The following is a 72,089-nucleotide window of genomic DNA, read 5'->3' as shown; positions in this document are numbered from 1 at the left end:
CGCATTCCCCTTTTCCTGATCTAAGGTAATTTGATGAGACAATTTTATGGCATGATGGTTTCGTTTGTCCTATTTAACATAACATACACACAAGATGACTACATTAAAAAAGCCATGATTTTATTCCTGACTTACGTTGTTGTGCAAAATCAACAACCTAATAAAAATACGTTAGCCGACACTTTCGCCGAAAGAGATTGCAATGACTGCATTGATGTTAAAAGTTTCATATATATTTTATGTCGTCTCAGTTGTATTTTTTCTAGCAGTGTGAATAGTTTCGATCACACTCGATCGTCTTCAAATCTATGTACGATGGCATGATGAAAAGTAATGCCGCCGAGTCGTTTATGTAAAAACTCTTAAAAGTTTTAAGTAAAACAAATGTTATTAACATTCTATATCTTATTCTTCGTGTCTACATATTTGCAGCCCTTTGCCGCTAGAGGGCTCCGGATTGTAGCGTCTAACTTGGCGGTGCGTAACGTAACTATGCCAATGCGTGAGAAACAGGGCGCTGTAATCTAATTTCGAAGTCGATGATTTTGCCCACACACGTAGCAGTCCATCCTTCAGCATGACAGTCTCAAATGTTTCAATGTGTGTGTGGATTGCTAAGGAGCCAAACTGCTGAGATCATCGGTCCCTAGGCTTACACACTACTTAAACTAACTAATGCTAAGAAGAACATACGCACCTATGCCCGAGGGAGGACTCGAACCTCCAGCGTGAGGGGCCACTCAGTCCGTGACGTAGCGCCTCAAACCGCGCGGCCAATATGCGCGGCCCTAAATCACGAACGATTCACGAGCACTGCGACGCCTGCAATAATCTGACGTCTTAGGTTCACTGTCATCGCTCGTCCTCCGTATAGCCCCGAGTTGGTCCCATACGATTTTCATCTGCTTTCAAACCTTACAGAACTTCTTAGAGGATTTAAACTGTACAGTGAAGAGCGGTGTAATCAGAGGTGAGGTAGTGGTTGCCGGCCGGTGTGGCCGGGCGGTTCTAGGCGCTTCAGGCTGGAACCGCGACACCGCTACGTTCACAGGTTTGAATCCTGCCTCAGGCATGGATGTGTGTGATGTCCTTAGGTTAGTTAGGTTTAAGTAGTTCTAAGTTCTAGGGGACTGATGACCTCAGATGTTAAGTCCCACAGTGCTCAGAGCCATTTGAACCATTTTTGACGTTGCGGTCTCTGTCAACAAACAGATCTCTCGTTGCGAGAAATGTTTTCGTCGCCAGGGTGATTATGTTAAGAAATATGTAGACGTGAAGACTAAAGATGTAAACTATTAATAACGTTTATTTCAATTAAAGAGCAATAAGAATATTTACATAAAAAATTCGGAGGCATTACTTCCCAGCAAGCCGTCGTATATGCGTAAGCAAACCGTTGCATATGTATCGGAAAAAAAATTGCTCTGAGCGCTATGGGACTTAAAATCTGAGGTCATCAGTCCCCTAGAACGTAGAACTACTTAAACCTAACTAACCTAGGGACATCACACACATCCATGCCCGAGGAAGGATTCGAACCTGCGACCGTAGCGGTCGCGCGGTTCCAGACTGAAGTGCCTAGAACTACTCGGCCACAACGGCCGCCTGTGTATCGGAATACTGTCATAGTATTCTGGTGTGCAGTTCTGATACAGACACGACGGGTTATTTACACAATTAGGAGGGTTGTAAGTAATAGTGTCAACTATTTATTTTCAGCTCGTACAAAATAGATACGTGTTTCAAAGTCTTACTGATCTTGAAAGTAGTCACTAGCATTGTGAATAACCCGTTGCCAGCGATGTGGAAGTCGTAGGATCTTAGCAGTGCCAGTTGTGTTGACAGTTCGAGCTGCGCGGCCTATTGCCCTACGAATTTGTAGCAGTTCTGAGTCGAATGCCGTGAAGTGTTTCATTCAGTTTAGAAATCGAGTGAGACTCACGAGGGCTTGAGTCAGGGAAGTCCAGTAGGTGGTATAGCACTTGTCAGCCCCATCAGCCGAACAAATCAGTATCAGCTTGCACTGTATGTGCTTGAGCATTGTCCTGCAAAATGATGGTCAGATCCTTCACAAAGTGTTACAACTTCTGTCTCTGTGTTTCTGTAACACAACCTACGACCAACTGACTCAGGAGCCTAGCACACACGTCCCTGACACACGCAGACGCATTTAGAATCTGCAGCTTTAAGTGACGGACATGCAAAAAATGTTAATTAAATGAAGCCACTGTTCCCAAACAACCTAGTGGTGGAACGGACATGCTGGAATATAAAATATAGAGACTTTCAGGTGACAGTAAATAGTCATATTGAGCTAATATATTATAAGAGTGTATGTACAGAAACAGCAGTTCAAGGAGTCGCACTGCATACGTCCTGTCTGTAGTCCAGTGACGAATTTTTCTCTAACCCGTTCAACCCGTACCTCAGATGTTGGTGGTCACCCAATTAAAAAAAAAAAAAAATGGTTCAAATGGCTCTGAGCACTATGGGACTTAACATCTATGGTCATCAGTCCCCTAGAACTACTTAAACCTAACTAACCTAAGGACATCACACAACACCCAGCCATCACGAGGCAGAGAAAATCCCTGACCCCGCCGGGAATCGAACCCGGGAACCCGGGCGTGGGAAGCGAGAACGCTACCGCACGACCACGAGATGCGGGCTCACCCAATTCTTTTGCGTTTACAAAGATATCCCGTTTCCTTAAACTTCTGTGCCCACTCGTAAATGGACAATCTGTGTTAAATGTTGTCCTCAGTTTCCGACGACCTGCAGTTGCGGAATCGCTCTTGAAGAACTCCATCACACAAAATGCCTTCTCCGTTGATTTTGCAGCCCTGTTACTGGAGATCACTGTGAAGAAAACCTTATCGAGTTGCTTTATCCACACCTATAATCATATAATACTTACCACAATAGAGACATTTTTTTTAAAAATCGCGTGACAGTTTCTACATCATTTTGTAAAACTCTGTATTTACACCGCTAACATGTTGTATGTAGAGCATATTGGCGAACACTGTAGTAAATACTACATCAACACAGAAAATCGTGCGAGTGTGCATAGGAGACAGTTAAAAATAGAATTCTGAATGCTACCGCTCGCTTTCTAAGTACGCGGGCATGATTTATTCGGTAGCAAAACGTGTGACTGGAAATCAGTTTATTCTGTACCAGTAATTAACCGCACTTTGTCCTACCAGCCAATTTATGCAGCAATGATTGAACGCACTGCTGAAATTCGCCGTCCCAATTTATTTGCTAATAAAATACACGGATGGCTGTTGCAGTGTACATTGTTCCAGTAATTAAAACGCGGGGCTTTGCCGCCGGGTGTTGCGCAGTAGAGCGGCTAGACGGCGCTGGGTAGCAGCGCAAAGCAAAGCGCGCCTGTCCGTGCGCTCGATTATATAAAGAAAAAAAACCTTACCGCAAATCCGGTAACCAGCAAGGAAAATATGTGCTGGGCGTGTGGTTTCCCAAACGGACAATAACTCCTGCACGCCACTCCAACGCCGGAATGAGATCTATTACTTTTTTACTGAATGTGATATTAGTTTCTCTGCTGACACAAGGCGTTGTTTAATATTCCTATTAAAAATTTCGGAAACCAGTTGAGCAATTTACTTCGAATTTTCACACGATACTCTCTTAAACTAGGCAACATTATTTGCAAAAATGTCGATGAGTTCTTGACCTATTTAGGGGTAACTTCAAATTTTTTACACGATGCTCTTATAAACGAGGACACACATGGCCCACATATTTTTCAATATATATGGTATATCACTACACACTGAATACCTATACCACTATATAAAGACAAGACAAATCTTTAACGTTGTTCTAGATCGATTTACTTCTAATTTTTACACGAGAGTGTGATAAACGTTCGAATGGACGTAAACGATTCTCTAATAAACATTCGGGCGGACGTGGGCTACATTAAAAAAAAAAAAAAAATAAAGGCTCAAGTTATTAGCAAAAATATTCCGTATACAGTACATTGGTTCTCTGTATTTAGCAGACAACCAGTATATTAGGAAATGTGAAGTTATGGCTTGTAAGTAGAATACTTCTACGCAATCTGAATCGTCACAAAATTTACCAGGCCAAATGATGTTACCGAAGCTACGGTACTCAGAGATTCAGCATGTGGCGAGGTCTCCCTCATAGTCCGTATACCAATGATCCCAACTGATTTACCTATTCATTTTAAGCGAATCAAGGTTTCATTTGCAGTAACAATAAACGAGGGTCGAGGTCGGACAATAAAATATGCTGGAATTCATATACGATGAGTGTGTAGCTATAATTGTCATTAACTCTTACCAAAGGATAAGGATAACTTGTCTAATTGTTTAAATACCCTGCTATCGTAGTAGAGTTGTGTATACAATTCTTATATATATATATATATATATATATATATATATATATATATATATATATATATATATATTACTACGATAGCAGGGTATTTAAACAATTAGACAAGTTTTTAACGTGGACAGAAGTATGTTGCCCTTCCACGAACTGATGGTTCAAAAACCTATTCATACTCTTAGACCACAGTATCCAAAATACGAAAAATATTGTATAAACCGAAGTTTTGTTTTTGTATTGTGTACAAAAAGTTTAAGAAGTTCCCCACATCAATAAAACTGAAAACGAAAATAAAGGAGTGCTTTTCACTCATACTGAACATTATTTACGATAATTTCAAGCTTTGTACTTTCAAACAGGGGAAAATCGCAACGAGGAGTCGATGTTTCAGTCCCGAAACCAATCCCAGGTATACCCCAGATAAAGACGTATGCAAAATTCCTATACATTTTACGCTGCGAAGGCATTGTTGAGTTCCGAAGTTCTAACATACTACGTTCACTGGGGATGCCTAAGTTAATCCTGTCAGTTGCTGCAAGTCTATGATACGTGACACTTTTGTAATGTTTCTGGTTTCACTTTTATTTAGTGTAAGGCAAGTGAATACAATAATGTGAAGAATTGTAGCTGCAGAGACAGGGAGGCGAGCGTAACCTGAATCGATTCCCTACAACTTCTTAGGAACCATTAGTTGACACATTGTCTACACTGGCTCTGATTTATGGGCATTATGTCACATCCTCCTCATTGAATTCTGGGCTGGTATCTCACCTTCTTCTGAAACACCACACAGAAGTAGTGAAGAAACACAAGCTCACACGCGGTTTTCAGACTCGTTGCCTTGATTTTGTTCTCTCGGGAAGAACATCTAGTCACACAAACCAGACACAGGCCCAATATGATCTCAGAGCATGACACCCAGTGTGTATCGTGAATGTAGCACAAATACCGGGGAAAAAGCTTGGTTTTCTGTAATACGATACACTTAACTCTTTTCCAATACCAAGCCAAATGTTATCTTACTGTCGACTGCGGTATCATTAGAAATGGAACAGAGGCCCGGATGGCAGAAGGATGGGGAACGAAATCGGCCACGTCCTTTTGAAAGGAACCGTCCCTGTGTATAGTATTATTGATTTATGAAACCAAAGAAACCGTAACTCTGGATGACGATCAGCTTTGACCTCAAACCGCCTCTGGGTCAGTCACATATTGATAAGATTTCAAAATGCTGCGGAGACTGGCAACTTATTGTATATGTCCAGGAACGTAAAACACTGCGTTTCACAAAAAGATGAAACGTGACTACAACAGCAGTGAGTTGCAACTTAACCCAGTCTACATTCAAATACCTGCGCGTAAGTTAATTACGAATATGAAATGGAATGATCATGTATTCTCAGTCACAGGGAAAGCAGGCGATAGACCTCGTCTAATTGATAGAAGAGAAACTGTCTGATGATTTGAAGTTTTTCGTCAGAAACATCTTCCTTGCAGGTGATACGATCGTAATTTTTCTCTGTGTCTATGTATACGACTTTTTTAATAGACATTGAAACGTCCCCTTTGAACAATTTTACACGAGACTGTCCTTAAACTGACACACAATATTTGCTAGCGCAACGCAATCTGACTTTCAGAATTCCCTACAAAAGAATGGCCCTGACTAACATTAAACTATACCTTTCACAAATCACTAAATCACTTACCTCACAAAAATCTTCGTTACTCCCACTACTGCAATACAGCAAGCGCCACTACTGCCAGCTAAATAAAAGATTCAAACTATGGAAGGCACTAACTACTGATAGGGATAGTTAGCAAATGAAAGATATTAATAGAGAACAAACAATGTATTTACCTTGATATCATCATATATAAATATAGCAGTTCATGACAAATTTCAAAACTCCGCCATCTCTCTCCCCACATCCACCACTGCTGGCGGCTCACCTCCAACTGCGCAACGCTACGCGCTGTTCACAGCCAGCTGCCTAACACTACAGTGGCGAGTATTACAACAATGCAAAGCAGCCACAGACTGCACACAGCACAGCCAGTGATTTTCATACAGAGGTGGCGTTACCAATAAAAAAACCTAAACAGCCTACTTACAACATCACATAGGAAGACCAGAGGCATGTAAAATCCACAAAGGAAGCGATGCGGTCCGTAAACGTGCCGTCATCGTGCAGCACAGTTTCCGTATGAATACAGGCAGGAGACTTACCTGTAAAGGACTCTGTGACGTTGCCAGAAGCCACACATCTCGAAAAAAGAAGGCCTATTCAGGTTCTACGTGATATGTAGCTCTTTGAAAGAAAACACAAGTTTATAAAGATGCACTGCCAAAGACTATTGCCAAAGAATGTGAGAGGATTTAAGTGAAGTATTGAAGCTAGAGGCAGAATAAGTGAGAGTGGTGATGACGCTGATGGTGATAGCGAAGCAAGAAGAAGAGAAAGGAAGAAACTCCACAAAGAATTTTTTTATCCATCGTAATGGTGGTAGAGTTTGGCGTCTTAGATCGAATTTCTTGAAGACAGACAGCAACGCGCAACTTTCTGTGTAGGTTTATGCACTATCTGATCAAAAGTAACCGGATACCTCTATGTAAATTGGAATCCACCACTAAATCTCACGAAAGGCGGATGTATCATTATTGAAAGAAGGCAGGGAATACTATGTTGTCAGTATAGAAGTGGTAACAGCAGAATGGGTCGTCGAGGAGAGCTCTGTGGCATTGAACGTACACTAGTTACTGAAAGAAGGAAGGAAGATTAGAGTTTAATGTCCCATCGACGTAGAGGTCATTAGAGATGTTCGGTTTGTTTGAAGGATGTGTAAGAAAATGGGCCGTACCCTTTCAAAGGAACCTCCCTGGCATACGCCTAGAGCGATTTAGTGAAATCACCGTCGTTCTCTCGACGTGAGCTGTTGGTAATCTGGCTATGAAGTGGAAACGCGAAGGGAAAAACAGGCAGACTTGATGTAATGACGAGGACCGTCGAGATTTTCGAAGGGTGTATTGTGTATTGTATACTAAACCAGGGACCTAGAACGATGGAGAGGCTTCGTGCCGCTGTAGCCCTCAATGGTTGACAACCCCACAACCACAGCAGTCCACCCACCTCACCGTCGCCCCGTGCCGAACCCAGCGTTATTGTGCGGTTCGGCCCCCAGTGGACACCCTATCCCGGGAACGTCTCATACCAGACGAGTGTAGCCCCAAATGTTTGCATGGTAGAGTAATTATGGTGTACGCATACGTGAAGACAGTGTCTGCGAAGCAATCGCCGGTATAATTTAACTGAGGCGGAATAAGAGGAACCAGCCCGCATTCGCCGAGGTAGATGGAAAGCCGCCTTAAGAACCATCCACAGGCTGGCCGGGCGGATTCGTGCTGGGGATCGGCACGCCTTCCCGCTCGGGAAGCAGCGCGTCAGACCGCGCGGCTAGCCGGGCGGGTTTGCGGAGGGTACTTGAAAAAAAAAATGCCTGAATTCAACGGAAGGGAGTTCCAAAGTACTACAAGCAGTCCGGCTAGCTCGCCTAGCACAATGACTGTGCCTTAGGAGTTAAAAGGAATAGGGAAGAGTGATCGAGCAGCCCCTCATAAGCCACACATACTATGGGCCGCTTGACTGTAATGGCGGAAAACAAGTGATTTGAAGCGATGAACTGCGCCATTCCCTTCGGCAATCCGATGGAAGCGTTTGAGTTGCCGATTGCCTGGAGGACGTTACTTACCATCATGTGGAGTGCCAGCAGAAAAGTACAGAGCGGTTAGTGTTATTTCTTTTACGTATTTTTCGTATCTGAGGGGTGTTTCCCTTACTGCGCTGAAGAACACGCTAAATGCGGTATGAGATGAACACATTTTAACAGAACTGTGTACTGCGTGCGGCAGACGAACAGCTCGGAGACTGTGATTGTATCAGCACGAAAATGCACCCGGCCATAAAGCAGCATTTGTGAAATAATGGTTTGCGGACAATTACAATCCTGGAATGGACTGACCTGACCACAGTCCCACCTTGAACCAAGTAGAACACTTTTGGGATGAGTTTGAACGTCGACAACGCTGCAGACCCCTGCGTACCATATCACTACCTTTTGTGGTGTCTGCTCTTGAAGAAAAATGGGCTGCCATTCCTTCACAGACACTTACACACCTCACTGAAAGCTGACCGGCGTTTTTCCTGTTTAGAGGTAACTACGTGATGGTTAGCCACAGGCAAAGTTGTCTTTTCCTTCGTGGTAGTGTCGAACATTCATTAACTTCTATGGGACTGATGACCTCAGATGTTAATTCCCACAGTGCTCATAGCCATTTGAATCATTTTTTCGAACATACACTGCGATGAAGCGAGGTTGCCACAAAAGTGCTACTGGGTGACCACGTGTACGTTATTAACATCACACAATGAGTTAATTGTGAGCTGCTGTCAGCTGTATTATATAACTAATGACCTGTGACAAAGGCAAGATTGATGCCCTCGCGATGAGTGCCTGTGAGCTCCTTCATGACTGATAACACGGAACAACAAGTAATCCTATGTAAAAATCAAGTTCTAGTTTGTAACAAATATTTCCCACAACTGAAGAAAGTCATTTGTGCACCAGACATGGCTGACTATGTTTTAGTAATTGAAACATTTCATCATGATTTGTCAAACAAATTCAGAACTTCAGACATTGCACAACTGAAGACAGATATCGATTTATTTGTCAAATCGTTCTTGTTTTCTGGCTGCTGATATATCTCATTACTTCTAACTGTGGTTCATACGTGTGCAGCATACCACCCATGTCAATGATCTGTTTGTCCACTCCAAGTATTTACAAGACTTTTATAAAATGTCACCCCAAGAGCAATATCCTCGACTGAACAAACAATCCACTAAAGTTATTTCAATGTTTGGTTCAAATATGGGCGCGAACCTTTTTTCTGTTATGAAATTCACCATGTCCCACCAACGTTCAGATTTAACAGGTTTCAATCTGCGTAAGTCCATCTGTTACTGATACATTATGTTTATGTATCATAAAATTGAAATGTGTATTAATTTACAAACATCACAAGTCAATGTTAAACGCCTTTTGTAGTTCTGCTCTCCATATTAGCACAATCTAATGTAGTCCTTTAATCAAGTAATGAAAGTATTGCTTTGCAGAAAAATAAAAAGTGGAAAACAAACATGCATGTAAAAATCCTGTTTATAAAAGTTGTAGCAATTGTTGTTCATAGTGTAAGATTGCAAGAACTATGCCCCTTACATGAAGTCATTAAAGATCACCTCACTCACGTTGAGCGAACAGTAGAGCTGAACAAAAATGACTGATAAGGCACAATGCATCTTGTAGAGGGTATAGTATGGGTGTATTGGAATAATTAATGTCAGGTGATGGTTTTAAAGTAATTCACATGACATGAAAACTTTGTGGAAACGCGTCGATTTACTGGAGGCTAGTTTACCCCAGGGAAGTACTCAGAATTGACTGTGGCCGCCGGGGGAGCGGCTAAGGAAAGCGACAATAGGCAGCTTAGGGTGGCTCAAGCTCTGAGAAAGCGGTAACGGGGCGTGGCCTCCAGCCGCCTTAAGATGAGTGACAGTGAGTGGGTGGTTGACCCCGACTCCATGCTGGTGTACCGGGAAACAGATGGAGAACTTGTACGTCTGTTGATAAATGTCCGTCGTCCCATTTTCTGTGAAACATGCGAGAAAGCTGCGCAAAGCTACGGTGGAGCGGTCAACAGAGGTCAAAATATGCGTGTTCTTGACTATAGCAACTTCACGCTGAATTCACGGCCCGCAGAGTCTGAAGCAAATCAGATGAAGAGCGACAGAATGAAATAAGCTGGCCTCCGATGGGAATGTAGGACCAAAGAATTTGAAGTACTCTCCTGGGAGTCAGAATGCCGGAAAACATGGTGTTGTGCAGATGCTAACCTTGATGCGTGGCCTGGGAGGAGCTAAATAACAGAAGTTGAGAGGAAGGGAAATTTTGTGGGAATTTGTACACTTCCCAGAGCAGGCATTGCTCGGTGCTGGGAAGCGACACATAATTAATGCGACTTGCACTGCAATTGGCGTAAGTGATTTTGCTGGAGGGGAAACCAAGGTGAAGAGCGGACTGTGAGAAGTCTCCATAGAGGTCTTCCGTTCCCAGCTTGCCTATAGTGCGGACGTGGCATTCTTTACTCAGCTTGCCTGGGAAAGAGTGAGCATCTCTGCAGTTTAGGACCTAGCAAATGGAACCATTGAGCTTGGAGATAGAAAGTTTTGGTTCAGCTATATACTGAGCAAGATAGCTAGGAGTGAATAAACGAGCACAGCCTTGCAGCACCATGAGGTCGGCCGACGTCTGCACAACGACGCCGCTCCACCAGGCTGTATTCGGTGATATTGCGCCCTCTCTGACCACTGATTAATTTGTTGGATCACGTCGGCAAAGTTTCCACGAGGGTTTAATGGGGCGTGTATTGTAGAATTCTTCTCACACTTCGCATTACGCCTGGGTCAGTCGATAGGAATTACTTTTGAGTTATCACACTTGACTCCAGGCAAACGCAATTTATTACCACTGCCTGATAGGAGAGTCCTGTAATGTGATGATTGAAGGTCGGGAGTTAAAATAAATTTGTGTTAATCGACTGCATCTGTTTTCAATCAAGTAGTTGAAATCCCAAGTCACTTTCTTAATTAATTTTATGTTCAACATTTGCATCTGGTGTTCAATAGCTGAATATAACATCAATGTGCACCCCTTTTTAATTAAAAGTGATCAATTCTGAATAAATTAATGTCAAAACTGCCACCGCAGTTCAATCAGGAATCACAGGGCCATATTACTTTTTTGCGTTATCCGATATTGCGGCAGTTTTGCACTCTCTGTTGATCTGTTTGTAAATTAGTTGGGGTGAACACACGCCAAAACCAGCTAAGTGACGGGTGGGGTGTTACAGTAGAAGCAGCTGTACTGTGTTGCAATACGTTTTCCTAAGTACAGCCTTCAACATATAGCTGCCTCGCTGTGGAATAGTGCAGTGGTGGGGGGGAGCCATAGCGCTGACCAGACCCAGCTTCACTAATGGTGCGCAGTACCATAATAGGACGTGTTAACATAGCAAGCAATGAGTTTCATTCTAGTAGAGGCAGCAGTAGAGGGCAAGAGTAAAAGGGACGATGAGACTGGGGTATGCAGGGTAGACCTGTATCCAACAACTAAATTTTGGAGGTTGTTCACGAATACTTTCCGAATATTGTGGTATAAGGGACCTATAATCTCTGGTAGCTCCTTATAGAATATTCCATTCATTTGATTTTCAGCTCTTTTTACCTCTCCGTCTGGATTGCATTGAAAATACCTCTATCACAATGCAAATATCGAAGGCATTCATAAGCAAACTTGTCCGATTCACTCACTGTGCCTCTCGTTGGAAATACGAATGGTAACTTTATTCTTCACTCTTAAGTTTGCATTTAGCGCTGCTCAGTTACGGCCGGCCGCTGTGGCCGAGCGGTTATAGGCGCTTTAGACTGGAACCGAGCGACCGCTACGGTCGCAGGTTCGAATCCTGCCTCGGGCATGGATGTGTGTGATGTCCTTAGGTTACTAAGGTTTAAACAGTTCTAAATTCTAGGGGACTGATGACCTCAGATGTTAAGTCCCATAGCGCTCAGAGCCATTTGAACCATTTGCTCAGTTACGTTTCGGCGTTGTTTACCCATCAATGTTAGCTGTACATTAACAATCATACAGAACGGTATGAGCAGGTTTATTGATGAACTGTTGGCAAATACACAGTTGTTATATGCATTCACTGAAAGCATTGGGTTCTGGCGCTGCAGTCCGGAACCGCGGGACTGCTACGGTCGCAGGTTCGAATCCTGCCTCGGGCATGGGTGTGTGTGATGTCCTTAGGTTAGTTAGGTTTAAGTAGTTCTAAGTTCTAGGGGACTTATGACCTAAGATGTTGAGTCCCATAGTGCTCAGAGCCATTTTTTTGAAAGCATTGGAAGAGTGGCACAACTACACTACACTGAGCTATTCCCACAGCGACGTCACTGTAATTTTGATTGCATGTTACAGCGCCTCCCACTGCTGTCAAGGTATTGTCACAGAAAAAAGGTAGTTTCAGTGTAACGTTCCTTAAAAATATTTTGAAAAACTAATTATCGTGTTGCGTGTTGTACCTGCAAGTGGTGTGCTTACTCTGTGTTACTGTTAGCAAAACTTTACACGAATCGATTGGGCAATGCAACTCTCAATACCAATAACGAAATACAGTCTCTGCAAAATACATTCAGCCCCTTAGGCACTGAATCTTCTGCCCCTGTTCAAAATTGATAACTTTGGTCTCTCTGCACATTGCAAATAAATTAAATTGTCTTACCTCTAAAGCAGCAACGGAGTAACGCGATGTATTCTGGTCTCTCACAAAAAATATTGTGGTGTCACCGCTAGACACCACACTTGCTAGGTGGTAACTTAAATCGGCCGCGGTCCTGTAGTACATGTCGGACCCGCGTGTCGCCACTGTGTAATCGCAAACCTAGCGCCACCACATGGCAGGTCACAAGACACGGACATGACCTCGCCCCAGTTGTACGGACGACATAGCTTGCGACTAGACCTACCAAGTATTCCTCTCATTTGCCGAGAGACAGATTAAATAGCCTTCAGCTAGTCCATCGCTACTACCTAGCAAGGCGCCATGTGTATCATTGCTAATTGCTGACTACTATGCAAGAGATGTATTTCAACAAGAACAAGACTACATTAAAGTTAAGTATATTAAAATCTCTCTTCTTTTCTTTATAGTTTTTCATCCAGTCTCCTGTTTCAGAATTTACGCCCGTCTGCGTTAGTTTCGCGTGCACCTAGCCACTCATTGTGTCGAGACCTTAGGGAATCGACACAACAATATTTTGGCGACGAGGATGGGATGCCGCGCCCACGTTGCAGTCTTTGTGTTATACTTGCTCTAATTTGCTTGTGTCATGGCTTCGCCGCATTCTCCAGATGTACTGTCCGAATTTTTTCGCTTGCAGAATCAGCAGACGCAGGCGTTATTGGAAGCCCTTGGACAGCTCGTCCAGGGTCAACGTGCGCTGCAAACCGATGCGGCGGCAGCCGCTTCTTCGCTACCGCAGCCACACACCGCTGTCGCACCGCCATTTAGGCCCTTTGAGGCCCATAACGAGAGCTGGACTGAGTGGGCCGATCAGTTCAACTTCCACCTCACTGCTTATGGAATTCAAGGTAAAGAGCGGCAGCCGTTTTTGCTTTCTTGTGTCGGTGTGTCTACCTACCGGGTGATAGTGAAATTGTTTCCCCGACGCGACGTAGCAACTCTGTCCTACGAGGAAATTTTGTCGGCTTTAGATGCCTATTTCAAAGAAACAGTAAATGTAGTTGCCAAACGGTATACGTTTTTTCGTACAAAACGTACGGCCGGTCAGACTAATAGGGAGTGGGTAGCAACTTTGCAAGGCCTTACTAGAGACTGCGCGTTTGCCTGTGAATGTGGCCTCCCATATTCAGATACTATGGTGCGTGATGCAATTGCACAGAACGTTTCTGATGTTCGCATAAGGGAACAGATTTTGAAGCTAGTTAATCCCTCCCTGCAACAAGTGATAGACATATTGGACAGGCAAGACACACTTGACTTTGCTCAGGAATCATTTGAAACTTCGCCAGCAGTGTGTCACATTAATCGGCCCGCCGGGCCCGCTGCACGGGACGCTAAGCGGCCCTCGCGCCCGACTTCGCAGCGGCCGCCTCGCTTGCAACCACGTGCGCCGCGTAAGCAAGCAAATGCAGTGAAATCTTGCCCGCGGTGTGCCACTAGACATTCGCGTGAAAATTGCCCGTCACGCCAAGCTATTTGCTTTTACTGTCACAAGAAAGGACATGTACAAAGTGTTTGCCAGAAAAAGTTCAGATCAGACAATCACACAAATTCCAGGCCCTTTGCTTCGCGCCGGAATCGAACCCAGGACAATCAGGCTCGTGGACCTTCGCCCATGGACATTCATGTAGTTCATTCCCACCCGTCCAGTGACACTTTAGCTAACAGTGACTGTGTTCGTCCCACCCAAAGTGTGCGTCGACGTCGCCGGAAATCCCGTAAAGTTGCAAGTGCTTCTGGACCTGTATCAGTTCAAATTGCACGAGACAGTCGCTCTTGTCGTCAACAAGACAATAAACTTTTTGTGGACTTAGACTTTGCAGGAAAAGTGATACCATTCCAGCTCGATACCGGAGCTGCAGTTTCATTGCTCAATCATGACACGTACAAACAACTGGGCGCCCCGCCATTGCGTGCCGCAAATGTTACGTTAACTAGTTACTCAGGACAGCATATACCTGTGTTAGGACAGTGCAGCCTTATTGCAACATACAAGGGACAGACAAAACTTGTGTCATTTTATGTTCTTCGTTCCTCTAGTGCAGTGAACTTGTTTGGCTTAGATTTGTTTCAATTGTTTAATATGTCTATTGTAAATCAGGTCCTATCAGTGAATCAGACTGTGCCTTCCGCCAGTGTTTCTAGTCTTTGTGAAGAATTTGCAGACATTTTTGCTCCGGGCCTTGGTTGCGCTAAGAACTATGAAGCGCATTTGGAACTGAAAGATAACGCGCAACCAAAATTTTTCAGAGCGCGCAATGTTCCCCACGCATTGCGTGATGAGGTCGCAAGAACATTAGCCGAATTAGAATCTCAAGGTGTCATTGAACGTGTGCAGGCTTCTCTCTGGGCCTCACCCTTAGTCATTTTGCCAAAACCTTCCGGAAAATTGAGACTTTGCGTGGACTTCAAGGCCACTGTGAATCCACAACTTGTGACTGCTACTTTTCCTTTGCCCCGCCCGGAAGATCTTTTTGACAAACTGTGCCCGGGAAAATATTTTTCAAAATTGGACCTAGCAGATGCGTACTTGCAAATACCTGTGGACGAAGAATCCCAGCGCGTCTTGGTGGTAAACACGCATCTTGGCTTGTATCGCTTCAAAAGACTGCCATTCGGGTGTGCATCCGCCCCTGCTTTGTTTCAGCAATATTTACAAACTGTTTGTGCGTCGGTCCCTACTGCTGCGAACTATCTGGACGATATTGTGATCTCAGGAAAGACAGAAGCCGAACATTTGCAGAATCTCCGGACCTTATTTCAGGTCTTGCGTCAGAATGGTCTTCGCTTGAGGAGGGACAAATGTGTGTTTTTTGCTCGTGACTTACCGTACCTGGGGCATGTCATAAATGCCCAAGGAATACATCCGAGTCCAGAGCACCTTCGTGCCATTCAGGACTTGCCGTCACCGCAGAACTTAAAACAGCTAAAGAGTGTGCTGGGTAAGGTAAATTATTATCACCGGTTTGTGCGCAATGCTTCTTCTATTTCAGCTCCGCTTCATCGCTTACGCCGTAAAGGTGTTCCGTTCGTCTGGACGACGGAATGCGAACGCGCCTTTCGCCAGTTGAAATCGGCGTTACTTTCAAATACTTGCCTTACGCCATTCGATCCCCGAAAACCCCTTTTGTTGATGGTCGATGCATCGGATTTCGGGATCGGTGCTGTGCTTGCGCACAAAGATGGTTCGCATGATCGCCCTATTGCCTTTGCGTCAAAATTGCTCTCATCTGCGCAACGAAATTATTCCCAAATAGAGAAGGAAGCTTTGGCTCTTGTGTTTGGTGTAACAAAGTTTCACGATTTCTTGTATGGTCGTCACTTTACAATCATCACGGACCACAAACCTTTGACATCACTTTTTCATCCGAACAAGCCTGTACCTCCACGTACAGCGCAGAAATTCATTCGCTGGTCTCTTTTTCTCTCGCAGTACCGCTACGATATCTTGTATCGGTCCACTGCTAAGCACGGAAACGCTGATGCGTTGTCCCGTTTGCCTGTTGCTGAGGATAAAGCATTCGATTCTTCCGAACTTGCTTGCATGTTCATTGATTCGGAAGCCGATGACGTGGTCGCATCGTTTCCGATTGATTTTCGTCGTGTAGCTACAGCCACAGCTGCTGACCCTGTCCTTGCTACTGTTTTGCGTTTTGTTGCTACGCACTGGCCCTTGTCAAAGTCACGGATCGAGGATCCTTTGGTTCGCCGTTTTTTTGCTCACAAGGAGAGACTTTTTGTACGACGTGGTGTTTTGTTGTTGCGTTCCGATAATGATCAGTCTCGAGTCGTAGTCCCACGTTCGTTACAGTCCTCTGTCTTACAGCTTCTTCACCAAGGACATTGGGGTATAGTGCGAACGAAACAGCTTGCTCGTCAGCACTGTACTTGGTTCGGAATCGATGCTGCGATTGCGAATATGTGCTCCTCTTGCGTGGCGTGTGCCGAACAACAATCCGCACCGCCGCGGAAATTCTTTGCATGGCCGAAAGCCACTTCCCCTTGGCAACGCTTGCACATCGATTTTGCTGGTCCATTCTGGAATGCTCGATGGTTGGTTGTGGTCGATGCTTTCAGTAATTTTCCTTTTGTTGTCCGGATGTCTTCCACGACGTCTTCTGCCACAATCCAAGCCTTGTCTGCTATCTTTTGCATTGAAGGTCTTCCGCAGACTATTGTTTCCGACAATGGCCCACAATTCATGTCCGCAGAATTTCAGTCGTTCTGCAAGGCCAATGGTATTCAACATCTGACGTCCGCGCCGTTTTCGCCTCAGTCAAACGGTGCCGCTGAACGCTTGGTCCGGACTTTCAAGTCACAGATGTTGAAGTTGAAAGAGTCGCATTCTCGGGAGGACGCTTTGTTGCTCTTTTTGTCTTCCTATCGCTCTCAGCCCCGCGATGGTCGCTCGCCGGCTGAGTTGCTCCATGGTCGTCCTCATCGAACTCTGATGTCTTTGCTGCATCCGCCACATCAGGTTCCTGTGCAGCGGCAGTCTCCTGCTTTTGCTCCTGGCGACGTTGTCTATTATCGCAACTATCGCGGTTCACAGCGTTGGCTCGCAGGGCGCATTCTTCGCTGCCTCGGCCGCGCGATGTATTTGGTTTTGGGGGCCTCTGGTGAGGTGCGTCGGCATCTCAATCAGCTGCGCCTCTGTCGTCGCCTGGGTTCTGCCGCTCCCCGTCTGCTTTCAGCGACGGAGCCGTCAGGTCAGCGCCCTGGGGACCCATCTACTGGCTCGCCTCATCCCCAGGTGTTACCGACGATGCCTTCCATTTTGCCTCATGGCGTCGCGCCACCGCAGCCGCCGCCGGCGCCGCCCGCCGCGGACGCTTCGCTGCAACCGCATGGCGCCTCCCTGGGTCACGCGCCGCCGCTCGCTTCCCGTGACCAGCCGTCCTCCGCCATGGACTTCTTGCCCGCTCCGGACCAGATGTCGTCTTCGCCCGTCGGGTGCTCCGCCCACATGGAGGTCGACCCTTCTGTCTCATTGCGTGCGCATACACCTCATGTTGACGTGCACCCTGGACTAGGTTTGCAGGCGTTTCCTAGCTCCCCTCGGACCGAATGGCCGGGTGCGGGTGGCACAGCCTCGCCTGTTGTTAGGCTCCCCACCTCATCGCATACGTCACCATGGGGTCCTCCCCACGGCGGGCGGAAGCCTTATCTCACGACCGTTCGCCGATTTGCGGGGGAGGAATGTGGTGTCACCGCTAGACACCACACTTGCTAGGTGGTAACTTAAATCGGCCGCGGTCCTGTAGTACATGTCGGACCCGCGTGTCGCCACTGTGTAATCGCAAACCTAGCGCCACCACATGGCAGGTCACAAGACACGGACATGACCTCGCCCCAGTTGTACGGACGACATAGCTTGCGACTAGACCTACCAAGTATTCCTCTCATTTGCCGAGAGACAGATTAAATAGCCTTCAGCTAGTCCATCGCTACTACCTAGCAAGGCGCCATGTGTATCATTGCTAATTGCTGACTACTATGCAAGAGATGTATTTCAACAAGAACAAGACTACATTAAAGTTAAGTATATTAAAATCTCTCTTCTTTTCTTTATAGTTTTTCATCCAGTCTCCTGTTTCAGAATTTACGCCCGTCTGCGTTAGTTTCGCGTGCACCTAGCCACTCATTGTGTCGAGACCTTAGGGAATCGACACAACAAATATGAATGTTAGCTACAGGCTCAGTAGCATGTAACGCTGGTCATAATATTGGAAATGCACATAAAACTCTCTTGGCTGATAAACGAGAACATTTAAGAAAATTCAACTTCTTTAAAAAATATATGACCTGGACTGGGAGGCGGTACTGATTATGGTGAATTACTAACACTCACTTTTTTAGCAAAAATTATATTGCACGTTAAGTTTGGATTTTCAAAATCATCTGACAATTGGAATTACATTACTCGCAACTGATTCACAAGCAATGAGCTTTAACCAGAAAGTATTATCTAACTTCATTAATCCAACATAAATGTAAATCATCAAATTTCATGCAGCTCTGTTAACAAATCTTAAAAGCGTTACAAAAATGAAATATCTAACTAGTCTTTTTCCCAAAATAGTTTACATACATTCTGAGATTACTCAACAAATTATCAGCCAATTCATCTATGCCAACGCGCTGGTAACAACAGAAATCATAATTATTTAAATATTCACCTTGCTTACATGAAGACTTCTGCTTCCATTTCCAACAATATTGACATACCTATACTAATCTAACTCTTGGTGGCTTCACACAGCACACCACAGAAACTGCCTACTCCATCGTCTTCCCCTCACAGACAGCTACCTACATCTTTGCGCCAGCCCTCTCTTACTCCAACAAAGCAGTACAGTATCTTTGGCTCTGTGCTCGCGCGCAGTCAGCGATCCACATTATCAAGCCATCAGAGACATTCATTGTTTATGGTACACTAGTTTCATTTTAATTTATTGATATTCCTATCTTATTCTGTGGCCACATACGAGTATGCCCCAGTATACTCCTTTAAGCAGCAATAAACCGAATAAATCACAATTAAATTAGTAATTTTTGAGTATATTTGTAGTGGAGAACAGTGGTATGACTAAAAGTATTTAAAAGTGGACAAAATGGTTTAAATGGCTCTAAGCACTATGGGACTTAGTATCTTATTATCTAGTCCCCTAGACTTAGAACTACTTAAACCTAACTAAACTAAGGACATCACACACATCCATGCCCGAGGCAGGATTCGAACCTGCGACCATAGCAGCAGCGCGGTTCCGGACAGAAGCGGCTAGAACCGCTGTGTCACAACGACCGGCTAAAAATGGACACAAACAGTATCGACTGCAAAAACGTTTACTTGATGGTAACCAGTTCCGGTCAGCTTTTGACTGTCCTCAGAGCCCCACACCACAATGGAAAGCGGTGGCGGTGAATTCGGCGGGTGTTCTAACGCCATGAACGTCAGCTGCAGTTGATATTCGTGGTGTTACAACACCCGCTCCATTTACCGCCTCTGCCTGTCATCTTGATATGGGGGTCTGAAGATGGTCGAAAACTGTTCGAAACCGATTGACACTGAAATGAATGTTTTTGTGGTCAATACTGTTTGTGTCCATTAAAAAAACCACCATAATTAAATTGCTATTCTGTTGCGAGCCACCGGAGACTACTGGCCTCTGATTTCAAAATACTCTAAAAGTATCCCTTAACAACCGCCGAATGTTTCATAGAAAATTGCACATGAGTGAGAGTGACACAAACGGTCAGTGTGACAAAGTTTATGCAAAGACACTACATAACAGATACGACTAACATCAACGTGTCTAATTACCAGGCCGATAGGAGACACACTGTCATCAATGTTACTAACGATTATAAATTATTTTTGCGATCTTGAGTAATAAAAGGTTATTTATTAGAAACCGTAAGTTTTAACATTCACAGATTGTTTATCTTCACATGCCGGAAAACAACTTAAGTATTTCTGTCCTATGCTCAACAATATTTTACAGAAGGGATGAAAAGGTTTATCCCCTGTGTTCCAAACCGGATTTTAATTTTTCCGTCGTCAGTGACAGTACCGCCCCTGCATAAAGAAGTAACGCCTTTCCTCTCCCCCCTCCCCTCCCCCCATCCACCGGAACTGTGAGACAGGTGTCACGTTCCATACTACATTATTTATTCACAAATCACGGCTTCACTTAAATTATTTCAGCACCTCCTTTTCTTCTTCTCACGTCTGCTATTCTGAAGCAGACACTGAGTTTTTCATTCCCTCCTCCGTCTTAACCGGGAAATCGTTGGACCTGCTTTATAGTTTTTGGGATCCCAAACTTCATCACGAGTCCACTGGTGACTACTGTAGACCCACTGACTGATTAGTAGTGGTAGTAACATTGGGCGATGACGAAGACGAGAGAAGCACTGGAAGAGATATCAAACAGTGATGATGTGTGTCAGGAACGGTTATCTATATTTATGCTGAGAAACTAACAGATAAAGGATCAGAAAAAAGCAAAAAACATAATACGGTAATGAGAAAGCATTAAGACAATTAATTGCTCTATTTGCCGAGCTGGAAAAGTATCTGGTAACGAACACTGTACACTGCTTGGGGGTCATACATACACATGACACGTTCATACTCATATGACATCATTATTGTTTCGCATTGCTCATTAAAACAAACTGAAGATTACCGGGTCCAAAAGGGTATAAGAGGCAGTCAAATAAAACGAGACAGATGAAGAAAAGTAAGTAAACCGTTTATTATTTCGAAAGTAGTCGCCATGTATAGAGGAAATTGCAAACATAGAAGCTCGCCATCACGTTCAAACATCCAGGGCTGTTGACGGACGGCATCACCTTGTTGCAGGATAATGCCTGCCCACCAGTTGTCGAGATTGTTACGACTACGCTGCAGAAGTTTTGCTGGATGGCCCTTACACACCCTCCGTACAGACCCGATTTCTCCCCACGCGGTTTCCATATTTTTGAATCCCTGTAGAAAGACATTCGTGGCCGTTGATATGCTTCGGACGAAGAGGCGCACGCCTGTGTACAGTTGTGGTTCCGCAGACAAGCGCGATTACTTTTGAAATAATAAACAGCTTACTTAGTGTTTCGCAGCTGTCTAATTTTCATTTATTTGTGGTGAGAAGTCTAGGAAATCCTGCAGAGGACTGAAAAAGGGCCTGGGAATACTAGTTACTGCATCTCAAAGTATTTCTCCCTAAATGAAATTTGTCATAAAGATTAGAACACAGAATGAGATTTTCACTCTGCATCGGAGTGTGCGCTCATATGAAACTTCCTGGCAGATTAAAACGATGGTCACAGTTTCTATCTGCCAGGAAGTTTCATATCCGCGCACACTACGCTGCAGAGTGAATATCTCACTCTGGAAACATCCTCTAGGCTGTGGCTAAGCCATGTCTCCGCAATATCATTTCTTCCAGGAGTGCTAGGTCTGTAAGGTTCGCGGAAGAGCTTCTGTGATGTTTGGTAGGTAGGAGACGAGGTACTGGTAGAACTGAAGCTGTGCGGACGGGTCGTGAGTCGTACTTGAGTAGCTCAGATGGTCGCACACTCCGCTGCAGAGTTAAAATCTCATTATGCTGGCACGGTAGCTCAGTGTGTTCGGTCAGAGGACTGGGTGCTCTCTGTAATCTGTCTTGTGACGTCCGCCCAGACCAAACGCAACGAACTATATCGAACAGAATAAAAAAAAAGTACTGGTGGCAACAATACAAAAAAAAAAGATGGTAGAGCACTTGCCCGCGAAAGGCAAAGGTCCCGAGTTCGAGTCTCGGTCCGGCACACAGTTTTAATCTGGTAGGAAGTTTCATTAGAACTCAGTTCATAACAAGACTAATATACATATACATTTGAAGTCACTTCCTTTGATCATTAAAAATGTCCATTATTCAGGAACAAACGCTTTCAATAATCTGTCACTAGCCACATAAGGTTTAACTACTAATAATGTTCGGTTTAAGAGGACCCTAAATGAATGATTGATGGTGAACTTGGTCTACTACACAGACGAATTTCTTAGAACAGACAGTAGATGTATGTATTATTAACTAATGTTAACTAGTTTATTTATTACAATCTTCTATTAGACCATCTCCTCTTTCCCCCTCCTTGTCTGTCCATCTATTTCTGCCCTCTTCCCTCCCCACCACAGTAGGAGGCTGCTTGTTTTCCAGAGGGTAAGTAATATGTGTTCCAAAGTTGGTTGAAATCGATGCAGAGGTCCAAGAGAAGCTTTCTACCCATGGCTTTGCCTGCGTACGCACATGTCACACAAAAATGGTTCAAATGGCTGTAAGCACTATGGGACTTAACATCTGAGGTCATCAGTCCCCAAGAACTTAGAAGTACTTAAACCTAACTAACCTAAGGACATCACACACATCCATGCTCGAGGCAGGATTCGAACCTGCGACCGTAGCACCAGCGCGGTTCCGGTTTGAAGTGCCTAGAACCGCTCGGCCACAGCGGCCGGGTATGTCACATATATTTAACATATTGTACTCCTATTTGTATACATATTTCGCCTGTATCTCTTGCGAATTACTCCCTGCAGTTTCACTTTGACGCAGCACAGTATTTATGGCGTATATGTTCTGAACTATGTGCCGTACATTGATATAATGTTGCTGGCACATCCAGTGGTATATGGGGACGCTCTCTTGGAACTCCTTGCGAATAGAGTTGGTAGTAACAAAGCAATAAATTAAAACGTAATGCATGAGACGACTGTTTTTCATTGTTTATGGCGTCATATCTCCTGAACTACTCGTCACACAATGATCTATTTTTGTAAGTTTATTCAGTAACGTATGTTGATACTTTCTGTGAAATTTGTTGTGAAAAGAGGTAGTAGCAAATAAGCAATAAATTTAAACGTCATGCACGATACGGCATCTGAATATTATGAGGTCATATTTCATGAACTATAATGATATAATTTTGCTATACATTCAGAGGTGTATGTGAATACTGCCTGCAAAATGTAACGCGAATACTGTTAGCAGAATAGAAATAATAAATAAAAGTGTTGCACTTCTTTTCAACCCACTCCTCCCCCCCCCCCCCCAAAAAAAAGCTGACGGCTATCGGCTTTTTACCCTCACAGCAATTCTTTCCAAACCGTAAGTGATTTTTGTACCAAGTTTTTTCGAAATCGGTCCAGTGGTATAGGAGGAGCTGTGGAATATACATATATAAAAACATACGTGATTTTTTATAATACACACATCAAAAAAAATTTTTGCATCACCTCGGTTATAAGAGTTCCGGAAAATTGGAATATAGATCAACATAAACATCATTTCCGCCCTTGTTATTGCTCATGAAAATCACATAGTGCATGTTCTACCACCATGCAGTTAGACTTTCAGAGCTGGTGGTACCTCTAATAACCAGTAGCACGTCCTCTTGCATGGATGCATGCCTGTATTCGTCGTGGCATATTATCCACAAGTTCATCAAGGCACTGCTGGTCCAGATTGTCCCACTCCTCAATGGCGATTCGGCGTAGATTCCTCAGAGTAGTTGGTGGATCATGTCGTCCCTAAAACAGCCCTTTTGAACCCATCCCAGGCATGTTCGATAGAGTTCATGTCTGGAGAACGCGCTGGCCAATCTACTCGAGCGATATCGTTATCCTGAAGGACGTCATTCACAAGATGTCCACGATGGGGGCGCGAATTGTCGTCCGTGAAGAAGAATGCCTCGCCAATATGCTGCCGATATGGTTGCATTATCGGTAGGAGGATGGCATTCACTTACCGTACAGCCGTTACGGCGCCTTCCATGAGACCGATACGGTCGCAGGTTCGAATCCTGCCTCGGGCATGGATGTGTGTGATGTCCTTAGGTTAGTTAGGTTTAAGTAGTTCTAAGTTCTAGGGGACTGATGACCACAGCAGTTGAGTCCCATAGTGCTCAGAGCCATTTGAACCATTTGAACCAAGCCTTCCATGGTCACCAGCGGCGTACGACGACCCCGTATAATGCCACCCCAAAACAGCAGGGAACCGCCACCTTACTGCATTCGCTGTACAGTGAGTCTAAGACATTCAGCCTGACCGGGTTGCCTCCAAACACGTCTCCGACGATTTTCTGGTTGAAGCCATATGCGACACTCATCGGTGAAGAGAACGTGATGGCAACTTGCGGGGTCCATTCGGCATGTTGTTGGGCCCCAGCTGCACTGCACTGCATAGTTTCGTGGTTGCAAAGATGACCTCGCCACAGTTTGAGTCGTGACAAGACGTCCTGTGGCTAAACGAAAAGCATTATTCAACATGGTGGTGTTGCTCTCAGGATTCCTCCGAGCCATAATCCGTAGGCAGCGGTTATCCACTGCAGCTGTAGCCCTGGGGCGGCCTGAGCGAGGCATGTCATCGACAGTTCCTGTCTCTCTGTATCTCCTCCATGTCCGAACAACATCACTTTGGTTTACTCCGAGACGCCTGGACACTTCCCTTGTTGCGAGCCATTCCTGACACAAAGTAACAATGCGGACGCGATCGAACCGCGGTATTGACCGTCTCGGCATAGTTGAACTACAGACAACACGAGTCGTGTATTTGCTTTCTGGTGGAATGACTAGTACTGATCGTGTGTCGGACCCCCTTCATCTAATAGCCGCTGCTCATGCATGATTGTTTTACATCTTTTGGCTGGTTTAGTGACATCTCTTAACAGTCAAAGGGACTGTGTCTGTGATACAATATCTACAGTCAACGTCTATCTTCAGGAGTTCTGGCAACCGGGGTGTTGTAAAACTTCTTTTGATGTGTGTATTTATGGATATGTAATAATACAAATATATTAAAACATACTGACTTTGCCTGCGAAATGGTTGTTAGAGTAACATAAACATTTGAAGTAAATTGGTTACGAACTTTTCGAAATTTTTACTAATCTTGGGGAATGCCAGAAATTACTTCTGTTTTACTCGATGACTTTCCGTCAGTTAATACGAACTGTGACCTCTCTGACAGGCAACCACGAATCCAGTCACATAACTGAGACGATATTCCATGAACACGCAATTTAACTACAAGCCACTTGTGTGGTACAGTATCAAAAGCTTTCCGAAGATTCAGAAATACGGAATCAATTTGAGACCCCTTGTCAATAGCACTCAACACTTCATGCGAGTAAAGAGCTAATTACATGAACGATGTTTTCTAAATCCGTGTTGACTGTGTGTCAATAGACCGATTTCTTCGAGGTAATTCATAACGTTGTAACACAATGTATGTTCCAAAACCCTGCTGCATATCGACGTGAATAATATGGGCCTGTAATTTAGTGGCTTACTCCTACTACCTTTCTTGAATATTGGCGAGACCTGTGCAACTTTCTAGTCTTTGGGTACAATTGCTTCTTTTTCCTAATTTCTGTCTTATTCATGCACCAGCTGTTTTAAATAGAAAATGATGGAGTGCTATTGTAAATATTATAGCGTCAGGAAGGTATTTTTCAGACGTTCTATGGTCTTGAATGCATATTTGACCCAGTGATATGACGCATTTGGCCTCGTTAATGTAACTTTCTTTTTATTAAACTTTTAGAACATGCAAGAATCGAAGTATGCGATGTGAAAAGGCTGCTTTCGTAATCCAACATTTTCCTTAATACAGAATGATGAAAGTAATGTTCGATCTATGTGCTCTTCCCGAAAATGCAGAGCACATATTTTGCTGCCTTTGGTCGGTTTCCAGTCTCTCGTTCTCAGCGTTCACCCAGAGAGCTTTCCGAGTTGGACAGATACCAAATCTAAAGGCAAATTACAGAGATGAAACCACTACAGTAAAAGTAAGCAGCGCAACTGAAATTCATGAACATAAAAGAAAATATCTGTTGAACGGGTCCACTTACGAATGAAACGCGAAATACGCATGCGTCGGAGATAAAACTGTTCAAATAATTTACGGAAATGCAGCCTGGCTGCGTTACCGCAAGTTATTTGGACAATGTATATGCCGGGAGAAACACAGGTTTCACAGAGATAACACTGATGGTAACCAGAGCGTCTGCCATAGATAAAAATTCATGCTTCTAAGAGTAAAAGAAAACAAGCGCATCCACTAGGCTTACGAAATATTTGGTTGGTTGTTATGCATGGCGTATGTTGGGATGCCAGGCAATGAAGACTTAAAACGAGACGCACTGCAAAAGAACGTTGCATTGGACACCTGCGATACGCTCGCCTGCTGCAGCCCAGCAAATCTGCACCGGCTGAACATCGTATTTCCACCGGTCATTCCACGCATTACGAGAAAGTTAAGATATTGGCCACCTCATCCTCCTGTGGCTTAGTGGTCAAGGAAGTTGTGGATTATCAGGCAACCTGCTCAACTGATATATGATGGAGAAACCCTCATTTCACGTCTGCGTGCTCAATGGAAATATTGTTCTAGTTCTTCACTGCCTGGCAATCCAAAACATGACATGCATAATAATCAAACAAATATTTGGTAAGTACCGTAGAATTACGGACTCTGTGCTTGTTTGTTTTGTATTATGTACTTAAACTGAGGACCTAGAAACGACGGAGAGGATTCGTCCCGCCTTATCCCTCAGTGGTTCACAACCACACAGCAGGCCACAACAGTCCACCCACGCCACCGCCACCCCACACCGATCCTAGGGTTACTGTGCGGTTCGGACCCCAGTGGACGCCCACCGGGAACGTCTCATACCAGACGAGTGTAAACCCAAATATTAGCGTGATAGGGTAATTATGGTGTACACGTACAGTCATGGACAAAACGAGCGAGACCCCTCGCCTTTTCGTTATGCTGATCCGCACAGCTTTAAAGTCTGCTACACAGCATAACAGGCAAGGCGACGAAGTGCTACCAACATACTACGCACAGGCGTAAAATTGAAAAACTATCCGAACTTCGTCAGACTGTTTTCAATCATGTGTAAGACTGTATTAATGCTGATTAGTGTGTTAAACACAACACGTAAACATAAGATATAAATGAAAGAAGAAACGGTAATTGGTATAAACTGTACTAATAAAAATTTACTTCGCTTATCGAGATAACATAACTGTTTTAGTAAGACAAAGTACCCCACATCGTTACGAATTAGCAAAATATTATGCGCTTTCGGCCGCGAAACGATCTGTGTCAACGTTCAGACCAGTCATACTGGATTGCCGTTGCTGACTTACCATGAAAGTGTGGAAGTTTAGCAATGCGTGAAGATTCATAACGAAATTCAGCTAACAATCATTCAGTGTCACACTTAAGTCAATTCAATTATTGACTGAAGCGGAAAAAGTAGGCGGTAACAAGTATGAAATTCTACAAGAGTTTCATATTGACATCCACAGGGCGCTGGTACAGAATAAAGGTAGCAATAAAACGTATTGGAGGCGCGAGAATTTCTTAAAATTTCTTTACTGATAGTCTAGCTGCCTCCATAGAGATTAGAACCGAAAGAAACAAGACCTTTTAGAGTGTAATGATTCAATTGAAGCGGTGGCTCAGCTGCTAAAAGGTATCTACATTATAGCAACAGCGCATTGAAAACTTTGACTGTCGTTCTCTCAGAAGCGGTCGAGTGTTTGCAGATAAGCCGAGACACGTGTTCGCTTATTTTTGTCCCCTCTTTCACTGAGCAAAGCTTCAGCAACATCGGGGTATGGCACTTGGAGCGTCCCCTCGTAAGTGGCGTACTTTGCGATTCAGTAGACAGAATGCGTCCACTTTCCTCGACTACTCATTGACACGTTTGGAAACTTTCGTTCTAGTAGTGGCAGTTTGCGTTGTGAGGGCTGGTTTTCCTGATAACGATCTACTAATGGACTTTGCTCCTAATTTACATTACTGTGTAGTAGAACTACTGCAACGACTTGAACCGGAAATGCTTGTTTATTTGGATAGTCCGCTTCTTAGTTGCCATATTTCGCTATAATATTTTCCTTTGTTTCAAAACGGCAAGTTTAGATGACCACTGCAACTTATTGACATCAGCAACAATTTAATACTTTGAAACAGTTACGTGTGATGTACGAGGAGGGTACTCTGTTGAATGAGGAATACATTAAAAACAAAAGCTGCGTCCAGTAACAATAATTAACTTTCCGTTACATGACAAAACACAAGTCGAAATACTGTCTATTCACCGAGCGAGGTGGCGCAGTGGTTAGCATACTGGACTCGCATTCGGGAGGACGACGGTTCAATCCAGCTATCCTGATTTAGGTTTTCCGTGATTTCCCTAAATCGTTTCAGTCAAATGCCGGGATGGTTCCTTTGAAAGGGCACGGCCGATTTCCTTCCCCCATCCTTCCCTAACCCGAGCTTGCGCTCCGCCTCTAATGGCCTCGTTGTCGACGGGACGTTAAACAACACTGACCTAACCTAACCGTCTATTCATCTCAGTACCCAATAAAACTTAAACTGGAACGATCGCAAACTTACTTTTGTGGGGAAGGCCAACGAAAGACTGCGTTTTATTGGCCGCACGCTAAGAATACGCAACAGGTCTAGGGAAAACAGTGCCTACACTACGTTTGTCCGTCCACTGCTATAGCATTCCCGCGCGGTATGGGATCCGTGACAGACGTGATTGACGGTGGACGCCATAAACGTCCAACGAACGGTGCCACCATTTGTAATGTCACAAAATATGGGAGAGAGAGTCCCAGATTTGATAAGCGAGTTGGGGTGACATTCATAAAAACAAAAGCTTTTTTCGTTGCCGCGATATATTTGCACAAAATTTCAATCACCAACATGTGTTCTGAGTGCCAAAACATTATTTGCTCGGGAACTTACACAGGAAGAAATGACCATAGTAGTAATGTAATTCAGGGCTCGTAAGAAAAGATTTAAGTGGTCCTTTTTCCCGCACGCTGTTAAAGAGTGGGAAGGCACGTAAGTCTGGATTGCAAAGAAATCCTGTAGATGTAGTCATGTAGGTGTAACAATGAAATTATGTTGTAATATGCTACATGTGAGTTACATTTGATTTGAACATTGAAGTTTTTTTTCTCTTAATGTATTTTTTGTTCTTTATTTTCAGCCATAGACAACACCCAGATGCGTAAAATTGATACTGAAATAAAGTGTCTTGCATGGACCAATAACAATAAATTAATTACTACTTGTTGTGGTAGTGTAGTATCTGCCAGCATCTTCAGGAGTGGATATTGCATACGACGTTCCTAGGATGTTTATAAGTGGATATTGCAGACGACTTCGAACAAAATTTGAATGTAGCTTCGTAAAAGTTCCGTGATCAAACCATCTGAGTTGCTGGCGAATACAGTTTATCCTTACTAGACACTATATATTATCATAAAATACGAGGGGAAAAGGGGTTTCGCCGGGTGTGGTGGCCGTGCGATTCTAGGCGCTTCAGTCACGAACCTCGCGGCTGCTTCAGTCGCAGGTTGGAATCCTACCTCGGGCATGGATGTGTGTGATGTCCTTAGGTTAGGCAGGTTTAAGTAGTTCTAGGTCTATGGGACTGATGACCTAAGCAGTTTGGTCGCATAGTTCTTAGAGCCATTTTTTTTACCTTTCGCGTATATTTTCTTTGCATAAACGGCCGTATCGTTAAATTGCGTTGACATAGAAGCTCACTTTTTTAGACCACGAAGGGACCTGTACTCGAGGTAAACGTGTTTTAAGGGTTGGGTAGACAGATAGGCGGTCAAGAAAGTGAGACTAGTAGGGTTCCATTTATACCGATTTAGGTGACGAAATCCTAACAACGAAAAAAGCTACGACAGTTACTGAAGACGAGGGTCGCATAAATAATTCCACCTACTCTTTATTCAAATGTTCTAGTTACAATCGATACATCAGCATATTAATCGTAGCTACACTTTCGATCCAAATCACGTTTACTGGAATGCAAATAAAGTCCATTTGGCTATACACGTGGTAATTAAGATCCCAGTATTAATGCCAACGGGTTTTAGAAGTGCAATCATTCCCATTGCTAGATAGCTTAAGGAACACTTCGGCTAATGAACGTTTTCTGGCTGTGGCGAGTCTAATGGAGAATCCGAAACATTGTAGAATACGTTTGGCAGCTATGTCGCCGTTTATTTCCAGGGGTGGTGCAGAATTTCGATAAACATCCCGAATGATTGTCGCATAAGCGATGACATAAAGGTAGAAAATTAATGATTTTGAGTCCAGAAAGCTCTATGCAACAGAAACTGTTGTGTCTAGACCATACAGCCCAGACACAACGCTGTAGCCGATAGGGCACGCAAGGCTAACGCAGACGGGCGTGAAGTCTGGAACATGAGACTTATAAATGCACTAAAGAAAAATACGTAGACTTTTTAATACTTAACTTTATTCTCTTGTTGGAATACATCTCTCCTGCATACTCGTAAGCTATTGGCACTGATACAAATGGCGCCTTGCTAGGTGGTCGCCATTTAACTTAGCAGAGGGCTATTCTACTGTCTATCTCTCGGCAAATGAGAGCAAGGCTTAGCACGTCCAGTCGCTAGCTATGTTGTCCGTACAACTGGGGGCGAGGTCTCCTCAGTCTCTCGAGACCTGCCTTGTGGTGGCGCTAGGTTTGCGATCCCACAGTGGCGACACGCGGGTCCGACATGTACTACAGGACCGCGGCCGATTTAAGTTACCACCTAGCAAGTGTGGTGTCTAGCGGTGACACCACAGAAACTGCAGATCATTTTGCCATTTTCATTGCGAAATTGCTGGCTTATTCATGTTTGGTGTAATAATAGAGGGCTGTTTGCTTGGGTTGTCTGCTAGCGTAGTGAAAGATGTTTGCTACTGCAAGACAGGTCTGGTTTGTTTTCGGTTTTAATATCGATGGAGGCAGACAGACTACCGGTAACGCAATTTTAAGAAATTCTCGGGCCCACAATACTTTTTATTGTTTCCTTTATTCTGTACTGGCGCCCTGTGGATGTCAATATGAAAGAGGCACAAAAATAAGCGAACACGTCTCTCGGCTTATCTGCAAACACTCGACCGCTTCTGAGAAAACGACGGTCAAAGTTTTCAATGCGCTGTTGCTATAGTGTAGATATCTTTTAGCAGCTGAGCCACCGCTTCAATTGAATCCTTACACGCAGATCTAGTTTCTTTCGGTTCTAATCTCTATGGAGACAGCTAGACTATCAGAAAAGCAATTTTAAGAAATTCTCGCGCCTCCAATACGTTTTATTGTTTCCTTTATTCTGTACTGGCGCCCTGTGGATGTCAATATGAAAATCTTGTAGAATTTCATACTTGTTACCGCCTACTTTTTCCGCTTCAGTCAATAATTGAATTGACTTAAGTGTGACACTGAATGATTGTTAGCTGAATTTCGTTATGAATCTTCACGCATTGCTAAATTTCCACACTCATGGTACGTCAGCAACGGTAATCCAGTATGACTGGTCTGAACGTTGACACAGACCGTTTCGGGGCCTAAAGCGCAAAATATTTTGCAAATTCGTAACGATGTGGGGTACTTTGTCTTACTGAAACAGTTATGTTATGTCTTTACGACGTGTTCTACATACATAAAATCTCGTCACCATACATCTATGGCACGGCAAAGTATCTGTTTGTGGCAAAGCAGTAGCCACAGTTTTTCACTTGCAGCGAAAGCTCTAGTGAAACAATTGTCTGAAGGACGAGTGTCGATGCCAGAGGTCACCGCCCTCGCCAGCGAGGGTATTCTACGCGCATCGCGGAGTAGTCCTGGCGCCGGGATTAGGGCACAGATTAAGGGTGAGCGCCGGCCCAGGTGGTGGCTGGGACTCTTCATAGGGCGGCCGGCAATTTCCCCGAGCTGGCGCTGCATAATGCAGCAGGCCCGCCACGCCGCGTCTGCACTCTCAGGGTTTTACCGAGAATCTGGTCTCCCAGCAGTCCCAAGATAAACGCGTCCACGAGTCCACGGTGTTACAAGAGGTACTACCTCACGGGACTGTGGTGGGACTGCTGCTCTTCAAGTGAATGTAGGGGCGTAGGTCACAATACACTATTACGGTTTTATCAGCGATAAAATGTAGACAGCAGAAGGTGGTCTACAACTTTTACAGAAACCGGACTGCTGTTATACGAGCTGAAGGATGTGAAAGGGTAGCAGTAGTTGAGGAACGAGTGACACAGTGTTGTAGCTTATCCTCCAAGTTAATCATTTCAAACACAGAGAAAGCAGTAAAGGAAGCAAAGGAAAAATTTGGAAAATTGATTGCATGGATAAGAAATAAAACTTTAAGGCTAGCCAATGACACTGTAATTCTATCACAAAGGACTTTAAAGTCTAGCGGAATCTGCCGTGTCTTGAAAGAAGATTACTCTATCAGCACAAGTACAACGAAGGTAATAGACTTTAATCTGATAAAATCAGTTGGTTCTGAGGGAATGAAACGCGAAAAGCTGGAGTGCACAAGAACTGGCTATGGCAGAAATAAGGCGGATATGAAATACATTACGGCAACAGTATCGAAAGTTCTTTCCTGACAAAGAGGGATATAAGTGATGTAAATAAAAATTGATGTATTAGAAAATCTTTTCTGGAAACATTTGTTCGAAGTGAAGCCTGATACGGAAGGTAAACAATTCAGAAAGAAAAGAACAGACTCTTTTTGAAATGTAGTTCTACAGAAGTATGCTGAAGGTTAGGTGGGTAGGTCAGACAGCTATTGAAGCGGTACTGTATCGAATTAGGGTAAAAAAATATTTGTGGCTTAATTTGACTTAAGAATAGCTACGTTCACAGGAGATATAATGAAGCTTCATGGTGTAGTTGTTTTTTAAATGGAAGGAGGTGTGGAGAGTAAACATTTTAGAAGGAGAGCAAGTAGGTTTCAATAGTTATGTAAGGAAGCAAAAGTTGATACAGCTGGACTAGTGTGGAAGCCTGCCCAAAACCAGTTTCCGACTGGTGACCAACGCAACAAAAAGGCTTGTATTCTATACATGTAGTATCATAAATTAAAGTCCCCCGCCACTTATTTATACACCGGCGTGTGTTGCTATTTCTGTACCGGGCGCTCGAGGAAATAAATACTGGGGTCTGGCCAAAAAAGAGAACAACTCTAGGTGGGTTCGTAACCATGATGGGCGCCTGTCTAGTCAGCGTCTGTCCACCCAGAGATGCGGCTGCGAATGAATGCCCCAAGAACTAACAGTCCTCGGTTCTAATTTACCATCGGAAGAACTGGACCATCGAGATTACAAGCAACTATGACTCCTGCGAGGAATGAAAACAATGCTCCAGGTGCTAGCCAAACCACCTGTCAACACACCGCAACCCAGAACTCGGATTCCAGGAATCCTGGACTTAAACGATAACAGAGAAAGACGAAATTCTCTGACAAACTTACACACACAACTGCTACATTTCTTGGATCCTTCAATATAAACACACGGATCCAACCAAGAAAACTGCAAACATAACATTAGAGCAATAATACTTGCTCTGCAGGAGACACTCGTACCACATGAAGACACAGGAGATTATGGAAACTACCGTATTTTCAAGACAGAAAAACGAGTAGCCAAGAGTGTTCCATTTCTGGGTGTCATGCCCAGACCTCAAGATTATGTCAACGACCTTCAGGAAATCCCCGCAGAAACAGGAAACATTGATGTCAGCTACACCACAGATGGGAGAATTCCAAATAGACTATGCAGCGATATCCTGCTAGGAAGTCACCCTCCTGGCCTCTAGTATAATGACAATGTGCCTACACTGGGCTAGCAACCGATGTATCGTGATCAACGTACACGCCACCACAGATGGTGATAACAAAAACGACCTCAGATCAACAGAAAAGTTCTGGGCGGCATTAGAAACAGTGATGACCAAGAGCCCCAAAGACGACATAAAAATTTTCCTCGTCGATTTCAACGCAGGAATCAGCAGAGAAGAAAGATATCAAAAAACTGTGGGAAACTTCCCCGCACACGACTGTACCAACAAAAATGGCAAGAGCCTTATCGAACCATGCCAGCACAACAACCTGAGGATTATGTCAACATCCCTCAGAAAATCCTCGCAAAAACACGAAACATGGATGTCAGCTACACAACAGATCGGAGAATTCTAAATACACGATGTAGCGACATCCTAAAAAATCAAGAAAGAGACCATGACATCCAAGTACGCAGAGAACGAATGTTGTTTCAGAACACTATCTATCTCGAATAAAAATCAAATTTAAACCGAAGAAAACAATCAGGCAAGAATAAACATGAAGATGTTCGAAAAACCAACATAAAGCAGGAATGAGAAAGACAATAAGCAACCATATGGAAAAAATTCCATAGAAAGATCACACACAAAGTAAGAGAACTGGTGCCACGGAAAAAGAACACTAAACACCCACGGTGTAGCTCAGAATTTGAAAATATGCAAACAGCCCTTCCAGGAGTACACAGTAAGAAATCCCCGGAAGACCAATATCGCTTTAACGGGTCCAGAAAACAGGTTGCAAAATTCATTAGGCAAAATAAGGGAAAGTACATGAAGCAACAACTGCACGCTGCCACAACACTACGATATTCAACACGACTTTCGCAAGGAAGGTTCACAGGTACACACCTCGAAACTTATACTTCGGGAAACAAGATGGAAAACTCGCATTAGAGTTGACTGGACTTCTCTAATCTGCTTAAGACATCTCTGAACCTTAAACAAGATTCCGAACACAGGATTTGGGCTCCACTTACCCACAATCATTGCCACTAAAATGTGAAGATATCAACAAACACATATTTAAATTAAAAAAGAACAGGACATCCAGTGAAGACGACAGCGCTGGAGAAGTATTAAAGAACCCCTAACCAAAATCTTTACAGAAACTCACAAAAATACCGTCTGTCAACAGAAAAAGATCGTGACGACTGGAAATGTGCACTTGTCCACGCGCTACACAAGAAAGGATATAGGACGAGTGTGAGCAGCTACAGAGGAAACTCCCTGTTACAAGTCACCTACAAAATTTTGTCAGAGTGCTTAGAACGTAAGAACAGTTAGAATTGGTGAATACCAGGCACGCTTCCGCCCCAGTCGTTCACGCACAGAACAAATCTTCGTTCTGAAAACGAATCTAAAACACAAGGCTATTAGGAATACAATGATTTGCACTTCCATAGATTCAAGAAAGCGTACGATTCTGTTGACTGTGAATAGTTGTTCAAAAAAAGGCTCTGAGCACTATGGGACTTAATTTCTGAGGTCATCAGTCCCCTAACTAACCTAAGGACATCACACACATCCATGCCCGAGGTAGGATTCGAACCTGCGACCGTAGCGGTCGCGCGGTTCCAGACTGTAGGGCCTAGAACCGCTCGGCCACTCCGGTTGGCCTGTGAATAATTGTCGACCATCTCAGAAGAACAGGGACTCGATTCAAAAACACTAAGACTAATCAAACAGACATTGGCTACATCTGAAGTTAAATTCTTGCGTGAAATCTCTGAGCCCTTCATCGTGATCACGACGCGGAGACGGATTGTCCCCGCTATTGTTCAGCCTAGTCCTGGACAACGTAATGAGGAAATGGGAAAATAACTCAAATTCCAAGGACACTGGAAACCAACACGACTAGGCCGATCCCGGGACAAGATAGATGTCTCACTCCTGGCTTTCGCAGACGATCTGGCCATACTCTCGGGTAACGAGGCAATAGCAACCAAACAAACAGAATTATTAAAAGAAAGAGCTGGTAAAGATGGCTTGCAAATCTCTTTTCACAAGTCTAAATTCGTTTGCTCAAAATTAAATGTACAAAAATTATCCACAAAATACTGAAAGATAGACTGTTAGTTTCAAATATCTAGGTGAAATCCTCGAACCTACAGGAGGAGAAATCATCTCACATGAGACTCAGCTACAAAAAAGGAAGAGAGCTTACGGCAGAACACAAGACACATATTAAGAAACTAGCTAAAACCCGCTGCTTCGCTCACGTAGACTGTATGGGCTGCAGAGATTCTTTTGTTTTTATTTAATGGAATTTTTATGTTGTTTACAAATTACAACACCTAAGATTTTCACTCTAATCGAGGCCATATAAGCGATTCCGGTGCCTGAGCCCGACGTTTTTGTTGATCATGCCTTTGCTTTCGTGTAGAGATATTTCCACAGCAACTTTCATCCCCTAACAAATATTTCTTTGTATCTAACCGAGAAGTGAAATACAAATTTTCAGAAATTTAGCTTTAAATTTTTTAATGTAATGAAATATTTTCTTAAAATAAATTTCCTTTACCTTACGTCTATGGTCACAAAATTTTCTTAAAAGTTTTAATCCACTATTGCACTCCCTTAGGGGCTGAATATCCAGAAACTTTTTGTTTTAATTTCTAATCGAGTAATCAAATATCAGTTGTCATAGGTGTAGCCTTAAAAATCAGTAATTATTTTTTAAATAAACTTTCACCTACTATTTTACCACCTTAGTCACTGACCTTCCAAAAATGCCGAAAACGTATTTTTGTTTTCTCGCTGAGGAACCAAATACCAGTTTTCTTAGCTCAGCTTCAAAATTCCTTTAGCAATGACATACTTTAAAAAATCCTTGCATCCCCTATTTCAACCACTTAAGAGTGGAATTTCGGACAATCCCTTCTTAAACGATTCCTGTAATATAAGATCCACACCCTTTCCAACTTCAAATTTCTACTCATAGTGGTTCTGGGCGATGATGAGTCAACATAGTTCGTCATTTTAGGGGTTGAATTACCAAAAACAGTGAAAACCTATTTTTTCATCTCTAGCCGAGAAGCCAAAATCAATTTTTAAAGATTTAGCTTTAAAAAGGCTTTCGCAGTGAAATATTTTCCTAAAATGTTTCATCCTCTATTTCACCTTCTTAGGAGTCGAAATTCCACGAACAGTGACTAGTGTATATTTTCTAACAGAGAACTCAAATACAAATTTTCATACATTTAACTGCAAAAATGATTGCACAATGAAATATTTCCATAAAAACTAACATCCCCTGTTTCACCCTCATAGGTGTTGAATTTTTAAGTACACTGAAATACGCATTTTTTTATTTCTAACTCAGAAGCCAAATTTAAATTTTCATAGATTTAGCTTTAAAATGCTTTCATAACAATATATTTTCATAAAAATGTCTCATGCGCTATTTTGCCCCCTTAGGGGATAAATTTTCAGAAATGCTGGGAGACATATTGCTTTATTCCTGATCGAGAAGCCAAATACCAAAGATTTAGCAATATTTTGGTAAAGTGTTTCACTCCTTACGGTTGGGATTTCGAAAAATGCCTTCTGTAACGACGCCGCAGCTCGTGGTCTTGAGGTAGCATTCTCGCTTCCCGTGCACGGGGTACTGGGTTCGATTCTCGACGGGATCAGGTATTTTCCCTGTCTCGTGATGACTGGGTGATGTTGTGTCGTCTTCATCAACATTATTCGTCCCCATTACGGTCGTAGGAAGGCAATGGCAAACCACCTCCGCTAGGACCTGGTCTAGTTGGCGGTGCGGATCTCCCGCATCGCTCCCTACGCTCCTCGGCGTATGGGACCTCCATAAAAATTTATTTGTGTTGCCTAGTTTGGGCCTGCCTTTTCCATTCTGAAATCATAGCCTTCGTCGTAATCGTTAACATACATTTCCAACAACAGCCAACACAAGTGCGGCTGGTATACCAAGTACGCTTGGAGCGATCTGTCGTTTCTTGTCTTTGGGTAGTCATTGAATCCTGTATAGGCATTACAAATTTATACATATATAAAATTATAGTTATGCTGTTGCATGTTTGTAACCTGGTGGAAATGTGTATTAACGTTTACTACGATGGCTGTGGTTTCATAACGGACAATGTAGTCAGTGATAGAAATCTTTGAATACAACTTACAAAGAAACTGAAAAAAAAATTAGTTGTGTTACTGCCGTAAGTGACCATCAGAGCAATGTAAATGAATCATCCAGATTAAAGAAGTCAAATACACGGAATTTTTTTTTTTTAAGGATGAGAGTGGTCACAAAGGCCGACTCTCGCGTAACATATTTTTCGAAAATATTTCCATTTCAGATGAGATTTAAGAAGTATCCACATGTTTGTCGCGAAAAACGTACAAGGAGCACCAAGAATTCCGGTAGTTATTAATTACGCTGTTAGAATTAAGTTACTAATCACGCTGTTAGAATGTGTGTCTCGTTTGTCATTCAAAAGACAACGGATCACAATGGACAAATCAAATACAAGTATCGCGTAAAATAATTAACAAGCAACAAAGTTGCATTTTAGTACTGTATATTGCGACTGACATAAATCGTTTCGAGATAAAGTAAGTCTTAGATACAGCAAAACATCTATTCATCCTAAAGTAATCTACAAGTGTACAAATATTGACAAAATAATGAGGATACTCACACAGTGTAGTGGACGACATCCGGAAGAGCTTGGAGCCCTTTTAGGATCTCTTCATTCAAAAAGGTAGCCCAAACAGGAACAGTGACGTATGACAGGACAATATAATTAAGCTAATAGGGTGAACACATAGCAAAAGCTGGGGACTTAACTCGTATTCACAAGCAAAACACCGACCCCTCATTCAAGTGACTGATCAGTTGTGGAAAATATATTATTCGTCTGCTGCCATATACAATAACGTGATCACGCGTCGATACGATTACACATCTAGCTAACAAAAAATGTAATACTCTTGAAAGAGATGACAGCAGGGTTGCCACCCTCGTTACAGGTGAACTTGAAGTGTGACAGCGCTGTTTCATTTTCCTGCCAACGCTCGTTCCCAAACCCAAGTTTTAGTAAAAAGGAACTGAGCCGGGCCGCGAATCGATGGATCATGTCACGCTCTCAAGTATATTTATCTTTCAGTTTTGAACATGGCCGTTATTCAGCAACCGTATATTAGTTTCAATGTAAGATTAAACAGCCAACCGGTTGCACATAAACGTTATATTCAAATGACCTACTAGGGATGTTTCATCAGAATGAACAGTTGCTAAATTCTATAAAATAATACACAGAAGGTATGAGAAAAAACACATTAACCAAGTTGACAATTTTCATGACACACAAACGCTACTGATGTAAAATTACATTGCTACAAAGCAAAAGTCAGAATTTTGAACAACTATGCTCAAGTCAAAAGTAAAACAAAACGTAGTGGCCTCCGCCCCATGTACCCAGCTGGGAACATCATCACGCTGATCGGCCGAGTGTCTTACATTGCTTCCACGAAAACAATATGAGTAGCGCCGCCTGTGAGGAGCCGACTGTAATATATGCCCATTTGAAATATAACAAAAATAAAAACAACGGTAATTAACTTAAAAAAAAACAAAATATAAAGATAGCTTAATACCTTTATGAAATTACACAATAGTCAAACAGATTAAGTATAATAGAGACATCTGTTAGGCTTTACAGAAATAACTATCACCTAAAGGGCGGGAGACATAGAAAAAGTTTTACAAACAGCTGTACAATCCAGAAAATTATGCATGAAGGTAACTTTAGTATCACATACTGTATCTATGAGATTAAAAGAAAATAACGTTTCAAAACCAGAAGCAGGGGAAATATAGTAAAAAAATAGAGGAATCAAAGTTCCGCGACCAGTGGATTGAAATCACTGGATTTTTTTTTGTATTTGTAACTGTTCATTGAGATGAGGCAATCATATTTAAAAATATGCTTTAAAATCTCTAGCTCTTCGAGTACACTGAGCCTGTGACCTTCCTTTCTTCATGTAAAAAGGAAATTTCTGCAGCGGCTTTTGGTTTGTGTCCGGAAATTAGCAGACGATCAGCAAACGTGGAAGTGAGTACATTAGTGCTTCTTTTCCCCAACAAATGTTCTTTCTACCTGACACTGAAAGACCCTCCAGGTTGGTTGGTTGGTTTGGGGAAGGAGACCAGACAGCGAGGTCATCGGTCTCATCGGATTAGGGAAGGACGGGGAAGGAAGTCGGCCGTGCCCTTTCAAAGGAACCATCCCAGCATTTTCCTGGAGCGATTTAGGGAAATCACGGAAAACCTAAATCAGGATGGCCGGACGCGGGATTGAACCGTCGTCCTCCCGAATGCGAGTCCACCTCCAGTTTGTCCTATATAATAAACAGGACACCTATCACAAGTGATTTTATACACTCCTGAATTCTGTGTCGAAGCGACTGTGGACTTGAGATTGTAGATGATATTTTATTGTTCGTGGGAAAAGCAACTTTGGCTCTATATTTTTTAATCAGGGAACTACGAATTTTGTACGAATCAGGGCCTAAAAATGGAATGGAGAAAACATTTTTATTCTCGTTACTGTCAGGAATAGCACTCCTGTCTTAAGTGATCAATTTAGCGTCAGTTTTAACTTTGAAGATCTTGTCAACTAAACTGGGATCATAGCCGTTATTAACTGCAATAGTTTTTATTGTGTTCATTTCTTCATTAAGCTTGTCAGGGAACAAAGGTACGGAGACTGCACAATAAATGGCAGCGTGGAAAAATGCTTTCCTATCGGAATGAGGATGCACTGAACTGCCGGGCACAATTTGATCTGTGTTAGTGGCTTTCCGAAAAATATTGAAAGAAAGTCTGTTGTTGTCAACACCAGTACTGAGAACCATTCATCTTTGCCTAGAGGGCGTGGCTGGCGGCCTGCTATGACTTGCTGGAAGGGGACTCGCTTTCTTGAAGTTCGTCTGTTGGACAGCGAAGTTTGCTGAGCGGCAGAGTCGGAATTGAGTCACAGTTTTACTTGCTGTTGACTGGAGTAGGCTCGTATTCTGGGTCCGTGGTTCGTCGCCGGGGTCCTTCCTGGTGCACGCAGGACACGGGAGTGCTGGCCGTGGAGGCTTGGACAGACATGGGTGGGACCGGCGGAGGGGAGCAAGCCGCTTGCTGTTTGTGGCCGTTGTTACTGTACCCATTTCAGGGTTGCTTTAGGTCTGTGTATTAGAGCGAGTTGATGTTTGAATTACATGATCAGTCTAACAAGTGACCAGTGGCGTCGTGGCTACATCTTATACTTTGAACTTCATCTTACATTTTTTATTTTAATTTTATCCATGTTTTGCAGCTGCAAGCGTGCCTGTATTCTATACACTGGAAGTAAGAATTAAAAAACGGTTTCAGTCACAATTCATTTCGGGCCCTGTGGGTCAATCATCAGGAGTAAATTGTCTTAATGCATGATTTATTTTTGCTCTTGAGTGAGATGAAATGCATATTCCTGCTATGAAAAGGTTTGATGTTAGGTTATGAATTTCGTAAGTCAAATGCGGAAAATATGTGCGAAACATTGGAAGAAACTAACAGTGTAAACTCACCACATAATCCAAGAAAAGCGTTTTTAGCTTTTTAACACCATCATGTATTCATTTCTTCATCCTGTTCATGCGTATCACCTCACTCAAGACGCACATTTGGGTACACTTTCTTGTAAACACTTCACAGATGTCGTTGTACATGGTGTGATCAAAGATCAGAGATCTAATTATTAAGCAACTGACATATGCAGGGAATAACTTGAGAATAGGTGTTTAAAATTACTGAAATAACTGCGACTTGAGAAATCTATTTGTTCATTTAACATAACTGCTGCTTTATTGGTTTGTGGAGGTATATCTCCAATTGTTCTATCAGATTTTTATTGCACTGTTAATTTATACGTTGTCAAGGAACTTGGTGACTGTAATAAAGTGTGTTTAAAATTCATTTGTATTACGAATGTTTTTCAAGTCTAGTTTGCCCAGTCCTTAAATCCCAAAGGCAACCAAGCGGCAGGCCCGATTTCAGGAAAATGTATGATAATAATGTTGCCGACAATTTAAATTTCTTGCTACAATCCGCATCAAAATCGGGCCAATACCTTGGGTCCTAATCAGTTTTAAGGTAGAGAAGCAGCAAAGTTCATGGACGAACAAAAGAACCATGTTTCCCATTACTCACAAGGGTCATCAGGAGGAACAGCCTGGAGATCAGAGGTAATGACGGACGAGTTGGCTGACTCTGCTGGAAGAAGTTCCACGTGGAAGTGCGAACATGGCAGCTCCAATGTCCTAAGAAAATGGCATGTATGCACACGGTGTCCCTGTAGGTACGGTCTGTATTCATGCATATGACGAGAACGACCATTCGAAGCAAAAAAAATTTGTATACATGGCCTCTAAAATGCTTACCTTAAGGCAGGGATGTAGTCTTTCGCTCCTACTGTTCAGTCTGTACATTGAGGAAGCAACGATGCAAATAAAAGAAAGATACAGGAGTTGGATTAAAATTCAGAGTGAAAGGCTATCAATTGTACGCTTCGCTGATGACATTGCTATCCTGAGTGAAAGTGAAGAAGAATTACACGATCTGCTGAATGGAATGAACAGTCTAATGAGTGCAGAATACGGACTGAGAGTAAATCGAAGGAAGACGAAAGTACTGAGAAGTAACAGAAATGAGAACAGCGGGAAACTTAACGTCAGGAGGTAGATGAATCCAAGGAATTCTACTACCTAGGCAGCTAAAAGACAATGACGGTTGGAGCAAGGAGGACATCAAAAGGAAGCTAGCACTGCCAAAAACAGCATTCCTAGTCAAAAGAAGTCTACTAGTATCAAACATAGGCCTTAATTTGAGTAAGAAATTTCTGAGAATGTACTTTCGTAGTATAGTATTGTACGGTAGTGAAACATGGACCCTAGAAAAACCGGAACAAAAGAGAATTGAAGCATTTGAGATGTGGTGCTACAGACAAATGTTGAAAATTAGGTGGACTGATAAGCTAACGGAAAGGAATATATGGAGAACACCGACAAGGACAAGGGCCAGGATGACAGGATATCTGTTAAGACATCACGAAATGACCCCTATGGTACTAGAGGGAGCTGTATAGAGCAGAAACTATACAGTACGACAGGGATTGGAATATACACTCCTGGAAATGGAAAAAAGAACACATTGACACCGGTGTGTCAGACCCACCATACTTGCTCCGGACACTGCGAGAGGGCTGTACAAGCAATGATCACACGCACGGCACAGCGGACACACCAGGAACCGCGGTGTTGGCCGTCGAATGGCGCTAGCTGCGCAGCATTTGTGCACCGCCGCCGTCAGTGTCAGCCAGTTTGCCGTGGCATACGGAGCTCCATCGCAGTCTTTAACACTGGTAGCATGCCGCGACAGCGTGGACGTGAACCGTATGTGCAGTTGACGGACTTTGACCGAGGGCGTATAGTGGGCATGCGGGAGGCCGGGTGGACGTACCACCGAATTGCTCAACACGTGGGGCGTGAGGTCTCCACAGTACATCGATGTTGTCGCCAGTGGTCGGCGGAAGGTGCACGTGCCCGTCGACCTGGGACCGGACCGCAGCGACGCACGGATGCACGCCAAGACCGTAGGATCCTACGCAGTGCCGTAGGGGACCGCACCGCCACTTCCCAGCAAATTAGGGACACTGTTGCTCCTGGGGTATCGGCGAGGACCATTCGCAACCGTCTCCATGAAGCTGGGCTACGGTCCCGCACACCGTTAGGCCGTCTTCCGCTCACGCCCCAACATCGTGCAGCCCGCCTCCAGTGGTGTCGCGACAGGCGTGAATGGAGGGACGAATGGAGACGTGTCGTCTTCAGCGATGAGAGTCGCTTCTGCCTTGGTGCCAATGATGGTCGTATGCGTGTTTGGCGCCGTGCAGGTGAGCGCCACAATCAGGATTGCATACGACCGAGGCACACAGGGCCAATACCCGGCATCATGGTGTGGGGAGCGATCTCCTACACTGGCCGTACACCACTGGTGATCGTCGAGGGGACACTGAATAGTGCACGGTACATCCAAACCGTCATCGAACCCATCGTTCTACCATTCCTAGACCGGCAAGGGAACTTGCTGTTCCAACAGGACAATGCACGTCCGCATGTATCCCGTGCCACCCAACGTGCTCTAGAAGGTGTAAGTCAACTACCCTGGCCAGCAAGATCTCCGGATCTGTCCCCCATTGAGCATGTTTGGGACTGGATGAAGCGTCGTCTCACGCGGTCTGCACGTCCAGCACGAACGCTGGTCCAACTGAGGCGCCAGGTGGAAATGGCATGGCAAGCCGTTCCACAGGACTACATCCAGCATCTCTACGATCGTCTCCATGGGAGAATAGCAGCCTGCATTGCTGCGAAAGGTGGATATACACTGTACTAGTGCCGACATTGTGCATGCTCTGTTGCCTGTGTCTATGTGCCTGTGGTTCTGTCAGTGTGATCATGTGATGTATCTGACCCCAGGAATGTGTCAATAAAGTTTCCCCTTCCTGGAACAATGAATTCACGGTGTTCTTATTTGAATTTCCACGTGTGTATGTAGCAAATAATTGAGGACATAGGTTGCAACTGCTACTCCGAGATGTAGAGGTTGGCACAGGAGAAGTATTAAAAAAAAGTGCTTTAACTTCTTGAGGTATGCACTTTACAGTCCGTGTTAACTGTATATTATTTTCGTGTTTTGTTCCTCACTCCAATTTCTCCAAATATGGAAAGCTTGCAGTAAATGAGAACTGTTGCACAGCATCGATGAAAAAGAGCTCACAGCTCTGAAAGTACATCTTAGAGCCCACGTTTATCAGGCATTTTTCTTCGAATGGTCGTTCCCACCATATCCCTGAATATTGACAATTCTTCCTTGTCATCTTGTACACCTTCAGTTTGAAAAGGTGTTTCAATGGAGGGCGAGACGCATTCGTCTATGTCTCTGAAGTGAGCTGAGTGCAAAGCAGGGCCTAAAGACTGGTAATATTTGGCGGATTAAAAAAAAATATCGACATATTTTTTTCGAGCGGGAATAAAGCTTCCCCGCATTTTTTACTGGTAAAACAGTTGCGATTATGTTATCTAAAAACACTGACTTGTATGACGTCACGACCGGCAGAAAGCAGCCTCTTATTCAGAAGAGACCGTGACGGGATTCGACCATCAGATCATGTCGCCAGTTCATGTCGGATCTGAGTGTCGCAGAAAGATGTGATAGAAGTCTGATCCTTAGACGAGTGAAATATGTCTAATCGCGTAGGAAGTAACTTCTTTTGTTGTGAAGAAATGTTTGGCTTTTGTGGTGACATTTCTTCTAGGCTTAGACATGATTAGATGTGATTAGACAATAATTAATACAGTTTGTGATATGCTCCGGCGTCTTTCTCGCCACTCTGTTGGTAAGTTGCTCTATGCTCGCTAGGTTGCTACGCGATTCTCTCAGATGTATGTGAATATTCTCTGATGGCCACCTGGTCGCGAGTGCATAAGCGAAACGTTCAAAACTCAGGAGAAGCAGTAATTCAGTTCCCTGACGGTTCATTAGCAAAAGTCCCACAAGACAAGAATATTGTAATAGGTGTCTATGGTTAGCGAGTATTTATCTTTCTCCTGTGTGTTTAACTTTCAACGAGCTTCGTAAGTTCTTAGAGAATACGCTGGGAAGAGGGTTACTCAGAATTACTGGCTATCGTGAATATCCCTTGGATTTTAGTGTGGAATATTCTTTGATCGACATGTGAAACTAGTTCACACTAATTCAGTTGGTGGTCACAGGGCCGCAAAAGTATAGACTGTACTTTTTACTGGCTATCATTTACCTTGATGTAAACAGATTTGACACCAGAAGTAGAGGAGCGTCAGATGAACTCGTGCATGTAAAAGTTAGGCAGGTGAGTTTTGCAGGCCGCTGTTTCACTGAGCTTGCAGTCACATCCACCAATACAGTTCAATGGTAGTCAGTGTGTTCTTTGGCACGCCCGAAACTAGGCTAACCATCCCTGCTGAGAGTTTCATATTACAGATGCGCAGAAAACGTGAGTTTCCACAGTTTCTAGAAACAGATAGCTAATATTACGAGCTGTTACAATACAGCGAAAGAAGACGTATAGGAGAAAGTTTATAAACTCATTGATAAATATCGAGAGTAAGCAACATTATTGCGTATTAACACTAACTCCGACAAGCCTCGCAATGTCCAATGGCACCGACCGCCATGACATCCTCAGGATAATGACGTCATCGGATGCGGATGTGGAGGGCAGGAGGGCATGGTGCCAGCAAACTGCTCTCCCGTCCGCTGTCAGTTTTCGTGAGCTGGAGTCGCTACCACTCGGTCAAGTAGATCCTCAATTGGCATCAAGAGGCTGAGTTTACCCCAGTAGGTCAGCAGTGCATGGTGGTCCACCCGCTCGCCCATTCAAGTGCCTACCACGTCTGTCGGGAACCGGTGCATCTACCGCGGTCGGCTATTGCATACTGCTTCACTAGATTTGGAGAAAATGTTTCATTGCTTTCTACGCCGACTAATTTGGTTAGTTATCTGTTACCATATCGAGCCTCAGAATCTTACTGGGTTTATATGCTGTACAAAGGCATCGAAATCTGACCGTGTTGCGTCGCTAGTGTATCCAACAGATTTGCAGAGACAGTTGTATGTCAGTGTGTGTGTGTTTGGGGGGGGGGGGAGGGGGAGGGGGGGAGTAGCATCGAAGTTCGTCACTATTGTTTATACTAACTGCGACCCTTACTGCAAATCTGTAGCAAAACGTGTCTCGGACGTTGCTGTACAGTCACGGTGTCATGGCTGCTGCTTCTGCAAGACAGAAATTGCAGCAAGAGGTCTGGGCATAGCGTAGCCGCCGCAGTTAATTTTAACTCCAAACTGAATATCGCAAAATCTGAAAACACAGGAACAGATCTTAATGGTGCAGTGCTCTAAATTAGCGGTAGAAGTCTAAGAAAGGATACGTTGGCTCAAGTGGAGAGCTGCATCGTTAATGATGAAATGTACAAAGTGTGGTGTTTAACAAAAACTGTAACAGCCTTCACTCTATAGTTTTTTTCTATTTTTGTAAACCGATACTTATTGATCGTTTTGCTCAAGGCAGAGCAGAAGAGCAGGAATCTACGTTGCTGTACAGCCAACTGAGGGACGCTGTACTAATCTTTCTACTCATCCATACCATATCAACCGCCTTCCTCGCATTTGATTACGAGAGTTTTTCCAGCAGCATTCTTATAAGGCTGCCTTGGCGACGCCAGACTTATCCTGAATCCTGACACCTTCCGTCCATATGTATTCAGCAGTAATCCAAAAGTATCTTAGAAGAGAGTGTGTTTCTTTTACACTCCCCTCTCCTTTGTATAACCCTAGCCTCCTCGAAACAATAGACAGTTTTTGAGATAAATTTGGATTCTTGTTCACCTTGAGACATCGCCCTATCCTAATGCTCACTTCGCAGCTTGACTGTTTTGTACACAAAAGAGCTAGAGTTAAAGCACTCTAGGTGTAACGGCATAAGCTCAGTGGGGTATTATCTGAGAAACAAATGACAGTAGCGTATAAGAAATGCAATTTGACAGTGTAATTGGTTGGGCCTAGTGTTTGAGTGGTAAAGCGCGTTTCTGGAAGCCGAAATGTCGTGGTTTCATTCCCCGATCAGACCACGAAATGTTTCTGTGTGCCTTTAGCATAGCCGTCATCTCTCATTGATGTGAAGATTCGCCAGGAACGTCACGTTCTTCGGACACAGAGTAAAACTGTAAGCCCCCTTACGGATTACAGCTGTAGGTTAGGTACACGTAAGTTACCGAAGTGGCGTACAATTGAAAGGCAGATTTATAATGATTACTATTACAATGTGAAACTACTAAAAATTAGTAACTATATAATGAAAATACTTCCCTTACAGGATACAGATCGCAGCTGTTGGTTCTGTTCATCCCACCAAAATGTGTAAAAGCCCCAAAATATTTCAAGGTTGTAACTTATATGAATAATTATGACTGTAACTGTGAGGAAGTGCCAGCGGCCACTGAAAACCATCTCTAGTCAATGGAAATACGTAGCTCTGTTGAATAATGGTGTGTTCCCTACTTGAATATACCTTCAACGAAACTTTCCAGCAGAGATACGGCATTTACACATTCACAGAGAAACGAGAGGAAACGAGGTTTTCTGATACTGACACTTTCATAAAGAAGCATTTCCTGCTGTCACCAAGATTGCAATACAAACAAGAAATCAATGGCTGGCGATGACGTGGACGAAGTAAGCACAGGCCGTAGAAATAAAAATTGCTGATCTCCATCCAGAAGGAACTGAAGTGGGAAAATGCTAGTACGAAAGCGAATGCCAGTGAAACACGTACTATGGTTACACTGAAGAACAGAGTAAGTGACGCTTGCCTGTAATGTGAACTTGGTTCTTAGCTGCGTTGAAAGCCACTGCTTCAGCTCTGGGCCTGTCCCACGTTGGTGGAGTAGTCTGCAACTGCGTACTCACCTGAAAAACAAAAACACAATCTCATTAACTTTTATCTACGAAAAAACTGAGGCAATATTATACACGTATACAATAAAACAAATTAATAAAATGAACATCTACCTATGTAGGGTCACCTGTGACAAACTGAACACGCTTAATCCTTTCAAGGTAATGGGTAGTTGCCTCGAAGAGACATTACGCGAGTCACACTGAAAGTACTGCCTATAATTACGAAATTACTGTCCGAAACAGCACCCAGTTATACAGGTCATGCCGTTGTTCGTTTAACCAAGTTTCATCAAAGACGTAGCTGAATAAATGTTAAACCTTAACGTGCCTGTAGTGGAATAGGAAAATAGCTTCGCCGTCGATACTTGCCGTCGATACTTGCCGTCGATACTTGGGCTTTGCAAGTCCGTGCTTTGTGCGATGCTCCACCAATCAGCTCCAAGGGACCAAAGGAAGTAAAGTAGTCTGCTTAGTCTGCTTTACCGTACAGCCTCTGCCAGAGGCCCGGCTCAAAGAAATTGGTCCACCTGGTAGACCAACAATATATTTATCACACAGGTTAGTGACAAGGATACCCTTTGAACCTCAATACATCTATGCAGTAAGAGGTGGTGATTACGACAGGCGTGACTAATGGACTAGATTTCTTCTAACATAACGCTTTCCAACTGCAGATCCCAAGAACCACGTATTCAAATAAACTGCTGAGAAAGCCTCATGTTTCACATGTTGAATACTCTGCGAATCCGTGTCTACAAAATATGAACGGTGGTCACTGCGATTATTACCATTCTTTCAATGAATGTTCCAATTTCCTAAGATATTCTGGAGTTTTTCAAATACAGAGCACAATACATCTATTATATTCAAATCTGTTTAGATTACAGTCAACTGAAGACTTGTTAGTTCAGTCTCTTGCATGACTCATGATGTCATAACAGGGAGCTTAAACCCTACCATGCTTGAAAAACAGTAAGAAGACAATTCTGAATTGGGCTCTTCCCTCTGTATTCAACATACATATACACGCCATCTAAGTGGGAAAAGTGGGAAACCAGACTCATAGAACAGCAAAAAACATTTACTGCAATCGACAGTGAGGATTTTGCGTTTCTTGTATCATGTTGAAAGATGCTTGTCGCAATAACAACATTAAAAAACAGTTATTTATTTCGTTTATTCTAGACTGCAAGCATGCCGTAGAGATGTTTGATGGTATCAGACTCTGGCTAGCTGAGAAGAGACCTCTGGAGTGAGATACTTTGGTAAGATGAAGTGGTAGCCAATAATAAGACAGGGTTTCTACGTGATATCTGTACGTTTCCCCGTTTGAACCATACAAAGTATTCTAGTCATTTCCTGCTTGCGTTTCCGAGTAGTTGTCTACTGCAAGCGGCCTTCGCTGTTGCATTCACATGTATGCCATGGACGATAGATGCGGTAACTTGCTCTGAACTTGACATCTGATGGGTATTCTCATGCAACAAGTTACAGAAAGTGTGTGAGATTGGAGCTCGCGTCTTGCAGGTCGGCCTAATATTGCTTGCGGAATTTTCAGGTCTTTCTGTGCCTTTACCTGTCGTCAGATTTCATGTTCTTTGTTCATGAGTTAGTTAGATTTCGATGCGCACGGTACAGAATCGGGTTTTCTTTAATTCATACGTTTGCCGGCCAGTGTGGACGAGCGCTTCTAGGCGCTTCAGTCTGGAACTGCGCGACCGCTACGGTCGCAGGTTCGAATCCTGACTCGGGCATGGATGTGTGTGGTGTCCTTACGTTAGTTAGGTTGGAGTAGTTCTAAGTTCTAGGGGACTGATGGCCTCAGATGTTAAGTCCCATAGTGCTCAGAGCCATTTGAACTATTTTTTTAATCCATACGTTTATTTAAATGTTTACAGCGTGTTTCAATTCATCCGTATCTTGTTGTTGTTCAACTCTTTTTCTTACGTGGTGGTCCATTATACAAAGTACTTCATATGCAGACAATTGTATTCTTTCTTGTATCAATGATTACGTTGTGACACGAAGTATTTACCAACTTAGCTTGGGCCTCCGATTTATTCACATGGCCATGCTAATGATGAATTCACGTTTAAACATTAGATTACTTGCGTGGTATCATGTGAGTTTTGTATTTAGGAGGTTTGGAACTTCAATAGCGGCGACTATTTATTTACAGCTCGAACAAAGTAGTTACGTGTTTCAAAGTTTTACTGACCTTCAGAGTAGCACCAGCATTGTGTATAACCCGTTGGCAGCGATGTGGAAGTCGTGGGATACTCTTAGCAGTGCCATTTGTGTTGACATTCGAGCTGCGCGGTATATTGCCCGACGAATTTGTAGCAGTTCTGAAGCGAATGCCACGAAGCGTTTCCCTCAGTGTAGAAATAGTCAGGGGAGTGCAGTAGGTGGTATAGCACTTACCAGCCCCATAAGTCAAACAAATCAGTAACAGCTTGCACTGTACATGCTTGAGCATTGTCCTGCAGAATGATGTTCAGGTCCTGCAGAAAGTGTCATCACTTCTGTCTCTAAGCTGGTCGTAGGTTGTGTGACTTCCACATCGCTGCCAACGGGTTATACACAATGCTGGTGACTGCTCTGAAGGTCAGTAAAACTTTTAAAGACGTAAATATTTTGTACGAGCTGTAAATAAATTGTCGCCACTATTAAAGTTCCAAACCTCGTATATTAACTTGAAGTGTGGATATTCATGCGTTGTCCGCCTTCAGCAGGAACGCTAGTCAGAGCGAGGCACAACTTCAGTCAGTAGAAACTTTTATAAGCAGTGCAGTTAGCAGAAAGTCTTTTGTATTCTTTGCTTCCTTTTCAGGTCAGTAGGTAAGTGACAGCTTGAATATTCCGTGATTGCTGGCTGTTTATCGTTTCATGTTCGACGAGACTGCTAGGCATCTGTGCGTTTCGGGCTTTCAGGTAGAAAACTGTTAGATTATCAGACAGGGCCATACACGCACATTGCACATACCTCGCGTATAAAGTAGGTTATCTGTTCGTTCTCAAGATAAGATTCTGAACTTTCTAAAGTGACTGTTATCATAAAACCCAATTAAATATTCATTTACACGCTCAATTCTTTCCGTCGCGCAAAGTAATCATTTACGGCCCTTAAACATGTTTTCTGACAGGATTATAAATCATTTCTTGAATCTAAACTTTGAGTGAAAAGGAGCATTTATTTAGGGCTTTTTTATGGAGTCTTATTGTACTCAGATAAGACGAGAAGTGAGGATGTTAGCCTAGAAGTTCTCTAAATTCTTCTAATTTATAAGACGTTTGGGAATAACAATTTTCACGTTTTTTTCTAGCTTTTGTCGATACTGTTCCGTACAAGCACTTTTAGTTTGGCAGTTGGTTTCTTGGCAGTGTTTTGGTTAGAGATGACAAAGCCCTTAACGCTTTTCTGTCTGCATGGAGACGCGTACGATTAACATCGATTAACATTTTGTCTAGTGTTCTGTTATCAGGCTAATTTTCCCTAGAGCTCATCCCCTGGTTCTAAGTAAACAACAGCGTGTACATTCCACAAGTAACATTACAGATTTTGGTGGATGTCACTGTGAACCAATGTTCACGATTTTATGTGCTACCGCTTTCGGGTACTGAGCAAGAGGAAAATTACTATTTACCCCAGCCTACGCCACAATCTCTCTTGTCTTATCTCATGATCTCTACGCGAGATACACGACGCTGGCAGTGTTATGGTCGCACAATCTTCTTCGAATACAGGTTATCTAAAGTCATGGAACTGGATTTAACGAGAACTACTTCCGCTTTGTTCCAAGTATCCTCATTTTAGTTCCCCAGTCATTCCTGTTAACACTTTTATACGGGCTGTACCGACCTGCTACACTCCAGCAGCATTTCCCTGAATTCCTTTAATATCAACCGTCCTGCCCACTTGATAAGGACTCCAAACATGGGAACAGTACTCTAGAGCTGGTCGCACTATCGTCTTCCAACAAATCTATGTTTCTATCCACCTTCCCCAACACTGATTTTATCTGATCATACCAACTCACATCACTTCTTTATATCACCGCCGGCTGTTAATTCGACCTGACCTGCTCATGATGTTCATCAAATGGTTCAAATGGCTCTGAGCACTATGGCACTTAACTGCTGAGGTCATCAGTCCCCTAGAACTTAGAACTACTTAAACCTAACTAACCTAAGGACATCACACACATCCATGCCCAAGGCAGGATTCGAACCCGCGACTGTAGTGGTCGCGCGGTTCCAAACTGTAGCGCCTAGAACCGCTCGGCCGCTCCGGCCGGCCGATGTTCATCCATCCATCTTGTCATCGGGTACTACTCAGTTTTCTCTCTACTATCATCATTATGTTACATTTATTCACATTTAACGCGCTTTACCAACGCAGGGGAGGGGGGAGGGGAATGGGGTGCTTTATGCCCAAGTTAAAAAAAACTGAAAAAAAGAACAAAAATAAAAAACCTGTTTTTGTTGTTGACATTTTAACAGCAAACTTTTTAAAGACACATTGATGTGTAAGTGGGGGCCTAGAACTTGAAAATATCTTAGCACGCTCTTAGTAATGTCAACTAACTTTCAACAACATGTACTACCGACTTCATGCCCATTTATCCACAATATGTTTAATGGGATATTTATGTGTAGGTAAAATCCTGAACCTGAAAATACTGAATATGACATTCACTGGGGAAGTGACTTTTATTCCGTAATTTGAATTCTTGGGTTACGTTTAAGTGAAAATTTAAAAATATTTATGGAATCTGGCAGAATAAATAAAAATATATAGTTTTCTCAAAATTTTAAAGTATAAAGTAACTGACTAGATTACATTACTTTCAAAATACGGGCAAAATGTACACCCACCTCTTCCCGGGGTTTCCGGCTGTGGTTCATTATTTCTCGTCCAAATCTTACTGCATTCCCATACGACCGTCTAGGGACCATACTATCCCGTAGAGAGAACATAATCGTCAGCGAACAAAGTTACACTGCTGGTGATCTGTCTGTTGAGCTACTTGTGTATGTTGGGTTTCGAGTCCACGGTAAGCTTCCATGGGACACGCCCGAAGTGACTTTCGTTTCTGTAGTACACTTGCTGTCCAGTACAGTGCATCCGGTTTTATTGGCCAAATATTCATCGAACGGGTCACATATCTAAGGAAAATTCCGTACGAACGTCCATTAGTAATGAGTCAACGGCTTTGTACTGTGTCGAACACTTTTCGGATCTATCATTCCATCCGCATGTATTGTTCTTACACTGCGTTTGACACACTAGATCAGTGTAGATATTTTGGCGTCTCTTGAGATTAATATACCTCCCACCCACAAAAACTACCCACGAGTTAATCGACGGAATTCATAAGACATAACCTGGTTAAAATTGTAATATTATGTTGTACAGATGGCTAACGTGGGAACTGTATTGCATCTGACGTTCTGCGCAATCCATTAGTGTTCTGATTGCAGTAATATGGTGTATAATTGTAGTGAGTAGCTATAGTTTGCTTTCTTCCAACTGCTGAGTATAGATTCTGAGTGCCGGAGCAAGAGTTGAGCTAGTCATACCAAAGTATAATTTGCTTATAAAATGGCACATTTACTCAAAGTGGCATAATCTTGATCTTTAGTTTCAAGAGATTCTAGCTCTAGCAGACTTATTCAGCACTGAATAACGATTGTGTGAATGCATGCTTTAATACAGTTTGTTTCAGACAACCTGCATTAAGAAACGAGACTATATATTTGCTTTCTTAGCAGCAATAAATAAATGTCTTGGAACTACAATACACCTAGATAATCGTCGAAGGTATGTGACTGTTATAACATGTTACTGCTGTTGTTATCTTCGGTCCATAGACTGGATTGATGCAGCTCTCGACGTTACGCTATCCTAACAAAGACTCTTCATCTTTGTATAACTACTGCTGTTGTGTTGGCAGAAGAGCCAACATCGTGTTACAAGAGGAGGCCGAAATGCACGCGTTTTAGCTCACGCTGGCTGGCGTGAGGAGGGAAGAACTATACTGACGTGAGGTCTGGAACATGACAAGGAATGAGAATTCAGAAAGCGGACGTAATTAGTTTCATACTTAACTTTAATCCATTAATGATGAACGTCGCTCTTGACGGTACATGAGTCACAATATTATTTGTTCAGAAGACATTCTTGAAGTTATTACTTATAGTAACTGAATATGGCGCCTTGGTAGGCCGTAGCAAATGCCGTAGCTGAAGGCTATGCTAAACTGTCGTCTCTGCAAATGAGAGCGTATGTAGTCAGTGAACCATCGCTAGCAAAGTCGGCTGTACAACTGGGGCGAGTGCTAGGAAGTCTCTCTAGACTAGACCTGCCGTGTGGCGGCGCTCGGTCTGCAATCACTGATAGTGGCGACCCGCGGGTCCGACGTATACTAACGGACCGCGGCCGATTTAAAGGCTACCACCTAGCAAGTGTGGTGTCTGGCGGTGACACCACAACTGCAACCTACATCCTTTCGAACCTGGTTACTATATTCATTTTTTGTCCTTCCTCTACAATTTTTACCTCCCCACCCCCGCTCTAACATACAGTTCTAACTAAATTGGTGATACCTCGAATCTCCGAATATGTTTTAGTTAAGTTGTGCCACAAATTTCTTTTCTGCCCAGTTCTGCTCAGTACCTTGACTTTAGTTACGTGATCTACCCACCTACTCTTCAGCATTCTTCTGTATCCATCATATTTCAAAAGCCCACAATTCACTTCCGTCACATACGTATCAACAAAGAGGACTCGTTCAATTTGCCTTCGTAGAAAATGTTGAAGGCTCAGTACCTCACAGTAGACAGACAAAATATCATTACCATCACATAAATACTGTAACCTCAAAACGTATGAAAAAATTTAGTCTAAGAAGAGAACGGAAGACAATGCCAGTGCGTTACAGACAACTCAGGAAACAAGCTCAAGAAATGACATGACTGGGGTGCCCATAATATTTCTTATAGCCTGTGTAATGTAGTCCTGAGTATACGGCACAGTTGGCACAGCGAGCTGTACAAAAGTCCATTCGCCGGTATTAGTGCTAAGCAGCGGGCTAACACCAGGTGACAAGAAACAATGCGCGCTGCTTGACGCATTTAGGCAGATAATCCCCCCATCCGTCTCGTCGGTGGCAAGTCCTTGACTGTGACAGCCTCGCTATCGAGTAGGACGCCATATTTCTGAGGGAACCGGAAATACGCGGCCCTTAACAGGCTGTGAAGGGACGGCGAGAAGGGCAGCGCAGCTTGGCCGGCGATCGATGCGACAGCGAAAGTGGGGGCGGGAGCAGCAAAAGAGGGGGACCGACAGAGAGATAGAGAGAGAGAGAGAGAGAGAGAGAGAGACAGAGTACTGCCAACAGCTGTCTGCGGTGGGAAATTCACTGCTGGTCAGTTTGGCGTCGACGCCGTGCGTGTCTTGCTCAGGCGCGGATACAAGAGAGGTTATGAGGTGGTCAAAGAACATTTTACCATAAGCGACGATTTATTTATTTATTTATCAGATTTCGTAGGATCATACGGGCCAGAGCCACTTGGTCATGAACGGGTCAGTACTTGGAGTTTACAGATGTCTGACTAGAAGATTTGTATAAAAAAGTATCCGTCCTGAAAAAGACAGAAAACCCAAAGGGATTCTGCTCATATGTAGAATACACTGGCCGAAAAATACATAAATACCTTCGTTGCACGACACCAATTGTAATTTTACTGGTGACGGCGCCATTAAAGTGGCCTTTCTAAACATAGTTTACCGAATTTTTTTTTTCACCAAACAAGACAAAGTAAATATCGCAGAATTCGAATAAACAACATGTGTAACTTACATCCTCGGTGTAGCGAAGAACCTTAAATCGACAACAAAAGCAGGTCCTCGTAATATAATTTTACCTGGCAGTAGAATCAAACGGCTCTATGAATTATGGGACCTAACATTTCAGGTCATCATTCCCCTGGACTTAGAACTACTTAAACCTGACTAACATAAGGACATCACACACATCTGTGCCCGAGGCAGGATTCGAACCTAAGATCGTAGCAGCAGCGCGGTTCCGGACTGAAGCTCGGGCACAGCGGCCGGCTACCTGGCAGTAGAAAACTTATGTCATCCTCTGCTGATAATGCCAAACGTTACACTGACATCCCTGCTAGAGCATTAATTTTATCTTGCAGCACAAATAGTTTGATATTTTCTGCTGCTAAAGCTAACATGTACCGTGGCACAGAGGAGACAACAATGCTAAGTAGGCAATACAGTGATAGCTGACATAGACAGACAGACATTCAGAGCTGAAGTAGTATTTTAACACAAGACGTTGTCAGTGCATGTGCCATAATTTGCCAGTGTGTGTCAGCATCTGGATATTTAAAATATATTCGTATCATCTGAACGTGGCAGTGTCTACCTGGAGTAACCGTATGACTCTGTAATCAAAAGGAATGGAACTGCTCACAACATCAAAAAAGTACCACAATGCATTCCAGCCGTGGAGACAGTTAAAACGCAATGAGACAGAACAGATCTGCATGATAGTTAATTTCACAACGAATTTCACACTGTCTGTGAAAACGGATTGGAACAGAAGGGATCGGAATGTCAACAAACGTTCCACAATGCACTTCAATTAGTGGCATTCACACGTAGACTGGCAAAATGAAACAGAACAGACTGGAAAGTAAAAAAAAAATTCCACGATGAATTTCAAAATAACGACTCACGTGCGCACGCACGCACACACACACTCACACACACACACACACACACACACACACACACACACACACAGTCCGTCTAAACAGAATACAAATGCGTTTCAAATGGTGGCAGTCACATAGTCCACTAATGGATAAGGCCATGAACGTCAATGTTTCTCAAGAGGATAGTTTTATGTTGGTGTTGGAGAGGGAAACGTTATTGTCCTACTCTTGCTACACTCTCTCAGTTTTTGTAAATGATTTTGCTGTTGCTTTTTTGTTCATGATATATTTCGAACGATCCCTGAGGACTAGTATATCTTTCTCATGAATATCCTCACACAAAAGAGGGCAAATGCCTGAAAGAGAAAAAAACTAGCTTCAGGCTGTGACTTTTTCCAAAAAGCACAAATGATTACTCAATAAACTGAGACTTGCCAATGCCATTAAGTCAACATTTTTTCCAACAAACAAAACAATTAGTCTGATTCGTATTGTCACATATACAAGACATTCCTCACGTCACAGACCACAAACTCCTACCGTTATTTTAGATTTTGAATTAACATGTCGTTTTTGGAAACCCAGAATCTACTCTGTAGGAATCAACATGGATTCCGGAAAGAGCGATCGTGTGAGACCCAACTCGCTTTATTTGTTCGTGAGACCCAGAAAATATTAGATACAGGCTCCCAGGTAGATGCTATTTTCCTTGACTTCCGGAAGGCGGTCGATACAGTTCCGCACTGTCGCCTGATAAAGTAAGAGCCTACGGAATATCAGACCAGCTGTGTGGCTGGATTGAAGAATTTTTAGCAAACAGAACACAGCATGTTGTTATCAATGGAGAGACGTCTACAGACGTTAAAGTAACCTCTGGCGTGCCACAGGGGAGTGTTATGGGACCATTACATTTCACAATATATATATAAATGACCTAGTAGATAGTGTCGGAAGTTCCATGCGGCTTTTCGCGGATGATGCTGTAGTATACAGAGAAGTTGCAGCATTAGAAAATTGTAGCGAAATGCAGGAAGATCTGCAGCGGATAGGCACATGGTGCAGGGACTGGCAACTGACCCTTAACATAGACAAATGTAATGTATTGAGAATACATAGAAAGAAGGATCCTTTATTGTACGATTACATGATAGCGGAACAAACACTGGTAGCAGTTACTTCTGTAAAATATCTGTGAGTATGCTTGCGGAACGATTTGAAGTGGAATGATCGTATAAAATTAATTGTTGGTAAGGCGGGTACCAGGTTGAGATTCATTGGGAAAGTCCTTAGAAAATGTAGTCCGTCAACAAAGGAGGTGGCTTACATAACACTCGTTCGACCTATACTTGAGCATTCCTCATCAGTGTGGGATCCGTACCAGATCGGGTTGACGGAAGAGACAGAGAAGATCCAAAGTAGAGCGGCGCGTTTCGTAACAGGGTTATTTGGTAACCGTGATAGCGTTACGGAGATGTTTAGCAAACTCAAGTGGCAGACTCTGCAAGAGCGGCGCTTTGCATCGCGGTGTAGCTTGCTCGCCAGGTTTCGAGAGGGTGCGTTTCTTGATGAGGTATCTAATATATTGCTTTCCCCTACTTATACCTCCCGAGGAGGTCACGAATGTAAAATTAGAGAGATTCGAGCGCGCACGGAGGCTTTCAGACAGTCGTTCTTCCCGCGAACCATACACGACTGGAACAGAAAAAGGGAGGTAATGACAGTGGCACGTAAAGTGCCCTCCGCCACACACTGTTGGGTGGCTTGCGGAGTATAAATGCAGATGTAGATGTAGAACATTATGAATCGCTTGAGAAGCATCATGGGTTTCGCAGGATAACTTAGATGAGGAAATATTTAATTTGAAGGCCCATCGTGCCTTACACCGGTATTTAGATCGAAATACGAATATTCACAAGCGCTGCTTCAACTTTAACTCCATGGCATAAACTGTGTGTATGAGTGTGTGTGTGATAAATAGCATCAATTTACACTATTCAGGCGATGCTTACATAATTTTTGGAAATACTGTAGTATTGGCGTTTATCCAATTCAGCTGAAAGTTCTGATTTTTATTTTTTTTTTTATTTTTTTTTAATGCTGTATACACATGTGAGATGACAGATAAAGCACTTGACGTAAATATCTTTGTGAAAGAGTACAGAGGTAGAAATACTGTACTGTCACATAACTTTGAACATGATGCAAAAAAGGTCAGATACTTTTGACCACAGCAGTTACGTTGTGATTGGTTATTTCTTTTAATAGCCTGTAAAATAAGACGTCTGGTTGGCTGTGGATTCATTCATTAGAATCGCGTACTGCAGGACTCTAATACAACAGGTCAAGCAACTCATTCAGTCACATGGGTACTAAATATGAGAAAAACCGACCAGTTAAAAACGATACCGGTATTTTAGTTCTGAATAACCGGTATTTTTAGGTATTTGTTTAGTCTCCGTTATAAGAGGTGTTATAAAAAAATCGAAGTATCGTTTTTAAATAAACTTTTATAAAAAACGAGACATTTTTAGTCGTAAAATTTACATTGGTTTGAAATATTGCATTATTATAGGAAATGGGAAAACCGGGCAGTGCTATTTTAATGAGGCTGAAGAACCGATCGAGAGTAATTTTTTTCAATCTTTGTTCGATTTCCGCTTTTATCACAGGAAATAAAGGGAATAATAAACAGAAAATCGGTTATTTCAGAGACCGATTATTTTGACCGGTTTCAACAGTCAGGTTCAACTGGCGAAAAAAAAAAAGAATGTAACCGAAAACCGCTTGTTTCAGCGATTACCGCCATCCCTAATGAGTACTGTTTAAACCACTAAATCACGTTCAAAGGCAATTCACAATAAAGCAGTTACATTTCCATATAAGTAAAAAAGCTACACCGTCAAATCCCTGATTATTCTGAACTGCTGATAGGCTTTCTCTTTGGCGTCAGTAGTATGTGGACCGGCCGCCGTTTACACGGCGCCCGTGGCCATGTACTCAGTACGCTGCCGTGGCTGACAGCGTTGCCCACAAATAACGTGCTCCGTAACATTAAACCAAGGAAATTCCCTGTCTTGAAGCACGTCTGTATACTCAGTTGTCCGTCTGCCACTCACATCGTTCAACCAATCCCTTCACTAGAATGTTACGTGAAAAGCAACAACATCCCTCGCCGCTTGGAGTCAGCTGAACCCTTGGTTACAACAGGGTCTACACAGACACAGACCACGATGTAAATAAAACTAACTTTTTTTCATTTTTCCGCATAGTCTTCCTTACTCGTCTTCATTTGTAATACTATAATATATTCATATTTTTAAAGTCACGTCCATTTGTTTCTGATATCGAACACACTACATGACTTTCCATTTCTGATACGCTTCAATTTCCTTAACAAACAACTCTACCTCAAAACGAAATACTTATTTTCTTACTTAAGAACTATTAAAATAAATGATAGCAAGTTTTCATTTTTCAACCAGTAAACCTACAAATTACAACAATATGCTCATATACACTTATTACTCAACTTTCTCTCATAAACTCATTTCTCATATGCGACTATAAATTGAAGACTAACATTCCTCATTTATCACAAGATCTCAGTTAAACAGAGCAATGAAATCGACACAACCGGGTTTTATACTAATACTGTTTTAATTCATTTATTTTTGTACACCTTACTACATGATCTTTTTCCAACCTATACACAAAGAACATAAATACCTTTACGTATTCACGTTAGGTACAATTGGCCCACCCAGCCCACTCTACAGTTAGCTAATACTTAATCTAATTCTCCACACAGGATCAGTTAACTCTATTAAATAAATATCATTCTTTACGTTAAGATTATTTCTTGATCCACTTACTCGCATCACACAGTGCCCATATTATTCTGTTTCTCAGTAAATAATCTTTCTTTTTCATCCTGACGTTATACACCAGTAAAGGGAATGAATCTTCCACTCCAATCCTATAAATTCACTACACGTAGTTCCTTTATTTACACTTAATACCATTTAATATCTTTGTGTTATTTACTTTATTTCGGACGTCGGTAGTGGTACTAAAATTACATTCCTCCTATTTAAAGGTTCTAATGTCACTTGATTCACAATTATTTTATATGTAATACTCGTTTTAACAGGATACTTGTAAACGTAAAGGTATTCTTCAGGGTAGTATGGTGGCACCTACTTTTTGCTGGATACGTAGATCTGCCTTTTATGCAAAACACTGTTTTTTTTTTGGGACCCGAGTAGGCATCAGCGCCTCCGTGCCATCATAAGTGAGTTTTATTTATTCAATACTGTATGTGGGAATTTGTAAGTGGTAAATAATCCCAGAAAATTAGGCCCAAAGACAGCTTTTGTTATTACCTTGATTTTACGTTATACTGTTTTGTAGGGACTTTTTTGTCTCGTGCTGTAATGATAGCTTGTCATATGCAATCAAACGATGTTAATGTGAGTTTCATTGGTGAGTCAACAGATCCCTTTATATTTAAAAGTAATTTTGACGTGGCGTAATATTTCGTGTACCTATTTATTGTAACTTACGTTTTGCTGTGGCAGGTCTGCTTTCTTTGGCATTATGATAAGTTGTCGAGGACTACACATAAATGCTACACATATTTTGTAGAATTTTGCTTTTAATGAACGCTTCTGTCTTCACCAAAACACAGTGTATACGTTGTTACTGTGTACCCTAACCCACTGAACGTTCACTTGTTCTCATGTGCGTTTGCCAGCCAGTTGGAATATTGTTTAAATTCTCTCTCTCTCTCTCTCTCTCTCTCTCTTTCTGTGTGTGTGTGTGTGTGTGTAGATGTTGTTGTTGTGGTTGTTTTGTCACTGGCTAATTTATTGAAGTTGTATCGTTTTATCAATGTATATCTTTTCATACGTAATCAGTATGACATTACATTTGTCTGCTCTCATTAGTATGGTACTGTTTTGTTTTAGTTTTTATTTTAGGCTCTTGATGTGAGTTCTGTTACTAGAGTCTACATTGGATTTGTGTATATTGATTATATGTGTTATTTCTGCAGCTACTAATTCTCTTGTGAAGTTTTCATTAACATTTGGTGTGCTCAGTCTGTTTTGTTCCTTTATGAAGTATTCAGAGTCTGTTATGAGGTATTCTATTGTTTTTTGTGACATGTGTGTGTTGATGTTCTGTTTTGATATAGAGGAAAAAGCCGTCTTTGAGCTAAAAAAAAAAAAGAATTTTATTCCCAGCATGAAGGAATACCAATAGGATCACCAATTAATGATCTCCTAGCCACGATATTCGTGAGCAACATAGAGAACAAAATATTCAGGCACATAATAAAACCAAATAAAAATTGGCGAAGTGTGAGTAGGACTCATACGCTGAGGGTTCTATACAAACCATGTATATACCTAGTTCATCCATCCTAGGTACCGAGAACCTCAAAGATATTTGACTGTTATCGACATCGACACCGGCAAGATAGGGGTCCTGGGAATTCCAAGACTGTATCAAAATCTGTAAATATTTCCTGAGACTAGCTCGGACTTACAAAATAAAGAGAACAGTGGACTCAAGAAGTTTATACACCGGTATGTAGAAAGAGAGATTTAATAAACTATATTTTTTACTTACTAAAACAACTTACATTATATGTTCGCATGCAGTAATGTTCGTGTGTTATGCTTTCGACGGATGATGTATGCAATATATGTTTTAATGACATCAAGATCTTTTTGTAGTTATATAATTGCAGTTTAACAATTTTCATATTTTTTCACTTGTACTATAAAACCCTGCAGCTTGCCGAATTTCATTACTGTAGATCAGTAGGATGTATCCTATAGGTTTTTAGCAAGTGAATTTGCGTATATAAAAGTACGTGACAAAAACTGCCTTAGCTTTTGAACATATTGCCTTTGAAGCTTAAGCTTTTTACACTGTCAAGGGGCCATAGACGTTAGTATGTGACAAATTTTAATATGATACATCTCCGCGTGCCTGAGGAAAAGGGTTCTCAACAGTTAGCAGACAGACCGACAGACAAACGTACAAAAAAGGTATCCTATGAGGGTTCCGTTTTTCCAGATTGAGACATGATACCTACGGATGCAAAGTTATATATACTGCTACCGTTATGTTGATGATATAATATACCTAATCGACGAACCACACACACACACACACACACACACACACACACACACACACAGAACAGCTGCACAATAAAATAAATTATTTGCACCACAAAATTCACTTCAAATTATAAACTAAAGCAGACAACAGACTAATTTTACGGATTCTTACGATAAAAGAACAGATAATACCCATGATTTCACAGTCTTCAGGACACCGACGACAACCACCATCATTCACAATTTATGGAACCACTCGTTGTCACACAAACAAGAAAGCTTCACTTTCATGCACCATAGATTAAATACAACATGGTTCAGATACCAATGTGATAGAGAAACAAGACCAGCAAATGTGTAAAGGGAACATGAATAAACTGGCCACGTACACGAAAGACCTCTCACAACACGGAAGCATAAAATACACAAGCAGTAAGCACATACAAAATATGTTGTTGTTGTTGTTGTTGTGGTCTTCAGTCCTGAGACTGGTTTGATGCAGCTCTCCATGCTACTCTATCCTGTGCAAGCTTCTTCATCTCCCAGTACCTACTGCAACCTACATCCTTCTGAATCTGCTTAGTGTATTCATCTCTTGGTCTCCCTCTACGATTTTTACTCTCCGCGCTGCCCTCCAATGCTAAATTTGTGATCCCTTGATGCCTCAAAACAGGTCCTACCAACCGATCCCTTCTTCTAGTCAAGTTGTGCCACAAACTTCTCTTCTCCCCAATTCTATTCAACACCTCCTCATTAGTTACGTGATGTACCCATCTAATTTTCAGCATTCTTCTATAGCACCACATTTCGAAAGCTTCTATTCTCTTCTTGTCCAAACTATTTATCGTCCATGTTTCACTTCCATACATGGCTACACTCCATGCAAATACTTTCAGAAACGACTTCCTGACACTTAAGTCTACACTCGATGTTAACAAATTTCTCTTCTTCAGAAACGCTTTCCTTGCCATTGCCAGCCTACATTTTATATCCTGTCTACTTCGACCATCATTAGTTATTTTACTCCCTAAATAGCGAAACGCCTTTACTACTTTAAGTGTCTCATTTCCTAATCTAATTCCCTCAGCATCACCCGATTTAATTTGACTACATTCCATTATCCCCGTTTTGCTTTTGTTGATGTTCATCTTATATCCTCCTTTCAAGACACTGTCCATTCCGTTCAACTGCTCTTCCAAGTCCTTTGCTGTCTCTGACAGAATTACAATGTCATCGGCGAACCTCAAAGTTTTTACTTCTTCTCCATGAATTTTAATACCTACTCCGAATTTTTCTTTTGCTTCCTTTACTGCTTGCTCAATATACAGATAGAATAACATCGGGGAGAGGCTACAACCATGTCTCACTCCTTTCCCAACCACTGCTTCCATTTCATGGCCCTCGACTCTTACAACTGCCATCTGGTTTCTGTACAAATTGTAAATAGCCTTTCGCTCCCTGTATTTTACCCCTACCACCTTCAGAATTTGAAAGAGAGTATTCCAGTTAACATTGTCAAAAGCTTTCTCTAAGTCTACAAATGCTAGAAACGTAGGTTTGCCTTTTCTTAATCTTTCTTCTAAGATAAGTCGTAAGGTTAGTATTGCCTCACGTGTTCCAACATTTCTACGGAATCCAAACTGATCTTCCCCGAGGTCCGCTTCTACCAGTTTTTCCATTCGTCTGTAAAGAATTCGCGTTAGTATTTTGCAGCTGTGACTTATTAAACTGATAGTTCGGTAATTTTCACATCTGTCAACACCTGCTTTCTTTGGGATTGGAATTATTATATTCTTCTTGAAGTCTGAGGGTATTTCGCCTGTCTCATACATCTTGCTCACCAGATGGTAGAGTTTTGTCATGACTGGCTCACCCAAGGCCGTCAGTAGTTCTAATGCAATGTTGTCTACTCCCGGGGCCTTGTTTCGACTCAGGTCTTTCAGTGCTCTGTCAAACTCTTCACGCAGTATCTTATCTCCCATTTCATCTTCATCTACATCCTCTTCCATTTGCATAATATTGTCCTCAAGCACATCGCCCTTGTATAAACCCTCTATATACTCCTTCCACCTTTCTGCCTTCCCTTCTTTGCTTAGAACTGGGTTTCCATCTGAGTTCTTGATATTCATACAAGTGGTTCTATTCTCTCCAAAGGTTTCTATAATTTTCCTGTAGGCAGTATCTATCTTACCCCTAGTGAGACAAGCATCTACATCCTTACATTTGTCCTCTAGCCATCCCTGCTTAGCCATTTTGCACTTCCTGTCGATCTCATTTTTGAGACGTTTGTATTCCTTTTTGCCTGCTTCATTTACTGCATTTTTATATTTTCTCCTTTCATCAATTAAATTCAATATTTCTTCTGTTACCCAAGGATTTCTATTAGCCCTCGTCTTTTTACCTACTTGATCCTCTGCTACCTTCACTACTTCATCCCTCAGAGCTACCCATTCTTCTTCTACCGTATTTCTTTCCTCCATTCCTGTCAATTGTTCCCTTATGCTCTCCCTGAAACTCTCTACAACCTCTGGTTCTTGCAGTTTATCCAGGTCCCAACTCCTTAAATTCCCACCTTTTTGCAGTTTCTTCAGTTTCAATCTAAAGTTCATAACCAATAGATTGTGGTCAGAATCCACATCTGCCCCTGGAAATGTCTTACAATTTAAAACCTGGTTCCTAAATCTCTGTCTTACCATTATATAATCTATCTGATACCTTTGAGTATCTCCAGGATTCTTCCAGGTATACAACCTTCTTTAATGATTCTTGAACCAAGTGTTAGCTATGATTAAGTCATGCTCTGTGCAAAATTCTACAACGCGGCTTCCTCTTTCATTTCTTCCCCCCAATCCATATTCTCCTACTATGTTTCCTTCTCTCCCTTTTCCTACTGACGAATTCCAGTCACCCATGACTATTAATTTTTCGTCTCCCTTCACTACCTGAATAATTTCTTTTATCTCGTCATATATTTCATCAATTTCTTCGTCATCTGCAGAGCTAGTTGGAATATAAACTTGTACTACTGTAGTAGGCATGGGCTTTGTGTCAATCTTGGCCACAATAATGCGTTCACTATGCTGTTTGTAGTAGCTAACCCGCACTCCTATTTTTTTATTCATTATTAAACCTACTCCTGCATTACCCCTATTTGATTTTGTATTTATAACCCTGTATTCACCTGACCAAAAGTCTTGTTCCTCCTGCCACCGAACTTCACTAATTCCCACTATATCTAACTTTAACCTATCCATTTCCCTTTTTAAATTTTCTAACCTACCTGCCCGATTAAGGGATCTGACATTCCACGCTCCGATCCGTAGAACGCCAGTTTTCTTTCTCCTGATAACGACGTCCTCTTGAGTAGTCCCCTCCCGGAGATCCGAATGGGGGACATTTTACCTCCGGAATATTTTACCCAAGAGGACGCCATCATCATTTAATCATACAGTAAAGCTGCATGTCCTCGGGAAAAATTACAGCTGTAGTTTCCCCTTGCTTTCAGCCGTTCGCAGTACCAGCACAGCAAGGCCGTTTTGGTTAATGTTACAAGGCCAGATCAGTCCATCATCCAGACTGTTGCCCCTGCAACTACCGAAAAGGCTGCTGCCCCTCTTCAGGAACCACATGTTTGTCTGGCCTCTCAACAGATTCCCCTCCGTTGTGGTTGCACCTACGGTACGGCCATCTGTATCGCTGAGGCACGCAAGCCTCCCCACCAACGGCAAGGTCCATGGTTCATGGGGGGATACAAAATACGAGGGCGGTTCAGAAAGTAACCTCCGATTGGTCACAGTGCGGGTTGCGGGGGGAGTAGCGACGCCATCTGTGCGTTCACGCTCTCAACAGGTCAGTCGGCATCAAGCCGTGGTCGAGTGAACGTCGTACCTGCGCTAGTTTAGTTTTTGTGGCAGTTTGAAATGTGTGCTGCAATGGAAAACCCCGCCAAATGTGAAGCGCGTGCTGTCATAAGGTTTTTTACAGCCAAAGGATATTCTGCAGCAGCTATTCATCGTGAGCTTTGTGCCGTGTACGGACCAAGAGTTATGAGTGAAGGAGTTGTCCGTGAATGGGTACGTTTATTTAAAAGTGGACGTGAAAACGTTCATGATGAAGAGAGGAGTGGTAGACCATCATTGGTGACTGACGAACTCGTTCAGACAGTTGATGCAAAAGTTCGTGAAAATCGACGTTTCTCAATGTCGGAGTTCTCTACTGGTTTTCCACAGATTTCTAAGATTATCTTGTACGAGATAGTGACAGCAAGATTGGGTTACCGTAAGTTCTGTGCACGATGGGTGCCCAAAATTCTTACCGACCACCACAAAACTCAAAGAATGGCCTCTGCATTAGACTTTCTGTTACGTTATGAGGACGAAGGAGAACCATTGTTAAACAGAATCGTGACCGGTGACGAAACCTGGATTAAGTACGTGAACCCTGAGACAAAAGAACAATCAAAGATGTGGGCACATTCAAATTCGCCTACCAAACCAAGAAAAGCGTCGCAAGATTTTTCTGCCAGAAAACTGATGGCAACGGTGTTTTGGGATGCCAAAGGGGTGTTGTTGGTTGAATTCATGGAACGTGGTACGACCATTAATCAAGACGTGTACTGTGAAACAATAAAAAAGTTACGACGGGCTATACAGAACAAACGCCGTGGTATGCTGACTTCCGGTATCGTTTTTTTGCACGATAACGCCCGTCCTCACTCTGCTCGCAGAACAACGGCCCTTCTTGAGTCCTTCAAGTGGGACGTTATCAACCATCCACCTTACAGCCCAGACCTGGCGCCAAGTGATTATCACCTCTTCATGCATTTGAAGAAATGGCTCGGGTCACAGCGGTTTGATGACGACGAAGAGCTCAAAGATGGGGTCACAGGCTGGCTCCAGGCACAAGCGGGTGATTTTTATGCAGAAGGAATTTCAAAGCTTGTGAAGAGATACGATAAGTGCCTCAATCGCTATGGAGACTATGTAGAAAAATAGTGCAAAGATGTAGTTGTAAGATGTATATATTAAAATATTTTTATTTAACTTGGTGTATTTTTTTAAATCAACCGGAGGTTACTTTCTGAACGGCCCTCGTATATGTGAACAAAAACATCCACACAAAACTGTGTGGCACATACTCACCTACAACAACAAAACTGTTCACTTAGCAAACTACAAATGACTTACACATCAGTAGAACACCTAGTTCATGATGTGAAACCGAGTTTACGATGTGAAACTTCATCCCTGATGTCACATTTCCAAGAGTTAAAAAAATAAACATCTGGGATCATTAATATCAGAACATCGATTGACTGAGGCAGGCATCTGAATCTGACTGAGAAAAGTGACGTATGCTTTCAGTGGTTCTATTTGATGTAGAAATGTCCACAAAACCCGATGGTAAGATTTATAAAACGCCTGTAAGACCGAAAAAGACGCTGCATACAACAGAAATGCGTGCCTTACGTTGGACAGGAGGAGTAACACTAGAACAGAAAGTACGCAATGAATTTATAAGAGGTAGTTTTAAAATCCCCATCCCCCCTCCCATTAATCAAAAACTCTCAGAATCGAATGCTTAAGTGGTATGGTCACATACTACGAATACTTGACTACCATATTGTGAGAAAGTCCCTTTCCATGGGAACAAAGAGAAGAGAGAGAGGGAGACCTCAAACCTGCTGCTTGACGAATATCCGAAGTGGTATGAACAATCTAAGACTTATCCTGCGAGTGCGTGAAACCGCCGCTTCCTGAATGCGGGAGATGAGCCTGGCTAATGGGTTAACGACTTACGGCTGGTGAGCCGGCCAGGGTAGATGTGGCTTTTAGGCGGTTTTTCACATCCAGCTAGGTGGACGTGAGTACCAGCCCGGTAGCTGGATGTAGAAAACCGCCTAAAAGCCACATCCAGCCAGGTGAACACCGGGCTGGTACCCACGTCCCGTCTCAGATATACGCTATGCAAACATTTACAAAAGGTTATCACAGCTGGAAACAGATTTACTAAAGCCACAAACAGATTCGGTACACAGATACAAACCCTGAGGGATTGGCGGCTTCAGGAAGGAAATCCGGCCACCGGCTGTCACTGACATTGCCTCAACCGATATACAATGCCCATCCCATTGTAGAAACGGTACAAGGCGAAATAAGAAGAAGAAAAAGAAGAAGAAGAAGAAGGAAAACAAGAGAAGAGGAAGATGGTAAATGGCGCTACATGACTGGGAGCCAACACTGAGCAACGGGAAAAGGCGAGGACGTAATAAATAAAAAAGGTGTAAATCTACATTTACTCCTGCAAGACTACACTGCAGTTTACAATTAAGTACCTTGCAGAGAGTTCATCGAACCAGATTCAAGCTATTTCACTACTGTTCGATCTCGACATGCGAGACGGACAAAACGAGCACTTAAATATCTCCATGCGAGCTCTGATTTTTCTTATTTTATTGTGACAGTCACTTTTTCGTACGCAGGCGGGTGCCATCAAAATTTTTTTCACATTGTGAGGAGAAAGTTGATGATCGAAATTTCAGGAGAAGATCCTGCTAACATGAAAAATGCTTTTGTTTTAATGACTGCCTCAACAATTCACGTATCTTATCAGTAGCACGCTCTCTCCTATTTCGCGATGATGCAAAACAAGCTGCCGTCCTCTGAAATTCCTCGATGTCCTCAGCGTATCTAATGCGGATCCCACACCACACAGCAATACTCCAGAAGAGGACGTACGAGGTGAGCGTACGCCGTATCTTTTAGTAGACATATTGCGTTTTCTATGTGTTCGGGCAACAAATCGCAATCTTTGGTTTGTTTTCCCCACATCATTATCTATGTGATCGTTCCAATTTAAGTTAGTCTCAATTGTAATCCCCAATTGAATTGTAAACCCCAACCTGAATTCACGGCCTTTATACATGTGTGATTTATCGTGTCACCGAAATGACATCATACTTTTCATTATTTTGAATCAATTGCCACTACTTGTACAATAGAGATATCTTGCCTAAATCATTTTTTAATTGGTTCTCGTTATGTGATGATTTTACAAGACCGTACGTAAAAGCATCGTCTGCAAACAGTTTAAGAGGACTGCTCAGATTGTCTCCTAAATTGTTTATATAGACCTGGAATAGCACCGGGCCTGTAGCACTTCCTTGGATAACGCCAGATATAACTTCTGCTTTACTCAGTGGCTTTCCGTCTATTACTACGAACTACGGCCTTTATGACAGAAAGTCACGATGCTCTCATCTTCAGCTACGTCAGAAAATAATTCCAGATGAATCAACACTAGTTCATATTCCCCACTACTACGTCAGACCAGGTTAATTTCCATAGCAATTTAATGTAGGAAGCAACTGACAGAACTCAATTCGCACATTGAGTTTTTCAAGAACTTTCTCCTTTAATTCTTTTCCTCATTTCTTTCCACAATTTTGAATTATTAGGAGTGAAATGGCGAAAAAATACAGCGAGTTCAAAAAATGAAGAAAGACAAAAAAAGCCGTAGGCGTGATAAAACTTCGCCTGATTCTTGCTCGACTGCGACAAAATTATCAAATGAGGCCGTTTGCAATTCTCTCCTTTCTAGAGAATGTTTTTCCCTACGTCTGCGTGTGTGTGTGTGTGTGTGTGTGTGTGTGTGTGCGTGTGTGTGTGTGTGTGCACGCGAAGACAGCGCGGGCGGCGGCACTTACACTAATGAGATCCGTGTCGACAATTTTCGCTGCAGAATAAATGTTCCAGCCAACTAAGGGCAATTGCATTAGGGCAAAAAACTTTAGAAGAGTCAATAGTACGGGTGATCACGCGCATTTGCATCTTCCGCGAGGGTAACGGCCTGCGACCGCCCGGTCCACGGGCTGCACAAGTTGTTCTGGGTCCCATGAATATCGGAGGGAATCTCTACGGAAGCCATTTCCGTTTTCACCCGGCGGGGTGCATATAACAGCTGTTTTTATGAACATGGGACACGCACCGTGAGTCATGTCTTCTGTCGTGTCCGATGCGCTGGAGAGAATGGCGAAGTGACGGCTGGAACAGGGGAGAGGATGGAGAAAATCTAAAAATAAAAGAAGTACACCAAGGCGTACGATACGATGACGAAACGACAGATGCAATAACACGGCAAGTAGAATTTGCCGTGCAGAATACTGTCGAATTTTCCGTGGTGGCTGTTAATACTGGGGCGCAATTCGTGTTTTGACGTATTTCGCTTTCAGCTCCATTGAACTTACGAGAGGGGACAGGACCCCGCGGCGAAGTGGACAATGCGTACTCGGACAAAGCAGGAGCACACGTGTTAGGGCCGGGTGCGATGCTACAGAGGCAGCATTCTATTGCGCATAAAGAGGGATTTTACGGGAAACACTTGCAACACTTGTGAAACTAGATTACCTGATAAAAAAAAGTGAAACACCCAGAACACGTGGTCGGATGTGATTGTATCACGTACACACCATCGTCGGGTCTGTTAATCATTAAAGAGTAGCAGTTCTCTGTGTCAGGTAGAACGGCCACCAGGGTGCAGTATTGTTGTTCGTGTTTAGTTTTGTTACCAGGCGTGGTAGGGTAAGTATGGAGGAGTGAACAGCGTCAGATATTGACCGTTCGCTGTGAAAGACACGGAGATACTG

Source organism: Schistocerca nitens, chromosome 9 (genome assembly GCF_023898315.1).
Source record: "Schistocerca nitens isolate TAMUIC-IGC-003100 chromosome 9, iqSchNite1.1, whole genome shotgun sequence".
NCBI lineage: Eukaryota > Metazoa > Arthropoda > Insecta > Orthoptera > Acrididae > Schistocerca > Schistocerca nitens.
This window is presented reverse-complemented; position numbering follows the sequence as displayed.